Source organism: Ovis aries, chromosome 8 (genome assembly GCF_016772045.2).
Source record: "Ovis aries strain OAR_USU_Benz2616 breed Rambouillet chromosome 8, ARS-UI_Ramb_v3.0, whole genome shotgun sequence".
Lineage (NCBI taxonomy): Eukaryota > Metazoa > Chordata > Mammalia > Artiodactyla > Bovidae > Ovis > Ovis aries.
The window spans coordinates 64925883-64997971 of record NC_056061.1 but is presented as its reverse complement, the minus strand read 5'-3'; positions in this window follow the sequence as shown (position 1 = coordinate 64997971).

Here is a 72089-nt window from a genome sequence, read left to right as displayed (position 1 = left end):
ACCTTTTTAAGTAATGCCTGTATCTTCAAACTGATTCCTGTGTCTACTTTGCATAGAAAAGAATAAGGCAACAGGGAGAGAATAAAGGCAGGAGAAGGGATTAGAAAACAAGGGAGAACTGTCATCAGGAATGGTATACCTGTTCAATTATGCGTTTTCTGGGAGATCACCCAGACATGAAGTGTGTGCAGATTTGACAGTTTGTGTCAAACTGCCATTTCCCTCTGACATCCATCAAACTATACCATTCCACTTGTATATATCTCTGCTTCTTCTGTGTCAGAAATCATACTCAAGAAAGAGCTTTTTTATATTTATTTATTTATGTAGTCTATTAAATAGAGGTTTATGTGGTGATAAGGCAAGAAAAATAAGAACCAGATTGCCACCCCGTTTTCAATAATTCCTGCCAAGAAAAGGAGCAAATGAAGGACGAGTTCTCTTAGATTAAAACAAAAAAACTGTAAAGTTTCCTTTTTATGAGTCTCCACATTATTTTAATTATTTTGTGACATTTCCTTTCAGCATTTTTAGTTATAGGGTAACTGAAATGAAAATGTAAATGAAAAACAAAGAAAGATAGAAAACAGAAACATATTCAAATGGAAAAAGTGAGAATATCACTACTTTGAGGTTAATGAGTCTATGTAACAATGAAACATCCAGATAAAATGTAGGAAAAAGTTTTACTGGTAACTTGTCTACATGGCATATTTTGCCATTTCCAGCTGTCTGAGAGTTGGTAAATTCTATGAATGTTCAGCATCTTGGAGATACAATTTTTTCTCTATGAAAGGAAATACTCAGAAAATTATACTAACTTGGGTTTGATGTTGAGACTCAAATTCTGGGTTTCTACTTATTCCTGAAATAATTTTATTATGAATTTATGCCATTCTTACAAACATGTGATAGGAATTGCCCATATTTAATGTCCCTAATGTAGAGAATTCCCAAGTGTTCACTCTATACAAAGCAGTAGCTAGTAGAGCAGGTCAGCATTTTACCCCAGCTGTATTAGCAGTTTGTAAATGCAGTAAAATCAAACCTGCTATTGGAAGAAACTGCAGCTCTTTAGAATATGTCAGTAGTTAAGGGAGTGGAAGAAAAAAGAATTCCATGAGCTATATGCAGCAATAAGGAATGCTAAAATATGGAACAATTCCAAGGAATGAAATCAGAAATGAGAGCAAGAAAAATGGTGTTAAAGTATTTAAAAAAAAAAAATTAAAGTTCTAATGACTAAGAACCATAGTTTGCAACAGTCAATGTCCTTCATAGGCAAATGACCCCCACAGATGTAGCTCCTTCCCCCCGAAGCATAGCTGATTGCTAAATTTATTACACTTTCTCTCCATGTAAACACTGGTCCATTTTACAATGGAAGAAATATAAAAATCGGTCATTGGATATTCGCTTTGCAGTAACGTTACACTAAAGAGATCCCTGGACTTCTGAGTCAGATACAGTGCAAAAGTAGTCCTAGGGACCTTCAGTGACTCTGATTGCCAAAGTGCTGCCAGGCTGCCTTTTTGTGCGTAGACCACCTGTATACTCTAGAATCTGGGATGGAGTAAAACCAAGCAGAGGATTAATGTACTATTGTTGGAGTTGCCTCGTAAGACCCCTATCTGAACCCAAGAGTGAGAAATAATAATGATTTCTGTCTGAACTCCATGCCTAAGCCTTTCAGTCAAAACTGCCGAGGCTCCAGATAATACAAGCTTCCTCAAAAAAAACCCTGCCCCTGGTACAAGCAGGGAGTGTGTTCTCCCAGACCTAGGGGGGTCCCTATATACCAGTGCTCCAAATAAGCAGGGGGAAGCCCAAATTACTGCCCTTATCCATAATAGGAGCAAAAGCTTTGGGTATTATCAAAGGCATTGCTCTTTAAAAAAAAATAACAACTTTGATACTTTATAAAAGCCTGTTCTCTTTTCCCCCATTTTATTGATATGTGATTGACATTTGGTACTATGTAAAGTGTGCAGCAAAATGTGCTGTTAAATGATAATGACCACAATAAGTTTAATTAATATCCATCATGTTATACAGATAGAAAAAAAAATTGGTAATGAGAACTCTTAGGAGCTACTCACTGGACAATTTGCAAATATACCATACAGCAATATTATTAATAACTGTTGTCACCATGTTATATATTATATCCCTAATACTTATCTAACTGGAGATGTGTACATTTTGGCCACTTTCATCTATTCCCTCCTCCTTCTATGCCCCTCCTCTGATAACCATAAATCTGATCTCTTTTTTATCATTTTGAGAAAAACCTGTTCTTATAGAACTCCTAGCATCCTGGCTTGATCCTGTGTACTTAATAGAATTACCTTGGATGTTTGAGAGGTACACTGGCATGCTGTATTGGCTAAGAGTAGAATTTGTGCTCGTTTCTGAAAACCTGGGTTGAAATCCACTTGAAGTTGTAAGTCTTTGGATAAATTACCTTTGTATATTTAAGATGCTTCATCTGTATAATGAGGTAGAAACCAAATCTCTCTAATTGCATTGTTATGAAGTTTATTACCCTAATATGCATAAAGCTCTTAGCATACAGTCAGGAATGCAGAACATACACTTAATAAATGTTAGTAATTACTCTTACTAACCCACCTGGTGGCTCAGATGGTAAAGAGTCCACCTGTAATTTGGGAGAACTGGGTTCAGTCCCTGGGTTGGTACAATTTTCCAGAGGAGGGCATGGTAACCCACTCCAGTATTCTTGCCTGGAGACTCCCCACGGACAGAGGAGCCTGACAGGCTACAGTCCATGGGGCCGCAAAGAGTTGGACATAACTGAGTGACAAAGTGCTGCACGAAACCCAAGGTTAGTAGAGAATCTACCTGCCGATGCAGGAGATGCCAGAGACACTGGTTCAATCCCTGGGTCAGGAAAGATTGCCTGGAGTAGAAAATTGCAGTACACTACAGTATTCTTGCCTGGAACTTTCCATGGGCAGAGGAACCTGGCATGTGCAATCCCTGGGGTTGCAAAGGGGCAGACACAACTGGGCACACCACAACATGTCTCTAACCCCGCACTGTGAACTACTGAAAGTTTGGACATCATAAGCTCCCTTTGCCTTTCTCTTCTGTTCCATTGTGACTTTAAATGGGTAGAACTGCTAGATTTGGACCTTAGTCACCTGTGTCTATAATTTGGGGACTCAAATGCTAGCGATGGCCCAGTCACATCTCATTAGACTTCTATGCTAGGCTTACCACGTGATTTGCTTCATTGCCTTCTCTATTGTTCAGTTGCTTCAACTGTGAAGCAGTTGAAGCAGAATTTAAGATTTTCCAAAAATCCCCCAGAGCATAAACAGATATATTAGTGTTTATACTTCCAAAATATTATTAATTATGGTTTTAAAAACAATTTCCAAACAATATACTTCAAAATATTAGGATGTTTCAGTCATTGCTATATATCTTCATATTATTCTGTATGCCAAAGTCACCATGCATATAAAATTTTCAACTATTACGACCAAACTAAAATAAAAGTCTGTATATGGAGATCTGGAATCAGCTTTATGTTTAAAACATCTAAACTCACCATGCTAAAGGAAAAATGGAACAGATTAGAATGGAGAGAATTTCTACTGACAGGTTCTGGGGTCCTGTTTTAGTTGTATGGTTTGCTCATCATTCATACAAACAGGCAAAGTTAAAAAGGTCATAAGCAAGTTAGCTAATATTCTAACAGGTATGATTTTAACCTTGAAATGAGAAAGAAAGCCTTTGAAAGTTGTCAAGGAATGTGATCTAGATAACTTGATGATTAATACCACCAGTCTGTGAATCAAGCTCCTGGTTTTCTTAGATTGCTCTGGAAGAAGAGAGTGGTTGACTGTGACCTCAGTAGTATCTTTGCTTGTAGATGTTGAAGAGCTCCAATCCAGAGGAAAGGTTTGAAACTTAGACTACTTGGAATATTTATTAATGCTGAATATGAATGATTGTTGGTGAGAAAAAATCATCAGTAATACACATCAGAAAGCCTGTAGCTTAGGGCTTTTAAATAGCAAATAGATAAATAAACTAAAAAGCAGGATATTTAAAATGGATAATTAAGCACAGGGAATGCTGCTAAATGTGATGTGACAGCCAGAATGGAAGGAGAGTTTGGGGGAGAATGTTCACATACATATGTATGGCTGAGTCCCTTTGCTGTACACCTGAGACTATCACAACATTGATAATCAGCTATACTCCAATTCAAATTAAAAAGTTTAATAAAAAGTATTAAAAACCAAGTACATATATAAATAATTTTTCACCTACTATGAGCACATATCTCAATTTTGTAATCCAACTAATAAAAGAAAAATGGCACTCCTATCTTAAAAGTTTTATCAAAAAGCAGAAACCTTGGGTCTTCTTTCACCTACTACACCCAAATAGAAGAGATTGAGGAAATGGTAGGTGACAGGGTAAGCAGGAAAGCCTTTTTCCTGAATCTGTTAATCAGCTTGTCCGTGGTAGAATTACAGGCATTTATATTTAAATTTTGACAGGTTTACTAATAAACCTGAAAGTGAAAGTGTTAGTCGCTCAGTCGTGTCTGACTATTGCGGCCCCATGGATTGCGACTGTAGCCCGCCAGGCTCCTCTGTCCATGGGATTTTCCAGGCAAGGATACTGGAATAGATTGTCATTTCCTTTTCCAGGGGATCTTCCCAATCCAGGAATCAAACTTAGGTTTCCTGCATTTCAGGCAGAGTCTTTACCATCTGAGCCACCAGGGAAGCCCAAGACCACTAATAAACCTAAAGGGCTCCAATTTGAACTGATAGGAAAAGCCAGTGGCTATAAATGGTCCTTAACGCAAAGATCAAGTATCCTGAAATCTCTTTTTATCTCTTTCCCAACCTGGTATGTTTGGTAATTGCATTGCCTGCTTCAGCTCAGGAACAATAGGGTCAAGAGAATCCATATCACTTTCCATGAACTAAGTACGTAAGTGTCCCAGAAAAGTACATATCATTAGGTATAATGTAAAATAAACCATACGGTAAAAAACAAACTTTTACTCCCTTCCTGCTTGTAGCTCATCACAATAACACAAAGCCTTAACCTCTTTTCCCTGAACTACTTGACAAGCATATCTTGCCTTTATCCTCCCTTGGTCACTTCTTCTTTCCATGTCTGTTTACGAAAGCTAAGAAAATCCATTTCTTTTCTTTATGGAAAGTGTACTCAGCAACTAACTCTGTGCTCTAGTTTATCTCAGCAGTTAGAAGCTGTAAAGTTTAAGGTTGCATGTGTGCTAAGTCCCTTCAGTTGTAACCAAATTTGCAACCCTATGGACCATAGCCCACCAGGCGCTCCTGTCCACGGATTCTCCAGCCAAGAATATTGAAGTGGGTTGTCATGCCCTTCTGTTAATAAATAAAAAAGAGCAAAAGAGATGTGAGTTAGTAGGTCTATGTTTTTCTCATAATTTTTTTACACAATTGCTGAGCTTTGTATATATATTCAAATGAATATTGCATTTTCCTGGGTATTTTTTAATAGTTGGTAAGGTGATGGTTTAGACACTAAGTCATATCTGACTATTGTGACCCCATGAACTGTAGCATACCATGCTCCTCTGTCCATGGGATTTCTCAGGTAAGAATACTGGAGTGGGTTGCTATTTCCTCCTCCAGGGGATCTTCCTAACCCAGGGATCGAACACCTGTGTCTGCTGCATTGCAAGTGGATTCTTTACCGCTGAGCCATAGGGAAGCCATAGTTGGAAAGAGCCCTCCACCATGCAGAAGATACTAAAGCTGGCTAAAGGGAACAAATACATTGGAATCTTCTGAGAATGAGGTTCCTTCATTTACAATAGAATGGAACATCTCTATGGGAAGAAAGAGGCATTAGAATGCACATACACAATTGATAAGGAATACATGTATTGACAGAAAATTGCCTATGTCCACTATGATCTTAATTCTCCTGAAGCGTTCATTGAAAGTTCTTTCCTTTCTCCCTTCTTACTGCCATCTCTCTTTCATCTTTTCTTTCTTGTCTTCAGACATGTTTGGAATTGTTTTTCACAATGTTTAGACTATTTTCCTCACATTGTCACCAGCTCATTACCACAGAATTACACTTCACAAATAGGAATGGGCTGCAGAGCCAACTTGGCTTAGCTGTGCCATCTAAGAGAATTATTAAAAGGATGAGTTTCTTTTAGAAAAGACAAGTACAATCTGATCAGCAGGCAGGCAGGGCCACTGCCTGTTTCTCTTCAGTGCTGCCTCATGGCCTTTTGCTCCCTTAGAATCACTCACTGATGAAGTTGTTTTTCCACCCAGGAACCAAGATCCCATGTGTTTTGTTGCAGGGAAACATTCCTCACAGCTTTATTGCAATCGACTTTACAATTTCTGCTGTTGTTATATGCACTAACAACGAGAAGTCTGTATTTCACACTGTTGATAAACACTGAACTTTGCACACACACACAAATACACCTGGGAATAAAAATTAACCAACATACTCTCATTTACATAGAAATATTAAATGCAATTTTATCTTGTGAGTAATATTAAGATAAATTTTAAAACTATAAAGCTCTAACAAGAGGCTGCTCTTCCCTCTCAAGGAATCAAAGAACTGTGTTAGATTAGTAGATCTTTTATTTTAGAGAAAATATTTTGACTTTTTTCTCAATTAAAAACAAATTCTGATTAGATGATTTTTTTATTTTATATTCTGTTAATTTTATCAGACATGAAAAATGTCATTTTACCTACTAAGGTCTCCTATGGAACTCTTATTATAAAGAGAGAGATATAAATCATAATAGCAAAATTAGGGCAGATTATGCTGTGCATGCTGCATGCTAAATTGCTTCAGTCATGTCTGACTCTTTGCACCCCTATGGACGGTAGCCCACCAGGCTCCTCTGTCCATGGGATTCTCCAGGCAAGAATACTAGAGTGGATTGCCATTTCCTTTTCCAGGGGATCTTTCTGACCCAGAGATCGAACTCAGATCTCTTACGCCTTTCCTGCATTGACAGGCAGGTTCTTTACCACCAGTACCAATCTATTCCACAAAGAATTGTGGAAATATTGGGGTAAGTGTCAGAGGAGGCAGGTCCAGGAATGAGAATACAAAAGAGGATAACTTAAGGCAGCATTTTTATACGACTGCAGTCATTAAAATCATGATAGACAAAGGTAGCCTTCAATCTTTATCTGTATCTCCAGTTTGTGGCCACATACAGTCATCATAGAAATCCAGAACTTAAACTTACATTGCTAATCACCCTTTTCTACCTGAACTGTCTATCCTGATAGCTGACAGAGAGTTTCCCCTCCTCACTCATTCCCAGTTATCATTAGCGATTCCTTCGCCTGAGCTCCATTTATTATGAGTTGCATCAGTTTGACCAGATATCTACTCTCTTAGAAGAATTAAAGCTTCCATATCTAATGTTCCTTCCAGAAAAGGCAAGGATCTTACATGCTCTTGACTTCTGTGATCAAAGGGCATGTGTAATTTAAAATATACATTATCAAGAGTGTACAATAATGAAAGTGAACTAAGTGTGCCTTGAAGCCCTGAACCAAAGCAGGAGGATACAGAGCTCAGCTTCCCCCAACCCCTCATACCTGGGAGTTGGAAGAATGAGTGTCTGGTTTGGCCTATTGATCACAGAGGAGTACAATGTGCTATGCTACCTAGAGATCAGAATTCCCAAGGATGAGATCAGGAGTATGATGGGTCTATTGCTGATTGCTAAATAATTTATCACAGTACGTGGCTTTCCCTAGATTGGAGGAAGTAAGGACTAAATACAGTCAGAGAGACTTTTTTTGCTGAGGTCTATGTAACATCTAATTAAGGGTCAAGTCCAAATAAAAATTATATTTTATTCTTACCTTGGTTCTTTCACACAGTTATTTACTCACATTTCGTTTGTCATATGTTAATAAAGATACCAGTTCCTTTTGAAATAGAGTTTTGTCAGATTGCCAATATCTTGAAATTTCAGAAACCCACTGCAAATGTGAGCAGATTTTGAACAACCTGACAGCTGGCCAAGCACTGAAGATTTTTAAGGCAGGAGTAGTCAGCCATCCCATTTAATGTTCAGCTCCTGCACTTGAATAGGAGAAAAAAAAAAAAACTGAACTGGATAACCTTCCAATGCTAAGATTCCATGACTCTATTTTCAAATATCCTCATCTTCCAAGTATTCTATAGACCAGTGTTCTACAAGAGAAATTCTACATTTGGAGTTTGGTGTGTTTGTTTCCCTCTCTTTCTTTTTCCCTCTCTTTCTCCTCTTACTTTCTCTTTTCCACCCATCTCATCCCCAAATATAGGTTCAACAGCAAATTCCTTCACAGAAGAGACAGTGTTGTTAGTGATTACATGTTTTTAAATTCTCCACTCACTGATACAATCATGTGATATGAAATACTGAAGAAACTTCAGAGGCATTCCAAGCATTCATGGACAAAAAAGTCAAGACGTGGTATTTTCCTTCAAAAGTCATGTGAACTGAATCAAAGAGACATAAGAATTCGTATTTAAGACTTCTTATCTAAAAGGAGTGCATTCTGTCATTGGCAGTCCCTGAATACTCTAACTCTGAAATAATGTAAATCTATCCAGTCCTTTCCATATCCTTTGGAATTCTGCTGCTGTAAGATTCCTTCTAATCTCTTATATAGACTATCAAAGAAGTTCCCAAGAGGCCTTTTCTAGTCTTGCTCTAAGCTGCCTTCATAGAAGCTTAGGGTTAGGCCTTCCAAAGTCCCACTCTAATTCTATCATATCTCTGCACAGAGTCAGCATTAACTGCCCTCTTCAGTTCAGTTCAGTCGCTCATTTGTGTCCAACTCTTTGCGACCCCATGAACTGCAGCAAGCCAAGCCTCCCTGTCCATCACCAACTCCCGGAGTTCACTCAAACTCATGTCCATTGAGTCAGTGATGACATCCAGCCATCTCATCCTCTGTCGTCCCCTTCTCCTCCTGCCCTCAATCTTTCCCAGCATCAGGGTCTTTTCAAATGAGTCAGCTCTTTGCATCAGGTGGCCAAAGTATTGGAGTTTCAGCTTCAACATCAGTCCTTCCAATCAACACCCAGGATTGATCTCTTTTAGGATGGACTTGTTGGATCTCCTTACTGCCCTCTACCTACTAAGCAAATGCTTGACCTTGATATTTAAACATTTCTGTAATTTCCCCTTACCTTATTGTTTCAACCTTGTCTTCTGTAACATTCCTGTGCTGCTGCTGCTGACATTCCTATAATTCAGTATTTCTAGTAGTAGTCACTATGGACATTTGGGGCCAGATTGTTCTCTGTTGAGATCAACTGTATTGTGCATGGAAGAATGTTGACAAGTATCCCTCACTTCTACCCAACAGATGCTAGTAACACCTCTAAGTTGTACCACCCAAAACTGTCTCCAAAAATTACCAAATGCCCCCTGGGGGCAGAGGGCAAAATAATCTCTGGTTGAGAACCATTGCTAAAATCAAATTAAACTGTATTGCTTCTTGTTCCTAAATTATCCTCTTCTCCTATCTAACAATGTGTTTTTATCGACAATATTTCCTCCTAAAACATTTCCTAACAACTCTCCCTGCTGTATGCACACACACATACACACACACATCTTAGTTACATACACTGATATTTCAAGAGATATCTAGAGCTTCCTCCATGAAATCTTTGTCAATTCTCGAATCCTCGTATGATCACTCTTTTAAGTTTATCTTTTGTACCCATCCCATTCATGAAACAGCCATTGTCCTTGAGTTTATGCTATTCCCATTTATCTATTTGTCAAATTGTCTTTCAAATGCCTCAGTTAGTTGATTCAACTTAGAAATATTACACTCCTACAATCACTGCAGATGGTGACTGCAGCCATGAAATTAAAAGATGCTTGAAAGAAAAGTTTTGACCAACCTAGACAGCATATTAAAAAGCAGAGACATTACTTTGCCGACAAAGGTCTGTCTAGTCAAAGATATGGTTTTTTCAGTAGTCACACATGGATATGAGAGTTGGACTATAAAGAAAGCTGAGCACCGAAGAATTGGAGAAGACTCTTAAGAGTCCCTTGGACGGCAAGGAGATCCAACCAGTCCATCCTAAAGGAAATCAGTCCTGAATATTCATTGGAAGGACTGATGCTGAAGCTGAAACTCCAATACTTTAGCCACCTGATGCGAAGAACTGACTCATTAGAAAAGACCCTGATGCTAGGAAATGTTGGAGGTGGGAGGAGAAGGGGATGACAGAGAATGAGATGGTTGGATGGCATCAACGATTCAAGGGACATGAGTTTGAGTAAGCTCCAGGAGTTGGTGATGGACAGGAAAGCCTGGCAATACTGCAGTCCATGGGGTCACAAATAGTCGGACATGACTGAGCGACCTAACTGAACCAAACTGACAATGTTTCAGGCACTGGTGTGTGCCTTGATTAGTAGAACATGCTCTCTACCTGGTCAAACTCAAATGTCTAGGAAAGGATTCATGGTAGGCATGGTTTATGGGAATGTGGTGGGGCTAATAAATGAGAAAATTTAAAATACTGTTGTTGCTTAGTCACTCAGTAGAGTCTGACTCTTTGAGACCCCTTGTATGTAAAATGTGATCATTTCTATGACAGATACATATAGGTAGTGCAATAGATTATAATACTTAGAAACTCTAGATGGAGTGGTCATGAAAAGCTTACTAAGGTAAGATATTTAACCTGAGGGTTGAAGGATGAGAGTACTCATGTATTTTTGCCTTGGAGGTAACCATATATAGAAAGGCCCTGAGGCAAGACTGAGCTTGGTTGATTTGAAAATTTGAAATAAATCCCTGCGGTTGAATGATAGTCATATAAGGGAAAAGTCATAGGCAATAACTAGGGACAGGTAAGCAGGCACTGAACTGTGCAGGGACCATTATTTGAGATAACAATTCCGGATGTTCTTTAAAATGTTTTAAGAATTAAGTCAAGGGTTTTATGAAGCAAATGACATGATGTGATTTGACCAAAATTAATACATGAATTTTTAACTCATTAATATTACTCTGGATTCTTGATGAAGAAGCTGGAAAATGAATGTTTCTATTTAAAGAACATCAGTTCAGTTCAGTTCAGTCGCTCAGTCGTGTCCAACTCTTTGCGACCCCATGAACTGCAGCACATCAGGCCTCTCTGTCCATCACCAACTCCCAGAGTCCACCCAAACCCATGTCCATTGAGTCGGTGATGCCATCCAACCATTTCATCCTCTGTCATCCCCTTCTCCTCCTGCCCTCAATCTTTCCCAGCATCAGGGTCTTTTCAAATGGGTCAGCTCTTCACATCAGGTGGCCAAAGTATTGGAGTTTCAGCTTCAACATCAGTCCTTCCAATGAACACCCGGGACTGATCTCCTTTAAGATGGAGGAAAGAACCTCAAGGATATATTAATTACTCCTATAGCTAAAACTACAGAAGGACTGTTTTCCATCCTAGAACATCTCATGTGTTGTGCCATGAAAGAGTTAAGAGGGGATGAGGTATCAATCCTCTCAGCCCCAGAAAAAGTACACAAAAGAGTGCTTTTGGTTGTTACTGTAATGTGCAATAGACAGATCAATGTTTCCTATGTGCTCTGGTTTGAGAAAGGATAGGAAGCACTACTGTAACATATGAGCCAACGACTCATGCATATAATATTTAAACACCGCCAAAGTGCTGGGAACTCACTACCTTCAAAGAGACTTCCAGATTTTGAAGCCTCTAACTCCATGGGAAATAGATGGAGAAACAGTGGAAACAGTGTCAGAATTTATTTTGGGGAGCTCCAAAATCACTGCAGATGGTGACTGCAGCCATGAAATTAAAAGATGCTTACTCCTTGGAAGAAAAGTTATGACCAACCTAGATAGCACATTGACAAGCAGAGACATTACTTTGCCAACTAAGGTCCGTCTAGTCAAGGCTATGGTTTTTCCAGTAGTCATGTACGGATGAGAGAGTTGGACTGTGAAGAAGACTGAGCAATGAAGAATTGATGCTTTTGAACTGTGGTGTTGGAGAAGACTCTTGCGAGTCCTTTGGACTGCAAGGAGATCCAACCAGTCCATTCTGAAGGAGATCAACCCTGGGATTTCTTTGGAAGAAATGATGCTAAAGCTGAAACTCCAGTACTTTGGCCACCTCATGCGAAGAGTTGACTCATTGGAAAAGACTTTGATGCTGGGAGGGATTGGGGGCAGGAGGAGAAGGGGACGACCAAGGATGAGATGGCTGGATGGCATCACTAACTCGATGGATGTGAGTCTGAGTGAACTCCGGGAGTTGGTGATGGACAAGGAGGCCTGGCGTGCTGCGATTCATGGGATCGCAAAGAGTCGGACACGACTGAGCAACTGAACTGAACTGAACAATTAGAAAACTGTGCTTTCCACTGAACTGAATCAGAAATGTGTAAGATATACTGATGAAATCATGAGGAGAACAATTTGGCTCAAGCAAAAGTTCTTCTGGAGTAGGCTCATCTAACTCAATAACTGTCCTCCCTAATCTACCACTCCATGAAAATGCCATCTTCCCTCCCCCTTGTGGTGCCCTTTATACCTGTTTCTCTGCCAGATGGCCATGAGCACTTTCTTAGCCCACCTTTACCCTCTTGCCTTGAATCATTCCAACTGGTGCCTAGAAGATATGACATTATCACAACATCCTTTCATAAGCTTTTGCCCATCACCAGCTTAAGAAAGTTAGTCACCCCTCCTCCTTTATTAACATTATTTTTTTCTGTTTTTGGCCATACCACGTATCTTGTAGGATCTTAATTCTCTGATTAGGGATCGAACCTGTGTCTCCTGTAGTGGAAGTGTGGAGTCTTAACCACTGGGATGCCAGGGAATTCCCACCCTTTCTTCTTGAGAGTCCTCTTTACTGACTGAACTCCCTGAGTACATGGATTTGTTCTCATTCATCTTGATGTAGAGTGCCTGCTGCTGCTAAATCGCTTCAGTCGTGTCTGACTCTATGCGACCCCATAGACGGCAGCCCACCAGGCTCCCTCGTCCCTGGGATTCTCCAGGCAAGAACACCGGAGTGGGTTGCCATTTCCTTCTCCAATGCATGAAAGTGAAAAGTGAAAGTGAAGTCACTCAATCATGCCCTACTCTAGCGACCCCATGGATTGCAGCCCACCAGGCTCCTCCATCCATGGGATTTTCCAGGTGAAAGTACTGGAGTGGGGTGCTATTGCCTTCTCCGGTAGAGTGCCTACTACACTACAGATGCCTGGTAAATATATGTTAATCATTATGGGTAGAGAAACTCTGGATTTTAGAGTAAATTTTCGATCTTAATTCCATTACTTATTGGTTATGGAATTTATTTATTCAAATATTTGCTCCACGAATATTACTGAGTGCCTACATGCCCAGTGATGGAAATATATGGCCTCTACCTCATGGCACTTTTGGTCTAGATGACAAGGCAAAGACTAATTAGATGAATGAGCAGTAAATAGTACAAAATGCTATGGATTATTTGAAAGAAAAATCCAGGGTTCTGTAGAATATATATGAAACAAACCTCATTTTGTCTGGATCTTCAAGGGAGATTCTTGGATATGATAAGATTTTTAAAACCTGAGGAACAAGTAAATCTTGATAAATGTATTGATACTTACCCTTTATAAGTTTCAGATTCCTCATCAAAAAAATGAGGATGATAATGTATTCTCCTTAGGGTCCACCCAAGGATTAATTAGTTAACATGTGTAAAGTGCCCCACCTAGAGAAGGAAATCAATAATTGGCAAGGTCTTTCTACCTTAATGAATGAAGAATGAAGACATGCTGACCAGGCAAGATTATGGAAGGACTTCAGTGTTTCATATAGCATGTTGAACTGTCTCCACAAATAAGACACTAGCCCACAGTACTTCAGAATATGATTTTACTTAGAAATAATGTGATTATAAATATAATTAACTATGTTCAGAGAAGGTCATATAGGACTAGGGTGGGCCCTTTATTCAATATGACTGGTGCCTTTATATGAAAAGATAGATTTAGACACAGAAATGGGAGAGAATGGCATGTGGTAAGGGAATCAGAGATTGAAATGCTTCAACTGTAAGCCAAGGAACCACAAAGATTGTTGACAAACCAACAGAAGCCTGAGGGAGGTGAAGAAAGATTCTCTCCTAGAGATTTTGAGGAAACATAGCTTTACCAAACCTTAATTTCAGACATCTGGCCTCCAGAACTGGGAGAAAATAAATTTTGGGTTTTTTAATGCACCTACCTTGTGGTACTTTTTTTGGGCAGTCCTATGAAACTAACACAGGCTTCCCTGGTGGCTCAGATGGTACACAATCCAATGTAGGAGACCTGGGTTCACTCCCTGGGTCAGGAATATCCCTGGAGAAGGGAATGGCAACCCACTCCAGTATTCTTGCCTGGAGAATCCCCTGGACAGAGGAGCTTGGCAGGCTGCAATCCATGGGGTCACAAAGAGTTGGATACAGCTGAGTGACCAAGCACATGCAAGAAAATAACACACATCATAAAAGTGTCTGGATTGCATATTTCAGGCAATGGTATGCAGGAAGACTAAGGATTTGGAAGGCAAGATTTGAACAAGGAAATAAACATTAAAAGGTGTTTCAAAAAGACAAATCTCAAATTGGTGCTTATCATGATAATGTATTTTCTGTTCCCACTGAGTCCATAAGCTTCTTGAGTGGGGAACCTATACCTTCCATGAAGAGCTGAACTCCATATATACCGGTTAAATAAATTATTTATAATAAACATTTGGGTACATAAGCTTTTTATGGAAAACTTAGAGATAAAACATTTTAACTCATTGAATTTTTACTCTTCTAAAGTAAAAATTATCTTCTCATTTTATTTAATTGAAGAGGCAAAGCATGCAGTAAATTAAGTCCAATTTGCATGCAATTGTGCATGCAATGTAGATCTTGACTTAAACTAGGAAGCAAGGTTTGCATAAACTCAAATACTTTTCTATTTGAAGCTAACCATTGTTTGCTTAAAATTTTCAGTTTTTTCCTTCCTTTCATTTCAAAGAAAAATATCATAGCATTCTCTTTCTAATTTAAATCCCACGAAATCTATAAGTGATAATCAGAATGTCTCCCCTAAGGGCTAATACATTTTGGTGATATTATACTAGTAATGCCTTCAAGCTTTCAAGTTCTGTAGCAAACCTGTAATTCTTCTTTTTTTTTTTTAATGCATGGCTTTAATCCATATGGTTTTGCTCTATTTAATTATATTTATCATCCCCAAATATTCTGCACTTATAAAAATAGTGCATGGTGTATAGAGGAAGCAATGCACTGTATAGTATTTTGTGAAATCTTATATGCCACATGTACGTCTGGTAAAAGCTAGAGAACATATTTTGTTTAAATTAAGGGTTTGAATTCAATTTTATACCAATTTCTTTAGCTCATTATCCACAATACATTTGCTTACATCCATAGAAATGTTGGGGCTTCCCTGGTGGCTCAGCTGGTAAAGAATCTACCTGCAATACAGGAGACCTGGGTTCAATCCCTAGTTTGGGAGGATCCCCTGGAGAAGGGAAAGGCTACCCACTTCAGTATTCTGGCCTGGAGAATTCCATGGGCTGTATAGTCCATGGATTCACAAAGAGTCAGACATGACTGAGTGACTCTCACTTTCATAGAAATGTTACCTGGTTAAACTATGTAATTGTGCTTAATTCAGATACATCTGTATCTTCTATCCTCTTGACATATGCAATTTCATGTTGCAATCATTAAATAATGAAAGAGGGACCCTCTGTTTAATAAAATTAATGCTGTTACCCATGAATGTTAAAAGTGAAAGAAAAAAAATGAGCAGAAACCAAGAAGAAGAAAATTCTGGGTTTGTTCAAAAATACCACATCAATTCTATCTCATTTTCAGCAGAAATAGTTCTTAGGGGGTTTTGTGTTCCCACCACTTCTAGGACACAGAAGACCCCTTGGTATACTAACTCTCATTAGCATCAGTTTTTTAAAAATCCCCTTGAGTTATTCTTTTTGGCAACCATCTCTCTTAGATACTCCCAGACTTGCCTAACTAGTCCCTATCAGTGGTTCTTAAAGTTGAATGGTAATTACAAAAGAATTCTGGACCCTGATAAGTCCTATTAAGCTCACATTATTAATATTAAGGGACAAGGCCCAGAAACTTGTGTTGAAAAAATTTCCAGCTGCTCCAGCTTCAGAGAGAAACAGTATCCTGGACTTTTCAGCTCATTGGTGCTCTCAAAACGCTTTTCTTAAAAAGTTGCTAGATCCCCTTCATTCCTGGTATATAGATATTATGTCCAAATATACCTTGCTATGCTCCTTCCTCCTTCTAAATGTCATGTGATCTGGCTGATTATCTCAGGGTAATGGGAGAGAGCTAGAAGGACTCCCCCATTCAGGGATGTATCCTCATCAAGACCTTCTGATAGCTGTGGCCAGCCCCACAGAAAGAAGTTGTAAGCTGAACCAGAGACTCCAATGGAGGTCATATCATCCAAAGGGAGCTGGGATCTCATCATATTCCTTAAATGCTATATTGTTCATGTCTTCCATCTGCATAGTAATGAAGAGCAACAATAGTGTCTCTGAAATAGCCATTCCTACTGGATAGATCTCAGCTTGAGACCCAGACTTGCCATGTCCCCCTTATGTGCCTGTCTGAGGCAAGTCATGTGACCCTTCTGATTCTTGCATTTATCAGAAAGAGATACATTTTATTGGTTCTGGAATTGTTTACACTAATAATAGTATATGTAAAGTACCCAGAAGGACATAGTACCTACTGTTGTTCAGTCATTAAGTCATGTCCAACTCTTTTGCTACCCCATGGACTGAAGCCCACCAGTCCTCTCTGTCCATGGGATTTCCCAGGGAAGAATATTGGAGTGGTTTACCATTTCCTTCTCCAGGGATTCTTCCTGACTTAAGGATCGAACCTGTGTCTCCTGCACTGAAGACAGTCTCTTTACTGCTGAGCCACTGGGGAAACCTCCATAATACTTAATATATTGTATATATTGTAGTAAAAAAAATTATTCTAAAAGGCATAATTTCTATAAAAATATTGGCCTCATTTCTTTTATTGTCCCAGGAGTTCATGCAAGCGTTTCACTTCAACAAAGGCCATGATGGGGGGCTTTGCCCCAAGCTCTAGCTGCAAACCCAAGGCTAAAGGTGAAAGTTTAGATAAGAAAAAAGACAAGGGCATTTAAATTAGATGAAGTTCCTAGATTTTTTCATTCTCTTTGGAACATAAAGTTGGAAGGGAGTCAGAAACAGATATGTATCCATTAAAACGATCTTTAAATTGCTAACCAAATGCCTTTGGGTTAATGAACAAAGAATGGAATTAGATGCAAGGAAAAAAAAAAGTTTGTTTCTTTTGTCAGATCACCGTATTTTAGTTGGTCATTTTTCATCATCTCAGTTTCTGGGAGTGGGGCAGAAGGCTTGGATTTCCATCTTGTTTGTATTTTCATTCACTTATTTAATTTTCCATTATGAACTGGGCATGAAATGCATACCAAATTCATGCATTAAATATCCCTGGAATAAAGGACATACATTAAATATTTCTGACATAAAGGACATTGCCATTGCACTCAATCATTAATGAGCTCAGGACTGAGTTTCTATCTCAAAAGAGCAGTGTGCAACTTTCAGTATGTTCTATAGCAAATGCCTGAAGGTTTGTACCCTCCTGTAATACGAAGAGAGCAACAGTCAAGTTATCACCTAGCCCTGGAATTAACATATTAGTAGTTTCTATGTCTTAGATGCTACTGCTCTGAGCTAAAGGATAAAATTACAGAATAGGTTTACAGCCTAGAATCCTAGTCAAACTTACTTTGGGTTTTTGTGAATTAATGAGACCTTTAGAGTAATTAGATGGACATTTTATTTCCTCTCTTGTCAAAGCTTAGTTGATCCTCAATGTTGAGACACTTCCATGCATGTATTACTTATTTTTAACCACATATTTTTCCAAGCATTCTAATACCTGCTTGTCTTAAAAATAATAATAATTATTATATTCTTGAGGAAGGGCCCAAGACAAACAATTGTGTCTTCTACAGGTCAAAGCAATTTAGGTGGGTTATTTTTTTTTCCTCATAACTTAGCAAAATACAGTACAAGAATATGGACTTTAATTTCGTGGGCCAACTAGAGGAAGGTGAGCTATGAGGAGAGTCTAGAGCAGACAGAGGTCAGCAAGCTGCAGCCTGTAGGCCAAATAAAGCTCATCACTAATTTTTGTAAATAAAGTGTTAGATTGAAACACAATCATGCCCATCTGTTTAGGTTCTGTCTATGGTTTGCTTCTGTGCTAAAACTACAGGGCTGAGGCATTGCGACAGACATTTATGGTCCAGAAAATCAACAGTATTTACTTTCTGGTCTTTTATGAACAAGCTTGCCAATTCTTGGTCTAGAACACAACCCTGACAATATTATGAAGGTCGATGTCTGTGGTCTTCCACAAAATTTCATTTGTTGACAATCTCTGGACAGTGGGTGGAGTTTAAACTTAGCCAATTTGGCTACTTTTATGTTTATAAATATTAAATGTTATCTTAATTTTTTGTTGTCTTCAATGTCGGATGCCTACTGGAAGCATATTTAATCCTCTATCACATGATAAGTTTTCCCAAATAAGTTTCTGAAAACAACTATCCTAGTCATCATTTCTCTTCAGAGCTCTCTTTAAATATATTTCCAAATATAGACGAGATGGAAAATAGGTTATGAAAGCAGTACTTTGACAGGAAATCCATTATTGTGCTAGTAAGTGTAAGAGAAAAGAAAAGATGAGAAGGCAATCTACGGAAATTGCCTCTAGATTTGTAGGAGGTCATATATTATGTATATAGAGAGATATATTTGGTCTTCTAAACAATTATTCAATATAAATAATTGCAAACTACATGTTAATCTTTAATGTGTGTTAATCTTTTTAGGTAAATACTTACTTTTAAAGCATAACTTCATACCACAGAAGTTGATAAGATCAAGTTAGCCATGGAACTGCTTATTTGGAATTTGTTTTTCTTACAAAGGGTCAAAGAATTCTTAAATTTAAAAAAAAAAAAAAGAAAGGCTGACAGGAATTTGCTCTATGACTCATGGTACTCAAATGTACCAAACTAGAGGTATGGGGAGGGATGAGGGGTGGGAGGGAGGTTCACAGGGAAGAGACATATGTATACCTCTGACCGATTCGTGTTGATGTATGGCAGAAACTAACACAGTCTTGTAAAGCAATTATCCTTAGATTAAAAATAAATTTTAAAAACCTCCCCTCAAGCAACATTAAAAAAATAAAAAATAAACAAAAGAAAAAGAAAGACCAGTAAAACTATCACTTTCTTTGAAAGACATCCATCCGAAGAGTCCCGGCTTAGATGAATATTGAACATTGTCTATTCTTAATACAAAGACACTGAAAGCAAAATAAAAGTAATAAAGAGGCCTTAAGACTAAAGCTGCCACATAGAGGTCATCGAGTCATAAAAAAAAAGACCTTCACAACATTTCTGACTCCACGTCTATATTTTATTAAAATAGAAGCTGTTCTTTGGGCAATAGAGTCCTTGCACCTGGAACAAGGAGGTGACTCAGAACTAAACTGCATAATCATTTACTCATAGAACACGCTCCTCTTGAGTTGAGTCCTATGTCAGGCACTGCATGAGGCACTGAGGGTTCAGTCACCAAACTCCTTCAGGAGCCCATCTTCATGGAGCTTCTGCTTTGGTGGCAAAGGGAGATGAGTTGATCTGGAAGAGCCTGGAGAGTACTGTACTCCAGTGGAGTTCAAAACTGTGACTCCCACCCACACAGAAAAGGAATGTTTTAGTCAACTTATCAATTAAGGAGTCAGATGTTATAACCAGATCAAAGAGCCCTTCAAAAACTAGCTAGATAGAGACAATCTTAGGATAAAATTGTAGCTGCTGCTGCTGTTGCTAAGTCGCTTCAGTCGTGTCCGACTCTGTATGACCCCATAGACAGCAGCCCATCAGGCTCCCTGTCCCTAGGATTCTCCAGACAAGAATACTGGAGTGGGTTGCCATTTCCTTCTCCATGCATGAAAGTGAAAAGTGAAAGTGAAGTCGCTCAGTCATGTCCAACCCTTAGCGACGCCTAGGACTGCGGCCCACCAGGCTCCTCCATCCTAAAATTATAGAGCAGATTAAAAAACTGGTTCATATTCAACAAGACTATGAGCCTTTGGAGTTATCTGCTCCACTTGGCAGAAATTATTTTTATCTTTACTGTGCAAAAAGCTACACCTTAATGTGTAGCTTCATAAAATCTGGAATTTTTAATTAAGAGTGAACAATAAGGTGACCTAAGTGCATTCCTCTTGTTAATCTTTGAGTGGCCTTTGCTCCCATAGGGTGTTTTGGCCCAATTTCTAATCTTCAGATATCTTCTCTGAAGTACAGAGGACTGTACCTTAATCAGTTGGGTCAAGATGGGGCAGAAACAAGTCTGGCCAAATTTGAGCTGAGATGTTGAAGGTAAGTGGGGGAAACACTACATAATTATGAGCAAACAGGCATTCTTGGAAAGGGGAACTGTGTGACAACTTTATGTCCTTTTCTGCTCTAGTCTACGTAATCCACCCACAGACTGGGAAATCACAAAACCACTCTGGAAAAAGGTAGAAAATATAGAAGTTTCTTCCTTAGAATGCAGTATAAACTTACCAACTTTCGAGAGGTGTAGATAAGGAATAAACTCCTGGGGTAAAATTACCCAGAACCTGGGGAAAGACCAGAATGCCTCCACCACATCTAGGGCATACCCCACTTTGGATCATGAGCTTAGAAGAAGCACAAGAAAGAGAAAGATGAGGAAAGAGACCAAAAGAAAAAAAAAAAAATCCTATAGATCATCTATTTACTAACCACATGTGCTGCCTGTCTGAATTAGTTTGTGGTCTCTCACTTACTCTATTTAGAATTCTGTACATCTGGGTGTATTTTTTCCAGTGTTTCCTATCATATCAGTGACAGAATTGCCAACACGGAGGTATCCATAAATTATACTGCAGTCTAGTAGTTTCCAGTGTCTGGAAAGCTTGGAACAAAAGACTCAAATGCAAATGGGAACTGCTTAATTCAGTGAGTATTTGTGATGTTACCCAGGTGCCAATGACATCTTTCTGACCAGCTCAGAGGCACCAGGGACCAACCCAACATACATTTTTAATGTGCTCAGCTGTGACAACCTATACACACAGAAGACCTTAAGGCCTTAAAGTCATCCTCTTGGAAACCACTGCACTTTTAGGGACCCAGAAGAAACGCTTTAATTAATCTTCTTTTTCAGGGTAGATTTTTTTGGTATAAATTATGTACACTGAAAACCTGCCAATTATAGCAAATTAAGGGACTTGGCAAGTGCCTCCCTTGGAGGCAGATGGTAAATAATATCCAGATTCTGACTTGAAATAAGACCAGAGATTAGCTGGTGCAGAATGTAAAAGCAATCCAGATATGAGAAATAAACAAATTTAATGTGAGCTCAAGAGGAGGGTTTTGGTTTAGGATAGCTATAGTGATGTGATTAGAACAGATGATTCATTACCATTACACATATTTTCATGAGATGAGTCTGTTCTTAGAGCTTCTTTCTGTGATTCTTTCATGAACACTTACTTATTGTGTTAGCATCTAGGATGTGATCTAAATGCCTAGTTTCCTCACCTGTGCAATGAGCATAAGGCAAATTGGTGAGAGTCCTGGATGATATCATGATATTCTATGCTTAAGCCCAATAACTGGCAGACAGTAAGGAACAAAAATTTTAGCTGATTTTGTTAGTGTTGTTACAGTATGGCTACCAAAATAAATGACAACTCCCATATACCTTTTGGCCTCAAATAATAGCACTCTAAAGCTTATGCGTGCTGATTCTGTGCCAGGGACTATTTCATCATTTTTATTTTATAGATAAGAAATTGCAGTATCAGAGAGCTTATGTACCATGCCTTTGTCACACAGGTAGTAAGTGATGGGTCCTGGACTTAACTGCCTTTTCATTCAATGACTAACAGACACTTGAAACCCAGAGAAATCCTGAAACATTCAGTCTTCCCTTAACATACTAAAAGTACTCTGTGTAGATCAAAGTTGTGGTAATTTTCTGAGGATAAGGTAAGAGTAAAAAAGTTGGTTCTGTGCTCACCTTTTCATTCCTCCAAACTCACTCAGTTTCTTGTTTGTATTGCTACAGCAAGGAGGATTCTCAGCTTATGCTATCGTCTAAATAGCTGTGTTCCCCCCCTCCTCAGATTAATGTGTTAAAATCTTAACTCCTACAGGTGATTGTATTAGGGGTTGGGGCCTTTGGAGGTGATTAGATCATGAGGACTCTGCCCTCATGAATGGGATTAATGTATTTATGAAAGGGATCCCAGGAGCTCCCTAGCCCCTTCCACAGGTGAGGTTACAGCAAAAAGATAGCTGTCTATGGGAAGCAGGCTCTCATCAGACACAGACTCTGCCAGTGCCCTGATCTTGGACTTCCCAGTCTCCAGAATTGTGAGAAATGCATCTCTATTATTGAGAAGCCACTCAGTTGGGGTCACAAAGATTTGGACATGACTGAGCAACTAACAGTTTCACTTCACTTTCAGGCTACGATATTTTGTTCAAGCAGCCAAAATGGGGTAAAACAGCTTATTGGCTTAATAACTAGATTTTTCCATTAATTTACCACAGAAGTCATTTAGAACAATTCCAAGGCTCAGTTAACAACCCACACTGTGAAGAAAAGATATAGGAAAGAGAGGGGATGACAAGGCAGGGACAGCAGCAGTTAGCTGAGGTCAATCTGCAGAGCCATCAGGCAAAGCTCTCAGCATCTGCCTGCCACAGGGCTGTCCAATCCCCTCAACTCTCAGAAAACACCCCCAGTATCAGCCAATCTGAGGACTGAACTGTTTCTGGAGTCTGAAGCCACAGCTAGGACAAGTTCGTCATGTAACTCATGTTTGCCTAGGATGCTAAGATTAAGGAATGACTCAATCATCAGGCACCATCACAGCTATTTTCAAGTCTGTAAGTGATGCGCTGGACCAGCACTGATGCAAAAGCTTACCCCAGTTAGCTTCTGCAAACGCTTTTCCTGCAACAGGGCTCCGTTTCCTAGGAGGCTTCAATCTAATTACAAGGCTTGATTCTCCCGCAGGGTCTGCCTGGCCGGATGATTTCATTTTACTTTTAGGCTTACCTTTGCCATCAGTGATGTCACCAGAGCATTCTTCCTCTTGAAAGGCTCCTAGGAACACACTAAAAGGTTAATTTGTTTGATATTTGGTTAAAAGGCTTCTCTACTGGAGGGGCCTTGTTGTTCTGTAGGCAGGTAAGAGTACAAAGCAGGCATCTTCAGAAAAAGGCAATTTGCACCCAGCCAGCACCAACATAGCTTTCTGTACTAACTACCCAGGAGCCACTCAGATGGAAAATCACTGCTGGGAAAGAAGTCAGTGGATCCTTTCTAAAATTCAGATTATTCACTCAAGAAGACTTTGCATATTTCCTACTGTTTTTCCTCTCTAAATTAAAAAATAAAACAAAAGAACAGGAGTTACAAGCCCACTGGATAATGTAACCAGTTATGCCATAGGAAAAAAATTGTGCTCAACCATCTTAAACATTAGAAAAATGAAAGGAAGAAGCTCAAATAACTCAAATGTAGCAATTCCATCATTATTATTCCCAAACTTGAAGTATTTTTACTACCTATGAAGATGCTCTCCACACCTCCCAGCACTGTCTTTCGTGAGCCTGGCCTTAATTGTATCCAGTCTGTAGACATGGTCAGCTTTTGTCCTTAAGATAAGAACTCAGTGCTGAAGCTGAGGGTGAGAACCAAGCCAAGGCTACCAGTTGAGAAATTAAAAATATGACAATCTAGCTTTTTAAATGAGATACATGATGAAAAATAACTGACTCTATTTTCTTCATTTAGTAATATCATTCAAAATAAAGATTCTAATCTTAACAACACTTAGCATTCTTCTTATATCCTAGGGCTTCCCACAACACCCTCCCCACTTTTCAATAACATGGTCTAAATCATTATTTTTGTTTAATTAAATAAAGCTTCATCCCCTGTCTATCTACAACATTTCAATTTCTATTATTTCACAGAAGAATGAAAAAACCTCTACAACATAATGAGAGAGTTTGAAGCATGTTATGAAATTAGCATACGAAACCAGCAAATGAAAAAGTATAGGTCTTTTACAGCAAAGAATAGCATGGTCCATGATCAAATTTGGCAAAACAATAAACCATATGGACAGACTGCACACAGACTTACACAATACACTTTGAATACAAGAATATAGCTCACATTAAATTAGAAAGCTGTAACTCAGTATAAGTGAAAATGAGATCACTCTATTCAGCAGATAATAAATATATAAGACTTGTCTAAGTGGTAGTTTTTATTGAAATTTTAAAAATAAATTAGATAAGTTTGAGAATATAAACTAAAAGTTGATTGCTTATAGTTTGAGTAAAGATGAAAGATAACACAGTAATGTGTGGGGGCTAAGTCACACAGTAAAGTTAGGTCATATTTCCATTTTCCATTCTTCCTTTTCAAATGAACTAATGTTTTAAAAGAAACAAAAAATAAAGATGCATAACTGAAAGTAATAAGTATTGATAAGTAAAGAAAGTAAAATGAAGCAACAGATTCTAGAATAAAGCAATGCAGTGCGAGTGACATAATTGGGTTTTAAACCTTCACCAATATTCTGGAAACAATGCTCAGTCAGAAACATACTGATGATTTTCAATAACCCTGCCAAACTCTGGAGAAACACATTAAAATCTTTCTTCTTCTAACTGAGGGTAGTGGAAATTGTTCCTATGAGATATGGTCAAAAGGAAGAAACGTAAAACATAAGAATAGTTAAGTTTTCAGAGTTTACATGAAGGGGGGATGATCTGAATTGAGATGAAATAAAAGCCCTATTGCTTAGAGAAAATCATGATTTAAGATATTCAGCACAACCTCAGCTTAAACTCATTTTCATCATGCTCTCAAACTGTAGCTCCAAGGAGAAGACACACACACACACACACACACACACACACAAAGCTATCAGCCATGATAGCAAAGGAGTAAAGTTTGCATTTGACCACTAAAATCCGCAAACCAGATAATCTGCACCAAATAGTTTACATTAAGTATAAGGGAGACCAAAAGAACCCTTATACCAACAATTCAAAGACATTATGGGGGAGAAAGGAGACTGATCAATGAGTAATGAATAAAAAACAAAGAAAAAAATGCCCAAGTTAAAAAAAAATACATTGGGTATGAAGGAAAGCACAGCAAAACGAATTCTTTTCCATAAATACATTGTACTATGGGAATGTAATAAGAAAATTTTCATTTAAAAAAAAGAAAATGAAAAGACCTGAAAAGAAACCATCCAGGATTAAATAAAATAAATGTTCAGAGAGACATTATGAAACACAATAATCAATTCTAAACTAGAAGAAATGAAATAGGCAAGGCTAAAAATAAAAATTGCTACTCAAAATTAATAATTTGTCACCCTGTTTATTTAACTTCTATGCAGAGTGCATCATGAAAAACGCTGGGCTGGAAAAAGCACAAGCTGGAATCAAGATTGCCGGGACAAATATCAATAACCTCAGACATGCAGATGACACCACCCTTATGGCAGAAAGTGAAGAAGAACTAAAAAGCCTCTTGATGAAAGTGAAAGAGGAGAGTGAAAAAGTTGGCTTAAAGCTCAACATTCAGAAAATGAAGATCATGGCATCTGGTCCCATCACTTCATGGGAAATAGATGGGGAAACAATGGAAACAGTGTCAGACTTTCTTTTTGGGGGCTCCAAAATTACTGCAGATGGTGATTGCAGCCATGAAATTAAAAGACACTTACTCCTCGGAAGAAAAGTTATGACCAACCTAGATAGCATACTGAAAAGCAGAGACATTACTTTGCCAACAAATGTCCGTCTAGTCAAGGCTATGGTTTTTCCAGTGGTCATGTATGGATGTGAGAGGTGAACTGTGAAGAAAGCCAAAGAATTGATGCTTTTGAACTGTGGTGTTGGAGAAGACTCTTGAAAGTCTCTTGGACTGCATGGAGATCCAACCAATCCATTCTGAAGGAGGTCAGCCCTGGGATTTCTTTGGAGGGAATGATGCTGAAGCTGAAGCTCCAGTACTTTGGCCACCTCATGTGAAGAGTTGACTCATTGGAAAAGACTCTGATGCTGGGAGAGATTGGGGGCAGGAGGAGAAGGGGATGACAGAGGATGAGATGGCTGGATGGCATCACTGACTCGATGGACGTGGGTCTGAGTGAACTCCGGGAGTTGGTGATGGACAGGGAGGCCTGGCGTGCTGCAATTCATGGGGTCACAGAGTCGGACACGACTGAGTGACTGAACTGAACTGAACTGACTGATAATCACAATAAACACAGAGAATGAATATATATGTGTGTATATATATGGAGATGGAGAGGGGAAGAAAGATAGGGGTGAAAAAGGATGAAACAAAGGAAGGAAAGAGGAAGAAGAGAGGAAGGTAGAAAGGGAAGAAGAGGGGAAGGAAGGAATGAAGACAACATTAAGGACATATAAAGATGTGCTTACATAAGACAGTTGACATAGTTGAAGAATAAAAGCTCAACCATAAAACCAGAAACATATTAAGGGATATAAAACAAAATTTCCCTAAGATAATGGGGTAAAAATATGCAAGTATAAAGAGAACGTTCTCTAATCCAGGCAAAAGTAATTCAGAACAATCAAAGCTAAAACATAACCTGGTTCACTATTAAATTTCAATGATAAAGAAAGATTTCTCCAGCCTACCTCCAGATAATCCTAGTCATACACCAGAAGATAAAATCAGGAGTCCCTAATTTTCCACAGCATCATTTGAGCCTAAAAGATTAGCAGGAAATGTCTACTAGGTTCTGTAGAAAATGTACTACATGAATTGCATATCCAATCAAGTTTCAGGTACAGTGATAATAAAAAGGCTTTTCAGAACCATACAGGAACTCAGAAAATACAGTATCTGAATGACTAATGTTTAGGGCCTACAATAAGCCATTGGTGTGCACTGCACTTTGGTCATGTTTAAATAGCAGATTATTTTAAGAGATTGAGATTGAGTTTGAGTATCAGAGATAAGTTGATTGTCCTAATGAAGGATGGGTAAAATGAAGGCTCTCTAAGCTGGTGGCAATACAAAAGGAAGAGAAGAGACACATTTATGTGTATAACTGCAAAGTTTGCAAACAATACTAGCTAAATTGGTATTTTCTTGAATGCACACATCTCTCAGCTTCACAGAAGATTTAGCTATCCCAGTCTGTTCAGTAACACTTTATATTTGTATACATCCTATTCTCATTTTTGTCACTTTCTAAAGCTTGTTTTGTTTGCTAAAAATATTTGCAAGTCAAATTATAACACTTTTTCCTTCCAGAGATTTAAAAATTTATGCAACTTTTAGAATTGGTAATGTAATTTATACAAAATAATTGGAATATCCATTATAACTTGTGAAAATTGATAAAAAGTTTGAGTATTATTCCATTTCTATTCGCGCTTCAACATTTAAACTGCCATATTTTAGAATAAAAATGCTGGTACCTTTATTACCTTATTATTGTATTTCTGATGTAATGCTATACTAACCAGGACCCTGAGGAATTAACCTACTTTTGTATAGGGCAAATAGGTACATTAAGAGTCTCTGTAGAAAAATTCACTTTTCTAAGAGCCTACAGATTAAGTGTTTATATACCAACAGAAGTTCTGACTGATGCATTCAGTATCCTATACAACCTAATTTCATCCACAGCTGCCTATTTGCAGTAAGGCTGCTTCAGTTCCTTGACCATAGCATGCAGAAATTAGCCCTCTCACTGATTTCTGAGGAATTTATTCATACAAACTGTTAGAGGGCATTGCAGTCTTCAGCAAAGATCTGGGTGTTCATGGAATGGTCAGTCACATCTTAGGACAGTCCTACTAAGCATGCATGTCTCTTATCACCTTTTTGCCACTCTCCTCTTTCTTTCTCCTTTTCCCAGAAATGCCCAGTCTTCACCTTCTGCTTTAGCATAGAGTAACTCCCTTGGAACATTGAAGCACAACTGCTAGCCCAGTCTACGTGTGATGATTGTTAATTAAGGCATGTTCTTACAAAGACAGAGTCTCCCAAAGAAGAATTCTCAGTACATGGGCAATGAGAAATGGTGAGAAACTCACCTATGGTCAACATTCAATACATTCTTTAGGAGTTCATTCAGCAAATATCAACTGAATCTCACTTACACACACAGGCAATTACTGTAAATTCAGGAAAGTCCTCTGTTCAGGGGAGCTTCATTTTTCCATTTTCCTGCTTTTTAACTCTAGCCACATACTTGTTGTCCAGGCATCCTCTGTGTGTGTGTGTGTGTGTGTGTGTGTGTGTTTATGAAAGAGACAGAGAGACAGAAAGAGATTCCATAAGTGTGTGTTATATACTTAGTTTCCTGAGTAAGCCTACTGGGGGGCCAAGGTTGAAAACCACCCCACTTGAATCATCTATCTGAACTCTCTCTTCACCCTTACTCATCCCTCACTATAGTGTGGTTCATCGGTGATAGTGTGATTTATTTGGGTTGGGCAATGGCAACCTACTCCAGTACTCTTACCTGGGAAATCCCATGGATGAGGAGCCTGGTAGGTTACAGTCCATGGAGTCGCAAAGAGTCGGACACGACTGAGCAACTTCACTGTCACTTTTCACTTTGCTGCACTGGGGAAGGAAATGGCAACCCACTCCAGTATGCCTGCCTGGAAAATCCCAGGGATGGGAGCCTGGTGGGCCGCCGTCGATGGGGTCGCACAGAGTCGGACATGACTGACATGACTTAGGAGAAGAGCAGAAGTTTAAGAACACGTGTGGTACAACTGCTTCCTTTCTCTGTTTCTTTGACTTCTTTTCTATGAAACCACACCTTCCTTTTCCACATGGTGGGCACACTTGGTTCAAAGCCCATCTAGTTCTCTAACAGTGGATCTTGGAGACTAGTGTGTCTCTCTGTCCCAAATTTGGTGGAAATATGAGGCAGCAAACCTCCTTCTGTTAGATCATATCAAGATCTGCCTTGGAGTAAATGATAAGAAGCCTTGTGTGGCTATCTACTGATGCCATTTTTCATGAACCTAGTAATTTATCTGTCCAGCATCTTTGTAGCCTTTCAAAAATTGCTTCCTAAGACACAGGAAAAAATATGTCTGGTTTTTACTCCATAAAAACATCAACCATCTCTAACTCTCTTTATAACAATTAAGTTTGAGAAAAGAAAAAAAGACACAAAAAATTTACTTAAATGATTTTCATATTAGCATAATAAGAAGTCCTTGATGTTGGTTAACATTTCTTTTCCCTTTTCCCTCTCTCCTTCCTTCCCTGTCTCTCTCCTTCCTTTCTTTTTCTTTTAATTTCCAGATTATACAGGGGTGCATAGGTTAAATAGAACCCAGTGCCATTAGCTGACTAGACACTAGTTCTGCCACCCTTATCCCACAGAACCTGTCTGGGGACACTTCTGTGACAGCTGTCCTGGGACAGCCATTCCTGAGGCTGGTAGAGGAGAGAAAGGCTTCCTTGAAAACCATCCTTCGGCTTCTCATTTGCAACTGCTCCGACAAGTATCAGGCCATGAATATATTAAGAGCTATATTTTCCCACACTCATCTCCCCAGTTAGGACTCTGTTAACATTCATTAGCTTGTGTGTTCTGTGGTAAGAGACTTCTCAAGTGTATGATTTGTTTTATCCAACTGACCGGTGACCTCATTGAGGACAGAGACAAGCAATCGCTTCTCCCACCCTTTGATGTCTTGCTCTACTTCCGTACTCTTTACATACTGTTCTGACTACAGCTGATCTTCAATAAAACTTGCCATCTGATTGATAAACCATGCTAAAATGAGCTTATATTCTAAAATAGAAGATACTAATGCAGACACTGACATTTACAGAGAAGGCAAAATGATGCATGTTGAAAATAATTTTCAGGAAGCTCGAAGCTAAATTTGCTGCTCTGTTTCAGGAGCTATCTTTAGCCTATAAATTCTGGTGTAACTCTCTTGACCTAGCATAGCCCATAATCACATTCATCTGTCCGTGCTTGAATAGTTTTGGCATATCTGTGTCTTTTATTCCAAGCTGCACCTCAAATGTTTTTGGAGGAAAGAGGGGTTATAAATAGCAAGTGTAGCTTATCTCTAGCAAAATACATTGAGTTAAAAAATAATAACTGCCTTATTCTCATGTAATGAATAGGGTGCAACACACATGCAGGAAAAAAAATGAATGAAGAAAAAAGGTAGCTCTGTGATTCAAATCTGTTTTAAGGAAACAGAGATGAGCAGCTTGATCACATGAACTTAGAAAGGGCAAAACATCAAGGTCACCATCTTAGCTTCATGTGAAAATGATTGCCTAATTTTTAGCAGGTGGCCCACAGCAGGATCTGTGTTCACTGACTCATCCAAGAGATGGCCCTCCCATTAGCTACTCAACTATTAAACTGAGACATTCATCTAATTCTGACTCACACTGTTAAATGCCACACTCTGAATCACCAAACCTACTACATAAAGCACCTGGATCAAATGTCTCCATGAAACACTTATCCAGGCTGAAAATCTCCTCTTAAGCCTTGGAGACAGTGGAACTATGGTTATAGCTAGTTGCCTTGGAAGTCACAGATGAGTTTAAGTTCACTGGTTCTCTGAAAGCGAGATAAAACCCAAGCCGTCAATGGTTTTTATTTCTGTACAGCGCTTTATGATCCCACTTATACCTTTATTGTGCGCAATAAAAATTCTCATTGATAATCCTATTTCTAATAATTCTGGCTTTAAAAAATCTTTCTCTTTTAGTGGATATTGTTTTCCTATTTATTTTATTTTCCAAAGGGACATTTTAAATGGAAAAAAAATGCTACAGGGCTTCCAAATGAAATTCATTCTCTAACTGTCCAGATGTTCATTTCAATGCATGCATCATATAAATCTCAGCTGATGAGAATGGTAATGGCCCAGTTCAGTCTGTCTTAGTTGGTGAACTCTAAAACAAGAAAAATAAGAAATGTGCTCTTTTGGAGGCTATGTGAGTTTTAACAACTCAAGAAAACACTTTTTTTGTATTTTATTATTTGGACTTTGCAGACAATAAAATTAAGTTCCAACAATGGTTTTCTCATTATATAGTAGACAAATATCATCTGTTTCAAGAGGAAATCCAAAAGTTTCCTTTGTAATGAGGCTATGTCTGTAAAAAGAGAAAGAAAAACTCAAAGCCATCCCAAAATAAATTCTGAAATATAACCATTCTTTTGCTTTTCTTTTCTGAAGGCTTTGGTGGCAAAGGATGAGATAGTTAGGTAGCTTCACTGACTCAATGGACATAACTTTGAGTAAACTCCTGGAGATAGTGAAGGACAGGGAAGCCTAGCGTATTGCAGTATGTAGCAACTGAACAAAAGCTGTATCCTTTCATTGTTCCTCACACATCTGAAGGATAGGCATGTGTGATAATCTTCCATTTTTACACCTCTGAGGATTTAAATACAATTCTGCAAATGCCTCGTTTGCTTTTCGATGTCCTTTGAGAGGGGCTTCCCAGGTGTCGCTAATGGTAAATAAAGAACCTGCCTGCCAGGGCAGGACATGTAAGAGTCACCGGTTTGATCCCTGGGTTGGGAAGATCACCTGGAGAAGGTAATGGCAACCCACCCCAGCATTCTTGCCTGGAGAATCCATGGACAGGGGAGCCTGGAAGTCTAAAGTCTATACCGTCACAAAGAGTGGAACACAATTGAAGCAACTTAGCATGCATGCATACACGTTCTTTGAGAGACTGAAAGAAACCTTCCAACAAGGCCAATATGAGGAACACACAGCATCCCTGTTGCTGCCTTACCCATAAAACCATTTCCTTGGATTAACAAATATAGCTAGAAATCTTCAGAACTGACTCTAGAAGGGGCAACTGCCCTTGATGCTACAAGATTCAGTGCAGTTTTTCACTTCACTCTGAGGAGAAGGACTCAGAGTGGCATCTACCTGCTAACAGCTCCAGTGAGACAACCTGGAAACATTAGAGTCTCCTTAGAGCATCTCAGGTCCTGGGCCATCAGAACTGTGTGTTGTCAACAGAGGTGTGGTTCTGCATTGCTGATCTTTCACCCGGGCCTTTCCTCCAAAATACAGCATTTCCTAAAGATGTGCTTGAGTGATGAGGTTCTTAACCTTGCTTATGCGTCTGCCTAAATCATCTACACAATAACAGTTTAACACCTTCTCTGACTTACAAAGCCCAGAGCTGCAATGTTAACATTATATCCTGAAGAGAAGAATATTTTCAGGGAGCCCATCTACTTTAATTCATGCAGGCTATCATAACAAGATATCACAGACTGGGTCATTTATAATCAGTGGAAATGTATTTCTCACAGTTCTGGAGGCTGGAAGTCTGAGATCAGGGTGTCAGCTTGGTTGTCTGAAGGCCCTTTCCCGGGACGAGACTTCTCTTGGTACCCTCACATGGCAGAAAGGGCTAGGAAGCTCCATGTGACCTCTTTTATAAGGGCACTATATAATGTACATGAGGGTTCCACCATCATGACCTACACACCTCCCAAAGGCCCCATCTCTAATACCAGTACCTTGCAGATTAGAGTGCTTCCCAGGTGATGCTAGTGGTAAAGAATTCAGCTGCAATGCAGGAGCCACAGGATATGAGGGTTTGATCCCTGGGTCGGGAAGATCCCCCGAAGGAAAGTGTGGCAACACACTCCAGTATTCCTGCCTGGAGAATCCCATGGACAGAGGAGACTGGCAGGCTGTGGTCCACAGGCTCCAAAGCATTGGACACGACTGAAGCAATTTAGCATGCACACACACAGAATAGAATGTCAGCATACAAATTTGGGAAGGATCTAAACAATCACACCAAAGCACTGCTTTAATATATCATCAATAACAAACACTAGTTCCTACATTACGCTAGACACTAAAGTTAGCCATCATTTGCAGTACTATAGAATCATCAACACACCTCTAAGAAAAAATGTGATTATCTACTGATAACCTTCATTCACTGTATATGTGTCTTTGGCTATGCAAATTTAGTTTTCTATGGACGTATTCTTAAGGCATTTTATTTATACTGCATATCTCCTCTCCAAAGACTAGATTATAAACCACCCAAGTGCTAATATTGGGTCAAGAATCTATTTCTTTATAGCCTTTCTACAGTTCTTAATAGAGTGGCATGGACAACTTAAAATGTTAGTGACAAACGGCTAAGGCAATAGAACTGGAAACAAAAGATTTTTTTTTTTGCAAGAAGAGCTAGTAACTTTCTTGGCTAAAGGAGAAGCAACAAATCCAGTATTTATAATAATAAAGATTATTTACCATAAAGTACATTTATTATCATATTATAACGGTTTCATTCAAGGAGTTAGCCAAGCAAAAAAGACTTTATGGTTTCATATACTGCCAAATTAGCACTGTCATTTAAATTTTACATAAAAAGATCTTGAAAAATTTCCTGAAACCACTGAAATACCTTTAAAGGATAGAGTTAGTAATTTATCTTGTGGCATTAAAATTAAGTGTGTGGTTACAATCTGGCACAATGATATTTCCTGGATTAATCTCTAAGACTCTGGAACCATTTCAAAGTGGACTGTCCAAAGAAAAGGAGATGGACTAGAAGTCTTCTTCGGCCTAGTGATTATGTAACTCGTAAATACAGCATAAAGATCGTGGTCTTGGCATTTTTTTCTAGAAGCATTACAGCACATCTTGGAATTCCAGAATCTTCTCTCACAGATTTACAGTCCAGTGATAACTACCTTTGCTCTTAACTCAAACACCATTTGGTCTGCAGATACTGGCCCCCCTGAGAACACTCTCTGCTGGAATAAGCATCCTCTAGACCCTTTCCCTTCCCATGCTCCTCCCCAAACCCTCTCCTCCACTCTCCGCCTGATTCAATTAAAACTTTTGAGTGACTTTGGCATTTTCATTTTAACACCTTCCTCTACATGTCCAATGCATGGTATTTTATTTTCAGTGTTTTTAAATCTCCACGTTTACTTGTTTCTCACATACTCATCTCATTAGCACTTTCTCCTGGCAACTCTCCATTTATGTATGTACTACTTAAGCGTGAGGCACTATTATTCCTTTCAACCTTTTTTTTTTTTAATGGAGTGATAAAACCTGTCCCCAAATATTTGGGCTTATTCATGAACTTGGTGGACATCTTTATCTTCCCACATGAATAATAACTTCATATTTTCAAGGTAATGTCCTGTTTATTGCAGAAAATAGTGTTGGAGTACAAGCAATCTCACCACAAGTAAGTTAACCACTCAGTGTGCTTCTGGAAATATTTTGGACAGAAGATTTTTGTCTCTCCTCCCTGAGCTAACCGAGTTGATATCCTCCCTGGTCCAGAGGTCAGTGCACATAACTCCAGGGGCAAAGCTGGGTCTATTTGCAATCTGGCTCTGTAAATATTTAATAAAGAGTTTGAGAGGAGGCTGACTAGAGATCCATCTGTTAAGCTGCTGGAGACATACCAGACACCGTGAATTAACTACAGAATAGGTCCATTATATTTTCAGGGTTCGATAGAGGGCCAAAGATATGCAGCTGATCCCACATTCTGAGTAGACCAACACTGCGGTAGGAACGGAGCAGCAGTTAAAAGTGGATGAGTATAAACTCTCCCGCCAAATGAAGTGAATTCCTTGTGAAAAGCAGTTAACAATTCTCTGACCAGTTTAAAACAACACAAGGAGCTCTGATGTTTCAAAATCTCTACTTCCAAGCTAAGATAAATTTCTCACTGTCTGATTTCATTTGCCAGTAGCTCCTGAGGATTGTCATTCCTCAACATATGAAAATCGTGACAAGAGAAGGGCAGCAAACCTAAGTTATTCATGTTGTTTAATAATTTTAAAAATCAAACACCCACAGATCAGAGCACTGGGGTGATTTCTGTCACACTGTGAAAGATGCTTGTTTGTCTTTCGAACAATTTAGAATCCTAGGATTTCTAATACATCATTACTAGTTCGTAAAAGGTTAACCTCCTTTATGTCAACCTCCTTTAGAGAAAACAGGGTTATATTAAGAAGGTAGGTGAAGAGTAGCATACACTGATGCCATGTTCTATCTCTTTTAATTTTATATCCTGTTTTCCTTTAAAGGGATAATTTAAAATAGAAAGAAATGGGCTCAGATCTTACACTCACACTTTCCCCCCCACCCCTTGTATCCTAACTTCTCTCCCTTCCCCAACACTTGACTACTGAGAAAAAAAAGCACATTGGTGAGAAGCAGGAACAGATTCCTAGCTCTGCCCAAGCACCTTACTTTACTGCTTTCTTTTTTTTTTCGGAGCCTTGCCCTCCAGATGCAAAAAGGAGTTGCATCTATTAGAAGAATCTCTTAAGGCAATTGTGTTGGAGGCGGAAAGGAAGAGACAAAAAAAGTGCTTGACATTGAGAAATTAAGGAAATGATGTCAGTCTCTCAATTGCATTCAGATTCACATGCAGCGAAAGAGGAAATGAACTTCTTTCCACTCCCACTCCCAACTTAACACATGTGCACACACTTCCATATACACATGCGTAGCAAATGTGCACTCACACACAACGTCACAGTGGCCTGAACACACAACTCCTCCCACAGTGTTTATCAGGTGAGATAAGAAAGCTATTTATCTCAGACAGACCATATCTATATAGTCTATATATATAGATATATCTTAAATGGATTATATATGTATATATATATGTATATCTGTGAATATATATACATATAAATTTATATATATAAAACCTTATTTCAAATAAGGAGGTCTATGTTCCCAGAGTATCATTCCTGTCCTATACTATATTGGTGTAAGCTTAACCAAAGCACCATCAGTAAACAATCTATTAGCATTTTGTATTTGCATAAAACACAGTTTTCATGCTACTTCATGGTCAAAAACTCAGACAAAGAGCAAGTAAAGGAACTTTAATCCTTCATTAAAATTTGTCTATGGAGCCACTGAATTATATTGCATATTTAAATATACCTATTTTAAGAACAAATGTTCTACATTACAGGTGGAAACAGGTTTCCATCATTAAAGAATGATCAGTTTCACTTTCTTTGTGCTTCCAAAGGATAACCACAAAGCCCTTCTCAATATAGGATGTTAGAAAACAAAGCTCACGGATAGGTACAGATCACACAATCCAAGGAACATTTGATTCAAAAATACAGCCTGATTGACAAGGCATTAGAGCATTCAAAAAGATGTACAATTTAGCAGGATATAATTTTCAAGCTCTTTGCTATTTGTAAAGAAACATCTAAGTAATTATGCTATTATTAAAATTTTCCAAATCCAAATTCTATTAATGCTCAAGTTAGGAAGTAGGTAAGTTCATTAATATATTCCCCTCATAAGTGAAGATTATTATATAAAAGTTATTGTAACATGTAAGTGAATAACACAAAACAGTCATTTATGCAACTAGGCCTGCCTCTATTCTTTGCATTGAAGTGAAGTGAAGTCACTCAGTCGGGTCCGACTCTTTGCGACCCCGTGGACTGTAGCCCACCAGGCTCCTCAGTCCATGGGATTCTGCAGGCAAGAATACTGGAGTTGGTTGCCATTTCCTTCTCCAGGGCATCTTCCCGACCCAGGGATCAAATCCAGGTCTCCAGCATTACAAGCAGACGCTTTAACCTCTGAGTCACCAGGGAAGTTCTTTGTATTAGGAAGTGTGAAAATGTGATTAAGCTCTTGAATTTCTCTTTTTAATCAGGTGAAAGTGAAGTGAAAGTCACCCAGTCATGTCCAACACTTTGTGACCCCTTGGACTATACACTCCATGGAATTCTCCAGGCCAGAATACTAGAGTGGATAGCCATTCCCTTCTCCAGGGGATCTTCTCAACCCAGGGATTGAACCCAGGTCTCCCACATTGCAGGCGAATTCTTTACCAGCTGAGCCACCAGGGAAGCCCTTCTCCTCTCCACTAATAAATGTCCAGCACTAGATGAGTAACACAGCAAACCAATGCTACCTCTCCAAGAAGCCAGGCATGAGACCGCATGCTTTTATGTACCTCTGGGGTTGGGCTTGCCACCAGCTGTAGACCCAGGTTGCTTTCTCACCAGGGCCTCTGACCAGGAGAGTTAAGATCACAAAAGTTTAATGTATTAGAGCTGAAAGTGGCCACAGAGGTCATTTAGTCCAACATTCTCACCTCAGGGATGAGGAAATGAGATCTACCCATCAAATGACATGCCCCGTGCAGTGAATTTCTGTACAAGTTTAGACTGAAACTCATGTTTCCAGACAACCAGTTCTGCAGAATCTCACCACGCAAAGCATAGCACTCATACTAGGAGCACTGGGGACGCATTAGACATGAAGCCTCTGGACTTCCCTGGCAGTCCAGTGGTTAAGACTCCGAGCTTCCAATGCTGACTGTGTGGGTTTGATCTCTGGTTAGAGAACTAAGATCCCACATACCACACGGCACAGCTGAAAGAAAAAAAAGAGAGAGAGAGAAAGAAAGGAAAAAAGAAAAAAAAAAAAGACTCATGACTTGCCCCAGTCCTACTGTATTAATTGCAATCCTCCAAGTAAACAGAAACAATAAGGGGTGTGTGTGTGTGTGTGTGTGTGTGTGTGTGTGTGTGTGTGTGTGTTCCTAGAGACAGAGAGAGGGGTTTACAAAATTGGCTTGTGAGATTGTGGGAACCAACAAACCTGAAATCCATATGACCACTGGGTTAGAAACTTAGACAAAATTTCTGTCTTTCTATTACAGTCTTGAGAGAATTCCTTTCTTCTTTGGAAGCCTTACTTTATGTTCTTAAGTGGCCCCCTTATTGGATTAGGTTCACCCACATTATCGATAGTAAACCACTTAAAGGCACCCAAGTGTAGATGCTAATCAGATCCACAAAATACCTTCACAGTAACATTTAGACTAAACAGCTGGGCACCATAGCCTAGACAGGCTGGCAGAGAAAGTGTATTCATCATACTTAAGCTGAATCAGAATCTGCATTTTAACATGATCCCTGGGTGATTCATATGCACATTAAAGTTTGAGACGCTCTGATTTAACTCTATGTAAATTTTGGAAATATCACAGCCCCAATTCTGTAACACAGAGAGATCCAATAGAACAGTTTATGAAGTAAGTTAGAAGCTTATTTCTCTCCCAGTGAAAAGTTTGAGCACTTTAGTCAAGGACAAGGAAAGAGATTTGACAGCCAGTAACCCAAGTCTCTTCTAACTTGTGGCTCTTCCATATTCAACACATAGTTTTCAAAGCATAGTCCAGGACACTTCTTTCTACCCTGGCCGTCGTACCTTTGTTCTTATTATCAGGAAGAGAGAAAAGGACAATGTATAGAACACTCTTTTCCTTTAAGGACATGACCTAGAAGTTACATTCAACATTGATGCTCAAATCTTGTGGTCCAGAACTTGATCAGAATAGCAATAATGTTGTAGCTGTAGCTACAACTAGCTACAATAGGGGCAGGAGAATATAGAACTTTTACGGATTTGTCATTATACGGATTTGTCATTAATTCAAGACAAAATCAGTATGATTCATCAGAGTTCTACTACTACTACTAAGTTGCTTCAGTCGTGTCCAACTCTGTGCGACCCCATAGATGACAGCCCACAAGGCTCCGCCGTCCCTGGGATTCTCCAGGCAAGAACACTGGAGTGGGTTGCCATTTCCTTCTCCAATGCATGAAAGTGAAAAGTCAAAGTGAAGTCGCTCAGTCGTCTCCAACTCTTAGCGACCCCATGGACTGTAGCCCACCAGGCTCCTCCATCCATGGGATTTTCCAACCAAGAGTACTGGAGTGGGATGCCATTGCCTTCTCCTGGAACTAAGCAAAGGAGGGAAGAACAGTTATTAAACAACAGCTAACCATTTCTGCCACTTATTGTTCTGCACCTTCAAACACATTTGAGACTGCAAATGAAGAGGAGAGGGAAGGAGGAGAGAGAGGGTGCATCTTTCCTGCTTTCTTTTGTTACAGGGAGAATTGAACCTGGTGTGACACTGGATGATGAGGAAATAGTGATGCCAGCTTCTACGATCCTTGCATTGATTGACTGCTTCCTCGACATGGAGTTACTCTTGACCATTGCAACCAGAATGTAGGTTTTCCTTGTCCCAAGGAAGTAGCAGTGGTAGAATAAGGAGCATTCTATACTCTGGCTCTTTTTCTGCTTCAGCACTTCCATCCCTTCCCTGCCACATAGGGGTGACTCACTTCTCCATGTTTTCAAGGCCAAGAAGGGGCATAAAAGAGGAAACAGCTCTAGCCAAAGTGTCTTCTTTTCTTTTTCAATCCTAGTAACTCTCATATTCCACGGGTGGACAGAAATGCATGTAGAGCCACTTTCAACGTTTATGCTGACCACAGAACTCTTGGCTATTTCCTTTCCAGAGGCCTGAGGTTGTGTCTTTGGGGGTAACTGAGAAGTATTCAGAGGTATGGTTAAGGATGGTTTTGCATGGGAGAGTTATGCTTGCCTAAGTATATTTTCATTTACTTGATGAAAACAGCTTTACACAAAACAATTATTTAATAGCAGAACAAAAAAATTGTAAAAATATATCATCTTCTCTGTGCTACTACCTCCCTCAATATCCTACATACATAAAGTCCCTTCAGAGCCTGAGAAAGCATATTGTGCAGAATTGGCTGTAACCAAGGTAACAAAACATTGTTTCTTTGTATCAGCTTTTAAGACCAAAAACATCACTGTTATACTGAATGTTCCTTTGTAATAATGTTTATTGCGATGATGTTTACCTTCTTTTTCAAGATCTAGGTTATGTCAGGTTGCTTGTTCTCTTCCAGGTACTAACTATAGCATTAAACAGATAGGTAATTAGAAGCACTTGGATTATAGGCCAAATCATTTGGTGGCTGTAAATAAAACTATAGCTCTAACAGGATTATACTTACTTTCATGTTTCTATGAAAAAGTATTTATTAATTAGTATAACTGAATATCAGTTAACTAATACCGATGAATTGATTATATGGTCCACAAGCATATATGCATACAAAGAGTGATATACATAGTTATAAGACACTGCAAATTACTTAGAAGTTTATCATTGTTTATAAAATTATTTGATAACTTTCTTGCCATTAAGTCATTAATAATATGAAAATAGAGTAAGACAAACCATCCTGAATCTTTTGTACACTTATAAGAGTAAAATGCCTCCCAAAGAAGGTACACACACTTCTTAATATATTAAGTGTTCTTTTCCCTTATATGAGAGCTTCACTTAGATGTTCAAAACTGCTTTATAAACAACGTTTTTGTTGTTCATGACAGGAGAGCTCAGTAGCATCTGGAATTCTGTGACATCATGTCCTCCCACGAAATTTTATCTTCAAAGTTTCAGTTTGATAGGAATCTCTCACCAATAGGACATGCTGGTACAGTTCTCATAACTGCATGGATCCCATGTTACCTTTTAAAAATATTGTTACTTTGTGCGAACTTGACTCAGAAAGGCACAGTGAATATTACTACTTTGGGCTGCAAAATGTGTGTGTGTGTGTGTGTCTGTGTTTGTGTGTTTAATCAGTAGGACTTGCAGTTTATCACAACACAAAATCACAAATGTCTGTTGTCAATATCACTAATGTAATAATTGTTTTACTTTCATTAACTTAAACAATGGCCATTTTTTACCTTGGAAATTAATATTTATAAAATTTTTTGCCTACTAGCTAAAATTTGGGGAAAATATGCAAAAATACCAAAGAGGTGCTAGCTATGGAATCTCAGGCCATGAAAAGTAACTTTTCTTCTATATTTCAAAAGAAACCAACATTTTCTTACAGTTTGAGAGGAAGGAAAATCTAAGTTGTTATCATGGTGCTCCCAATTTACTCTGGGAGCATGTCTCACTCAATCTGCTTCTCTTATATTTTTTCTTACATTAGGGAGAAATTGCTGCTCTGAGGATCTGAATTTCTATTCCCTGGGACTGTGTTTCCCATATGCCTCTGTTTAACGAGAATAATTTCCAGTCGCAGTCAGGAAATGAAAGCATAGGGCAGTGTAATGAGCATGTGATTGAATTTTTCCAATAGTATAGACTTATTAGCTCTAAAAATTTGCAGATTTACATTAACTTTTTTCTACCTCATGATATTTGCCCTGTAGCTCATGAATTAGATTTTTTATCCAACTTCACAGATGTCATTTGGTTTCAGACTTAGACATTTTCTAGAGATTCAGCATAGAAGCTACAATTACATCTTAAAGCAGGAATTTCCACTCTGCTTTTTTCTTCAAGATAATTTTAAGAAGATATTCAATCATAATACAACTTAATCCATATTCTCAACTATTTAGAAGAAAACGTTGATTAACAATATTGAAGAAACCTGTCTGAAAACAGCACTGCATGGAACACAGCTCAATGGTCTCTTAAAAACATTAAGTTTTGTCAAATACATTCTAGTTTTGGCCATTACTATAATCAATGGTTATTGATTTTCTCATTGATGTTAGGAAGAAGAAAGATTTCATGATTTTATTTATAAAACCAAATTACATCTAGCTCTGAGTCCTACCAGCATGTCTAGTAAAAACCAATCACATTTGGGAGGTGGGTGCTCCTATGTAAGAGTCTCCCCACTTGAAGCCATCAGGGTCTAGTGCTGAGCTGGCAACTCCACCACTCCCAGCCTCTGCCCTTCACAGAACCATCTTGACCCTAGGACAATTGCCCAGGTCTCAAAGCATTGTCTTTGGCAACTTGATACCACGCCCCCATCCACCTCTGGTCCCACCACCAAACTGGCATTGCCCACGTACTTAGCACCCTCTTCACTCTTGTAACAGAGGGCCACAATCCCACACAGGTTGCCCTTGCTTACATTTCTCCCAGCAGAGACCTGCCATCTTTCAGGGCTGGAAATTTCTGGCTGTGAACTCAGTGAGCTTGGGTTTTCCAAAAACAGTAACAATAAGAACTAAACTCAGTACTATATGTGGGCAGCTCAAATGCATTAGGTTGTTTAGCAATCACAACCTGAGGAAAGATGTCCCTTGGAGGAAGAAATGGCAAACCACTCCAGTATTCTTGCCTGAAAAATCCCACAGACAGAGGAGTATGAAGGGCTACAGCTCATGGGGTCGCAAGAGTCAGACACAACTGAGGGACTAAACACAAACATATTTTACAAATGAGGTTATTAAGGCACAGAGAATTTAGGTGACTTGTCTTTAAGTCGGGAGGAGAAGAACAAGAATTCAAATCCACACATTCTGGCTCCAGAGTCTGTGTTCTTAGTCACCATATGATACTGGCTATCCATATGGCAATCTGTTCACCTTTTCCTAAGCAGGATAAGTAATCACTGGCTTCAGTCTATAACGGTTTGATTGTATAGAGTGGTGACGGAGGTTGAGTAATAAAAGATATGTAAAGAAAAATACTTGTTATATTTATTCCGTCATGAAATTGCTCCAGGAAAAAGTAAACTACTGTCAAATTCTTGGTCAGGTTATTTTGCCATAAATATGATACTCACATTATAACAGGGACATTCAGTAAGATGCATTTTCTGTAATTTCATCTCTAAGTGTTCTGCTCTTCCACATGCATCCTATCCACTAGATAATTCAGTGGGGAAATGACCAATATCCAATATAGTTGTCAACTGAGTTTGGTTTAACAGTTTAAATACTGTAAGTATGTTCAATCTATTGAGTTAATTATCTAAATTCTATTTCTGAATCCTCCCTCTTTGATATCTTTGTAAAATGGAGTCCAGGTATCTGTGAAAGGGACTCATGTGACCTCTCAGTAGAGGACTTGGCATCCCCTACCTTTGCTTTACATTTACTTACTGTTCAGTAGCTAATGAGCTTTGAAATGTTACTGGTCTTATGTTTGAATTTTTGTAGCATGTACTGGTGCCATTTGCAGCCAGATTCACTCATGGTATCTCTCCCTCTCTCTCTGCTTGGCTATAGCCCAGGGGCTGAATCCTGGATACCAATGTCTCACAGGAGCTCTCTAAAACCCTCTGGAACATTACATTTTTCATCATGTCCTTGGCCTAGGTGGGCCACCCTTATGATAGTATTGTCTTGCTGCAGCCATTGTGGACTCAGGAGGAGGCTTGTTGACTCTCCATTCAGTGATCGGGCTCCATAGAACAAAGGAAGGTAAAATGGAAATGTAAATTAGGTTCTCCCTTTCTCTTTTTCTGTACTCTGTTAATCCTACTTAAGGTTAAACTTCAGTGCTGGTATGGAACCTCCTGCCCAAGACCCTCCCCATAGAGCATCAAATTGATGAAAGAATGAGAACTTCCACATATATACTCTATATGCTGTGATAATACTCATATATATTGTGTATATTTTATATGTAGATGCATTACAATTAATATTTTCATCTTATCTCAGCCTCCACGAAGTCTAATAATTATGATTTAATGATATATTAGGAGAATTCCCATACTGCTTAATAATTCTTCAAATAGATATATTTACTGATTGCCCACTTCCTAAGTAGACAGAATTCTGAATAGAATTATGTTTTACTGCCTAACAGAATGCAGTTCAACAAATTGTCATTATAATTCTCTTTTATTTTTAGTACTCTACTGTTGAGACTACCATACAAAATCATTTATTGAAATAAGATAGTGTAATGAAAACTGCAGAAGCTTTGAAAACAGGTAAAAACTTTGAGTCCCAATCTTGTCTCTTCAGCTTGTTCCCAATGGCAAAGAAGACATCTACTTTAAAGACATCATCTTTAAAGTATAAATTGTTAGTATAAATGAGGAGGGTTTTTCTTGACAATTAAATGTGATAAATATATAGGGAAGCTCAATTTGAAAATAAAGCCCACATAGAACATAAAATATTAAACATTAAAAAATGTTAATGCAAAGGGGTAACTCTAGAAGAAAGCACTGAGTCTATCAATGGGAAAAATGAGGGCCAAATCTCGAGGCTGAAAGGGTATAGATAGAGGGATGGATGAATAGATAGATAGATAGACAGACAGACAGACATCTCCCACAGGTACTGCTCTCTGAAGAACCCTGACAAACACAGTGATACAGATGATGAAGACAGGTGTTGACAGTTATGCCACAGGTGTGTATGGAGGCCAAGTGACCTTGCAGAAGTTATGGATAGACCTGGGTTCTGCTTCTGTCCTTTCTCAATTGCTGGGAACTCTTGTTGCTCACATGTGATCCCAAAAGTAATGTTTGGTAATAGAGGAAAGACGGTGAGTCCCAGGGACACACCAAGTCATTCACAGTACCTTCAGTTTCCTCACAGGAAAAATGGAAACAGGGCTGGAAGGATGGGAGATAATGTCTGCAAAGGGCTTTACACATACTAGGTGCTGCATGAATCATGCTTCTAATTATTTCAATGTTCACAAAAGAAAACATTCTCCACCACATCAGCCAAAATAAATGAAATAGATGCTTTTGGGAAAAAGATGGTGGTTTTAACAGACAGTATTCAGCTTTCATATGTCGTCTGTAGGCAAAATCATCTTTGTACTTTTATTGCTGTTCCTAAACTTTAATTTTTATTTTCTAGGAGGGCTTGTAAAGGATGACAATGAAGCAAGATGGACTGTCCAAAATAATGGATATTTCTGGTGAGTGTGACAGAATCCTGCCGAACTATGTGAGAAACTCCTAAAATAATAACCTTCACTCCCTCTACTACAAAAATGGAAATATTTATTGTTGTCATTACCACCACAGTTATTGTTATTGCTATTTTTGGAATCCCCCGCCAGACCCATTCATTCCTACGGGGATTTAGTGGTTTGTGTTTCATGTCTGTACAGTCTACCTGGGAAAGTCAAGAGCACTTTCACCTTTGTTCTGCTCAAACTGAATTTGCAGCTTTCCATCACAATGCAGCCAACTGCCCGGTGGTCCGATCCTGCTCAGCTGTGAAGTCAGTCACTTGGTTTCCTGAGTGATGAGCCTCAGACTCATCATTTACTCATCCATCTCTCTCTACCCCTTTTTCTCAGCTACAGTCAATACCTTTGACTATCACACCTGCTCAAATTCTTCTAAATCCCTTTTCTCTCCTCCCTGCCAGCTGCAACTATCTTATTTTAAGACCTGAATAAAGAAAAAGTCTTAAGAGCCTTTTCACTATCAACATTAAGGAGGATGTATGAGATAAATGATTCTTGGCCCATATAGCACTGTTTTTAATTTTTTTTTTTAGATTGAGAGTCAACCCACAGTATGAGAGACTTTGGAATACTCAAATAACAAGAAACTCTCCTAATATTAGATAAACTTTGAATATCCTCTAATTACTTTTTTCTTATAATTAGTCAACCCCTCCCCCATGCCTCCCTTTTCTTTGATTTTTTATTTCTTTCATTCTTCTTTATTTATCCTGGGCACTACTTGGCATACTCTAAAAGGCAACCATTATGTCTTACTCATCAGGTCTGCTCAAACAACTAAAATGCTGTATAAACCATAATAATATTTGCTTTAAATGGTAACTAAAGATTCTGAAAATGTTATTCACTCAGTTTCATCTGACTTTTTGCGACCCTATGGACTGCAGCCCACCAGGCTCCTCTGTCCATGGAATTCTCCAGGCCAGAATCCTGGAGTGGGTAGCCATTTCCTTCTCCAGGGGATCTTCCCAATCCAGGGATCGAACCTGGGTTTCCTGCATTACAGGCAGCCTCTTTACAACCTGAGCCACCAGGGAAGCCCAACCAAATATTTTGCCTTATATGAAAGAAAAAGATGTGAGACAAACAGTAACGCCACAGCTCTCATGTTAAGAGAATACATAAATCAACCACTAATCTAAGTTCTGGAATTGAAGGCTGTCTTCAAAGACAATCCCAAAAGATAAGCAAAGAAGATAGTTTAGTGTATACTAGAGGTCACCTAGCCTGAAAAACAATAAAGATGCTATTGTCCTTATAGACATCACAAAATGGGGATTATTGTAACAATTATGAAAGATTCTACCTCTAGCAATACCTTTAAAAGCCTCATTTTGGCAAAGTGGAAAAGAGGAGAAATTATCTTCTCACCTTACAATCAGTTTCAGACATTTGGAGGGAAAACGGAGCAGAAGCTATGGGCACCATGCCCGTATATGCCAGCCCTCACACTTTAGTGCATGCTGGCTGGACTTGCAGCTACCAGCACCTGTATTTCTTTGCCTTAGGGCTTTCTTAAGCCATCAAAGGTTGCTTTGCCTGCGCAGCATTCTGGATCTATTTGGTTATTAACTTCCCCTGGGAGTCGCCTCCAACCAAATAATGAAAGGAATTGGTGTATAAATACCATAGCAACTTTATCCCTTGTGTAGAATAACTTGGAGTTATATGCTCTGCATCAGCTTTCAGGGTTTCCCTAGCAGGATTAAGCTCTAGTGAACCACAGCAGTGGGAGCCTTGATAATGTGCATCTCATTGTCTGCTTTGCCTCATCTCATTTCTTCATTCTTCTACCATTGCTTTCTTCCCTTTCCAGATCAATTTTTTGTACACTAATCTATATCTTGAGATCTGTTTTTGAAACACACCAAGACTCTAACCATCCCTTCTACCAAAAAAAAAAAAGAAAAAGAAACGGATGGGTAAATCAAAAGTACTGAAAGTTCTAGGATAAATTAATCTTTGAATTCAATTCAGCAAATAATCATTGTGCACCTCCTGTGTCAGGAACCATGCAAAGAAGAACAGCACTTAAATCTTGATTGGAAGGAGACCACTAATTTCAATAGTAGACAATTACGGAATTGTTTTTTGAAACATAGTAATCAGTGCATCCAGAAATAGCTATTAAGCCCAGAACAGGAAGCCTGTAAACCCTGTCAGTGTAGAACTGTGAAATAATGGAAGACTTGCCAAAGAAGAAAGACTTGATCTAGTTTCCCAGGTGGGAGTTGAAAGGGGAGTATCAGATAAAGGGAGTACAGCATGGTACAGTCTCCTTTAAGATAAGAATGTAGGGAAGACCTTGGAGAGGCTGGGTAATACAGTGGGTAAGAGCACAGCCATTGAAACTGGACTGTCTCAGTTCAAATCCTAGAATTTTTATTTGTTGTCTGTGTGACCTTGGGCAAACCAATTCATCTCTCTGAGCCTCAGTTTACTCATCTATAAATGAAAATGCCTATTTACTACCCTTCTTTTTCATTTAGAAAATTTAATATAGGTAAAAGGTTTAGGAAAGTAACTGGCATATTGAAAGTGCTGAATAAATGATAATTGTGATTTATTATCATGGCTGGTTAATTCAGAAGGAAAGAAATAGGAGATAAAGTTGGCAAAGCAGACAGGAGACAAATCATGCAAGGTTTTATATTCCACGCTAGGGAATTCTTCATCTCTGAGGTTAAGAGTTAGCAAACTACATACAAGCCACTGGCCAAATCCAATCTACACCTTGTTTCTGTAAACAAAGTTTGACTAGAATATAGCTACATTCACTAATTTTTATATTGTTTGTGACTATTTCATGTTACAATGAGCTGTTGTGACATTCCATATGGCCCACAAATTCAACAATACTTACCTTTTGATCTTTAACAGAAAAAAAAATTGCCAACCCCAGCCATAGGTGGAAAGAAGCGACTTACAGAGTAGAGGATGCATTGTATGGAGTAAATGTCTGCAGGCAGAATAAGACGGTCATTCCACAGGTCAAGGCTAAAGTCAATAAGGTTAATAAATCAGATTTCAAAAGAGGGAGGGTTTGGTATAAAGATGAAGGAGGAATATATTGGGAGTTGACAGTGAGTCTAGTTAAACTTGCAGACTACAGGGCACTCCTGCTGCTGCTGCTAAGTCACTTCAGTCGTGTCTGACTCTGTGCGACCCCATAGACAGCAGCCCACCAGGCTCCCCCATCCCTGGGATTCTCCAGGCAAGAACACTGGAGTGGGTTGCCATTTCCTTCTCCAGTGCATGAAAGTGAAAAGTGAAAGTGAAGTCGCTCAGTCGTGTCTGACTCTTAGCAACCCCATGGACTGCAGCCTACCAGGCTCCTCCACCCATGGGATTTTCCAGACAAGAGTACTGGAGTGGGTTGACATTGCCTTCTCCGGCCATGCCTAGCCTATAGATAAATTTTAACTACTCCATAGTGTTCATATATTTTAAATTTGCTGTCAATGTTTAAAGAAGAAAGATATCACCAATGAAACATGAATATCTGTGTTCTTTGGGAAAACTGGAAGATCTAGCAAAAGTTTGGTGGAAAGCAGCTGCCGTTGTTTACAAGAGACATTTATTTTTCAACATGTTGCATCCTCCACTATTTCCTATCATATTGCAACTGGGTCAGCTTCTTTAATGTCCTAAACACGTTGAGTCTGAGTCCTCTAGAATTCAAGAGTGCTACATCCTGCCACTTATGGCCACAAGGGCATGGAGTATAGGAAAAGGAGCAGTTTCCTCTCAAAACAGATATAATAGAAACAGTGGCCTTGAAGGACAGCCAAATTTTGGTAAGAACAAGTGAGAAGAGAGTACCACCTGAAGAAGTTGAGGTGTGAGTCAATTTTTTTTATGAAGGAAGAAAGGTTTACAATGACAGAGGAGAAAAATGTTTAAGAGAAATTGAATGGAGAGTTGAAGGGCTGTAGGCTTACAGCAGAATAAAAATAACTGAATAAACAAGGATTGGTAACCAGAAATGTTGCATTTTGGTTGATGCATGAGGTTGACTAAAGGTGAGAACCATAGAAGAAGCTGATCGGCCGCAGAGTCCCCAGGTTTTTGGAAAATTGCTATGGTGTTACAGCCAGCTGTGGGTAGGTTAGGGTCAGTGTTGTCACAGATCCTGTCTACGAATCTGTCCAAGTTAATTAGAACCACCTTTGGCTCAATCAGAGTCATAATGAGGTCTCTTTCAAGTAAGCCCTAGGGAAAAGTGCTGAATTGGTTCAGTTAAATGGTATCTGGGGTTGCTCTGAGCTCTAAGATTATATATTTCCAATTTTACAAATGAGGAGAAGTCATCTAAAACTATAAGTGCTTTAAAAGGAAGCTAGGATCTCAAGATTCTTCCCTTCTCTCTTGCTTCTTAAGGAATAGATAACTCCTTTTGTTCACCAAGCACCTTGATGGACTTTGTATTAATACATGGAAAAGCATTGTCCCATTGTACCTGCAGATGTTGGTCTTCTCATCTTGCATCCTTGTCCTTAATATGTCTTCTATTTTTCCCTTAATTTTTCTTTGTTCTTCCAACAACACAGGAGAAGACTCTACACGTGGACATCACCAGATGGTCAACACCGAAATCAGACTGATTCTATTCTATGCAGCCAAATATGGAGAAGCTCTATACAGTCAACAAAAACAAGCCCAGGAGCTAACTGTGGCTCAGATCATGAACTCCTTATTACCAAATTCAGACTTAAATTGAAGAAAGTAGGGAAAACCACTAGACCATTCAGGTATGACCTAAATCAAATCCCTTATGATTATACAGTGGAAGTGAGAAATAGATTTAAGGGCCTAGATCTGATAGATAGAGTGCCTGATGAACTATGGACGGAGGTTCATGACATTGTGCAGGAGACAGGGATCAAGACCATCTCCATGGAAAAGAAATGCAAAAAAGCAAAATGGCTGTCTGGGGAGGCCTTACAAATAGCTGTGAAGAGAAGAGAGGTGAAAAGCAAAGGAGAAAAGGAAAGATATAAGCATCTAAATGCAGAATTCCAAAGAATAGCAAGAAGAGATAAGAAAGCCTTCTTCAGCAATCAATGCAGAGAAATAGAGGAAAAGAACAGATTGGGAAAGACTAGAGATCTCTTCAAGAGAATTAGAGATCCCAAGGGAACATTTCATGCAAAGATGGGCTCGATAAAGGACAGAAATGGTCTGGACCTAACAGAAGCAGGAGATATTAAGAAGAGGTGGCAAAAATACATGGAAGAACTGTACAAAAAAGATCTTCACGAGCCAGATAGTCATGATGATGTGATCACTAATCTAGAGCCAGACATCTTGGAATGTGAAGTCAAGTGGATCTTAGAAAGCATCACTACGAACAAAGCTAGTGGAGGTGATGGAATTGCAATTGAGCTGTTTCAAATCCTGAAAGAGATGCTGTAAAAGTGCTGCACTCAGTATGCCAGCAAATTTGGACAACTCAGCAGTGGCCACAGGACAGGAAAAGGTCAGTTTTCATTCCAATTCCAAAGAAAGGCAATGCCAAAGAATGCTCAAACTACCACACAATTGCACTCATCTCACATGCTAGTAAAGTAATGCTCAAAATTGTCCAAGCCAGGCTTCAGCAATACATGAACCATGAACTCCCTGACGTTCAAGTTGGCTTTAGAAAGGCAGAGAAACCAGAGATCAAATTGCCAACATCCACTGGATCATGGAAAAAGCAAGAGAGTTCCAGAAAAACATCTATTTCTGCTTTATTGACTATGCCAAAGCCTTCGACTGTGTGGATCACAATAAACTGTGGAAAATTCTGAAAGAGATGGGAATACAGACCACCTGACCTGCCTCTTGAGAAATCTGTATGCAGGTCAGGAAGCAACAGTTAGAACTGGACATGGAACAACAGACTGGTTCCAAATAGGAAAAGGTGTACATCAAGGCTGTATATTGTTACCCTGCTTATTTAACTTATATGCAGAGTACATCATGAGAAACGGTGAAATGGAAGAAACACAAGCTGGAATCAAGATTGCCGGGGCAAATATCAATAACCTCAGATATGCAGATGACACCACCCTTATGGCAGAAAGTGAAAAGGAGCTAAAAAGCCTCTTGATGAAAGTGAAAGAGGAGAGCAAAAAATTTGGCCTAAAGCTCAACATTCAGAAAACAAAGATCATGGCATCCGGTCCCATCACTTCATAGGAAATAGATGGGGAAACAGTGGAAACAGTGTCAGACTTTATTTTTTGGGCTCCAGAATCACTGCAGATGGTGACTGCAGCCATGAAATTAAAAGACACTTACTCCTTGGAAGAAAAGTTATGACCAACCTAGACAGCACATTGACAAGCAGAGACATTACTTTGCCAACAAAGGTCCGTCTAGTCAAGGCTATGGTTTTTCCTGTGGTTATGTATGGATGTGAGAGTTGGACTGTGAAGAAGGCTGAGTGCTGAAGAATTGATGCTTTTGAACTGTGGTGTTGGAGAAGACTCTTGAGAGTCCCTTGGACTGCAAGGAGATCCAACCAGTCCATTCTGAAGGAGATCAACCCTGGGATTTCTTTGGAAGGAATGATGCTAAAGCTGAAACTCCAGTACTTTGGCCACCTCATGAGAAGAGTTGACTCATTGGAAAAGACTCTGATGCTGGGAGGGATTGAGGGCAGGAGGAGAAGGGGATGACCGAGAATGAGATGGCTGGATGGCTTCAAGGACTTGATGGACGTGAGTCTGAGTGAATTCTTGGAGATGGTGATGGACAGGGAGGCCTGGCGTGCTACAATTCATGGGGTCGCAAAGAGTCAGACACGATTGAGTGACTGAACTGAACTGAACTGTCCTTTTAATCTCAGGAGTCAGTTATCTACTGACTAAAATAGGAAATAAAGTGAATGGGAAAATGTCATTAAAACTCTCAATATCTACCCTTTTCATATCTATTATTACCTTTTTTACCATAACAGAGGAATGCTTTATGGGTCCCATATAATAGAATATTCCTTCCTATCCTCCAACATTTGTCCCAGAAAATTCTATGAAGTTGTATTTTTATTCTATTAGCTGTTAGGAATAGTCACAAGGGACTGTCACCTCTCACCCACATCTACCCAGACACTGCAAGAGAGGAACCAATCTTGATCAGGAAGAAAAATCCAAGACTTCAAACTACTTTATAGGCTTACCCTATATGCTTGAGAAGAAAGGACATTTTTAACATCTGCATTCTTGGTTGAAGGTGATTCTCTATCCATAGTGAAACATTTTACATTTCAAAAAGAAACATGAAACTGCAGAGAATGATGATGCAGATAGAGAGTGATGAGGTTTAGTAGGTTTAGTAAATAAATTCACATAAATTCCTTCTCTCAGGAATTTTCAAGGGGGCAAGAAGTGGAGTACAGGTGGCATTCAAAGAAATCCTTAAAAATAGACAAGAAAATGAAAATAATAGTAACTCTGATTCAATTAAGAGGAAGCTTATAAAGTGATATTTCTCTTTTATACGAAGGGTCTCTCTGGTCTGTGCTCTGGGAGAAGAGTCTACTTGGAAATTTTAAAAGATAAGTGAGAATTATAGAGGACTTTCCATAAGTTAGTGAACATGGCACTCTTTAGTGTTTTATAAAGTTGATTTCCCACAAGTGTTAAGAAAAGAGGAAGGAAAAGATGAGACAGGAAATACAAGTCCCTAATGACCCTTCTTCTGACCCTCAAATACAAGGAGAGGATGAGAAAGCACAGTTAAGCCATCATCGCTCAAATGTCTGCTAGAATTAGAAGTTCTCCACTTAGTGGAAAAAAGGAAAGCTCTTAGTTTATATTTAGAGTTCTTAAATCCAACAAAGAATAGAGTACAGAGATTATTTTTTTCTTCTTTTTTTCCTATCTTTCTTTCTTCTGTTTATTTTTTCAATTATGATTTCAACTCACAATCTTTTAAAATAACGATATATATGTATTTCCTCATCTTTTTCTAGACATTAAAAAAATGCCCCACTGGGAAAGAACTTGATGCAATTCTTCCTTAAGAGTGTAAGGAAAGACGTCTTCCTTTATAATATAAAATCAGCTGTCTACTTAGCATGAGTCAAGTTAAAAATTGTGCTTTGTGTGTTACCACCCTCTCTACTAGGAAAAAATTCAAGAGATCAAAACAACCATTTATTTTCTCCACTAGACACAGAGGTCAAGATCCAATGGTGTGTCACAATCTGTTGCAAGCTCTGTTATAAGTAATTTGTTACTATTAATAGTTCAAAGTTTGCAAATGATTTACTTTTGTTTGTATGTTAGAGGGAAGTCAAGGTTATCCTGAAATGTCACTCTCACTCAGCTGCAATTCTGATATCCTTCTCTGAAAAGAGAAGGGGAGGCTTTCTTAACCAAGATGACAGAGAGTGAATGTCACCCAGTGTTTGCTTCTAGAGGTAAAATGGTTGAGACCACTTCATCAGACTCAGGGAAGACAGCAAAATATCCTGTAGACACTGAAAGCAAGATGCCATCTGAAAGTGAAACTAAAAAACTAATGGCAAGATGTATTCAGAGACATACACAGTCATTCTCAAGAATCAGGTGTGTGGGGCCATGCAGTGTGAGAAAGTCCAGACACCTCTTCTGGGTATGAGTGCATCATGCCCTAAGTAAGTAAATATTTGAATGACTCAATGTCCCTTGCTCTGAATGATGTGCTCAGAAAGGGCCTTTCTGAGTCTTATTTGGTTTTTATGGTTTTATTTTTTCTTCTGAGAGTGTAAGATTTAAGGCCTTTGGCACTTATAGTCATAAATTAAGAACTTAGAATTCCAGTCTTATGATCAAATGAAATGTATTGACATTCTGGTTTGTTCCAGATCCTGCGCTAGGTACTAAGTTCACACAGATACTTAAGAAAGAGTATTCTTCTCAAGAAACTTCCCATGAGAAATTAATTAATGTGAGTTTGTTCCAGAAAGGTCAATATACTCCTCTATGTGCTCAGAAAATCATGTTTATGAGCCTACAAAATCAAGGAACAGACTGAGTTGTGGTGAATCCATCAGATGAAATAGCATCTAATGAAGCCTCATGAGGACCAAACAACTGATTTCAGCTGAAAAAGATCCCACATCACAATTCTCTTTGTGTATATATAAAGTTTCAGTCATTATGGAAAGTCATTGTCACTGAGCTAAAACTCAGATGATCTGAGTCCATTAGCTTATTAGCTCTAATGACTGTAAATAAGTTAACATCTTTGAGACTTGTTTTCTTACCTACAAAATGAGACGAATCATTCTTCCCATTACTCCACTCTGATGTGGTGAGGATGGAATGTATTGACAGAAACAGGGGACCAAATTCTACTCCAACATAGAGTTGTAATCAGCAACCATTGCATGCCAAGTAGAGTGTTACACGATTTCCCCATGTTCTCACTTTTAACCCTCACAGCAACGCTCGCTTTAGGCATTATTGCCTTAAAAGTTGACTTTCTCTAGGTCACATGAAGTCGTGGCAGAGCTAGAATTTTGAAAACCCAACTGTCTGTCTGCAGGATGCTTGTTTCCATCACTTTACCCTGCTTATATCATACCTGAGTCAATTATGTGAAACGTCTTTGAAAACTGGAAGCTGTTCTACTCTTACTATCCCAAGCCAATGATCTGAGAGTGAAAATGTCCCCCAACTCACTTGCTCTGTTCCTTTGCTCATGGCAAGTTTTCTACTTGAAGTTTTTTGTCTTTTTTTTCCCCGTGATTAATTTTTACCCGTTCTTCAAGCTGACTATATTCTCCATGCAAAAGTGATCTTTCCTTCTTATAAAATCTGATATATCTATACTATTTCACTGTCACATACAGTTAATATGTTATATTTTCAGTTATTATTTTACATGTGTCTTGTTTCCCTAGCTAGATTAAAATTTCCAGTGGTAAATGAATTCCTTGGTACTCCTCTAGGAAGAATTTCCTATAGATATATTTTAAAATATTTTAAGACAAAGATTAAAATGATGATCACTAAAATAAACAGTCTAATCTATTTTTAGAAGAATTTAAAATGTTTAGCTTACCTATGTTATAAGTAAAGACATTCATTTTTTACAATCATTTTTTCTCATATTCAAAATACTGCAGTGTGAAAATATAAATTATGCTACTGCCTGCCACCATTATTATTTTTGTGTATATGTCTCATTATTTTTTCTATATGTGCCTATATTTACAAAATTTGAATTCAAAAAATTTGAATGTCAGGGACTTTTTTATATAATGTTTACTTATAATCTATGGAAAACATTTATATTATTGTATAGTTTCTCACTGCATCATTTTAACAGATATATATTGCTTTTCCATGTTTTTTAATTTGCTTTGTCTTTCAATATTTCATCAGTTCATTGAGCACTTTCCTCAGTTCTCCATTTTTCTCACCATTGCAACCATTACAAGATTACTATACACTCCTCCAGAGTTAGTCTGTGTATATAGAAGCTAACTATACTAAACCTGTATATATACCTTTTTAAGAGCATATAAGGGAATCATAATATACTTACCTTGCCTTTTCATGCTATAACACACTTTAGAGATTTTTTTCCAAATCAATATAGGGCTTCCCTTGGCAAGGCTGTATATTGTCACCCTGCTTATTTAACTTATATGCAGAGTACATCATGAGAAATGCTGGGCTGGAAGAACAAGCTGGAATCAAGATTGCCAGGGCAAATATCAATAACCTCAGATGTGCAGATGACACCACCTTTATGGCAGAAAGTGAAGAAGAACTACAGAGCCTTTTGATGAAAGTGAAAGAGGAGAATGAAAAAGTTGGCTTTAAAGCTCAACATTCAGAAAACTAAGATCATGGCATCCGGTCCCATCACTTCATGGCAAATAGATGAGGAAACAGTGGAAACAGTGGTTGACTTTATTTTTCTGGGCTCCAAAATCACTGCAGATGGTGATTGCAGCCATGAAATTAAAAGATGCTTACTCCTTAAAGGCTATGGTTTTTCTAGAGGTCATGTATGGATGTGAGAGTTGGGACTATAAAGAGAGCTGAGTCCAAAAGAATTGATGCTTTTGAACTGTGGTATTGGAGAAGACTCTTGAGAGTCCCTTGGACGGCAAGGAGATCCAACCAGTCCATCCTAAAGAAGATCAGTCCTGGGGGTTCATTGGAGGGACTGATGTTGAAGCTGAAACTCCAATACTTTGGCCACCTCATGCAAAGAGCTAACTCATTTGAAAAGACCCTGATGCTGGGAAAGATTGAGGGCAGGAGGAGAAGGGGATGACAGAGGATGAGATGGTTGGATGGCATCATCAACTCAATGGACATGAGTTTGGGTGGACTCCTGGAGTTGGTGATGGACAGGGAGGCCTGGAATGCTGCAGTTCATGGGGTCACAAAGAGTCAGACATGGCTGAGCAACTGAACTGAACTGTGGCTCAGCTGGTAGAGCGTATGCCTGCAATGCAGGAGACCTGGGTATGATCCCTGGGTTGGGAAGATCCCCTGGAGAAGGGAAAGGCTACCCACTCCAATATTCTGACCTGGAGAATTCCATGGACTGTATAGTCCATGGGATTGCAAATAGTTGGACACTACTGAGCGACTTTCACTCACTCCAAATTAATACATATAGATTTGTTCTCATTCTTCTTAATCATTGTATAGTATTTCATTGTAGGAATTTATTATAATTTGTACAATCAATCCCCTATCTAATTAATTTCTTACTTAAAGGATTTGCTAGACATATATACTTTCTTTTCTCCAAATGATTCATAATATCATCTTTCCTAACAAGTTTCATTCCTTTTTCTCCCTAGAGGCTTTGCTTCTATTGGCCGCTCCATTCTTGGATTTCTGTCTATTGATTAGTCTCTGTGCCACAGACAAAGTTGACACCCTGGCACTACTGCTCATCTCTCTCCTGGGGTCCACTTTTCCCTAGTTGCTGTAATTTGCTCTTCCTTACTTAACACTTCATTTTACTCTAGCACGTTCTCTGATAACTACCTTTAAAAATGCACTGGGACCATTAGATGTTTAAGTTATTTATTTAGACTTTATATTCATTTTGGTTGAATATAGAATTCCATATAGAAAACATATTTGATCCAACTTTTGAACATATTTCTTCCTTGACTTCTAGTATCCAGAGTAGTTATTAGGAAAGTCAGGTTCCTTTAGAATCTAGTACACTGACCCTATTTTCCCTCATGGTTAAGTTTGTGAATATACTTTACCTTTTCCTATTTTCCAAAATTGTTTCTCAATCATTTTATAATTATATTTCATACTTGATTTTTTTTTTTTTTGCAACCCCATGGACTATACAGTCCGTGGAATTCTCCAGGCCAGAATGCTAGAGTGGGTAGGCTTTCCCTTCTCCAGGGGATCTTCCCCATACTCAGTTTTCTCAGATAGAATTCACTTATTATCCTCATGAAGCCTGGGGGGAAAAGGCAATAAATACATGTATCAATTCACAACTTCAGTTTCTAAAGTCCATTGTTTAACTATTCAACACTTCAATTGATTATTTATGTTTCAAGGTTTTCATTTTCACAAATACTTAAATATCATCATGGCTAGGCAAAAATCATAATTATTTCTTCGGTTCAGTTCAGTCGCTCAGTTGTGTCTGACTCTTTGCAACCCCATGAATAGCAGCATGCCAGGCCTCCCTGTCCATCACCAACTCCCAGAGTTCACTCAAACTCATGTCCATAGAGTCAGTGATGCCATCCAATCATCTATCCTCTGTGATCCACTTCTCCTCCTGCCCCAATCCCTCCCAGCATCAGAGTCTTTTCCAATGAGTCAACTCTTCACATGAGGTGGCCAAAGTACTGGAGTTTCAGCTTTAGCATCATTCCTTCCAAAGAAATCCCAGGGCTGATCTCCTTCAGAATGGACTAGATGGATCTCCTTGCAGTCCAAGGGACTCTCAAGAGTCTTACCAACACCACAGATCAAAAGCATCAATTCTTGAATGCTCAGCCTTCTTTATGTTCCAACTGTCACATCCATACATGATGACTCAAAAACTATAGCTTTGATTAGATGGACCTTTGTTGGCAAAGTAATGTCTCTGCTTTTCAATAGGCTATCTAGGTTGGTCATAACTTTCCTTCCAAGGAGTAAGCATCTTTTAATTTCATGGCTGCAACCACCATCTGCATTGATTTTGGAGCCCCCCAAAATAAAGTCTGACACTGTTTCCACTGTTTCCCCATCTATTTCCTATGAAGTGATGGGACTGGATGCCATGATCTTAGTTTTCTTAATGTTGAGCTTTAAGCCAACTATTTCACTCTCCACTTTCACTTTCATCAAGCAGCTTTTTAGTCCCTCTTCACTTTCTGCCATAAGGGTGGTGTCATCAGCATATCGGAGGCTATTGATATTTGCCCTGGCAATCTTGATTCCAGCCTGTGTTTCTTCCAGCCTAGCGTTTCTCATGATGTACTCTGCATATAAGTTAAATAAGCAGGGTGACAATATACAGCCTTGAAGTACTCTTTTTCTTATTTGGAACCAGTCTGTTGTTCCATGTCCAGTTTTAACTGTTGCTTCCTGACCTGCATACAGGTTTCTCAAGAGGCAGGTCAGGTGGTCTGGTATTCCCATCTCTCTCAGAACTTTCCACAGTTTATTGTGATCCACACAGTCAAAGGCTTTGGCATAGTCAATAAAGCAGAAATAGATGTTTTTTCTGGAACTCTCTTGCTTTTTCCATGATCCAGCAGATGTTGGCAATTTAATCTCTGGTTCCTCTGCCTTTTCTAAAACCAGCTTGAACATCTGGAAGTTCATGGTTCATGATGAACTGCTAAATCCTGGCTTTGAGAATTTTAAGCATTACTTTACTAGCATACGAGATGAGTGCAACTGTGTGGTAGTTTGAGCATGCTTTGGCATTGCCTTTCTTTGGGATTGGAATGAAAACTGACATTTTCCAGTCCTGTGGCCACTGCTGAGTTTTCCAAATTTGCTGGCATATTGAGTGCAGCACTTTCACAGTACAATCTTTCAGGATATGAAATAGCTCTTCTGGAATTCCATCACCACCTTACCTTTCTTCGTAGTGATACTTTCTAAGGCCCACTTGACTTCACATTCCAGGATTTCTGGCTCTAGGTGAGTGATCACACCATCGTGATTATCTGGGTCGTGAAGCTCTTTTTTGTACAGTTCTTCCGTGTATTCTTGCCACCTCGTCTTAATATCTTCTGCTTCTGTTAGGTCCATACCATTTCTGTCCTTTATTAAGCCCATCTTTGCATGAAATGTTCCCTTGGGATCTCTAATTTTCTTGACGAGGTCTCTAGTCTTTCCTATTCTTTAATTTTCCTCTATTTCTTTGCATTGATCACTGAGGAAGACTTTCTTATCTCTCCTTACTCTTCTTTGGAACTCTGCATTCAGATGCTTATATCTTTCCTTTTCTCCTTTGCTTTTCACTTCTCTTCTTTTCACAGCTATTTGTAAGGCCTCCTCAGACGGCCATTTTGCTGTTTTGCATTTCTTTTCCATGATGATGATCTTGATCCCTGTCTCCAATACAGTGTCGCAAACCTCCATCCATACTTTTCCAGGCACTCTGTCTATCAGATCTAGGCCCTTAAATCTATTTCTCACTTCCACTGTATAATCATAAGGGGTTTGATTTAGGTCATACCTGAATGGTCTAGTGGTTTTCATCACTTTCTTCAATTTAAGTCTGAATTTGGCAATAAGGAGTTCATGATCTGAGCCACAGTTAGCTCCTGGTCTTGTTTTTGTTGACTGTATAGAGCTTCTCCATCTTTGGCTGCAAAGAATATAATCAATCCGATTTCGGTGTTGACCATCTGGTAATGTCAATGTGGAGTCTTCTCTTGTGTTGTTGGAAGAGGGTGTTTGCTATGACCAGTGCATTCCCTTGGCAAATTCCAAAATCCATATTCCAAGGCCAAATTTGCCTGTTACTCCAGGTGTTTCTTGACTTCCTACTTTTGCATTCCAGTCCCCTAGAATGAAAAGGACATCTCTTTTGGGTGTTAGTTCTAAAAGGTCTTGTAGGTCAACTTCAGCGTTACTGGTCGGGGCATAGGCTTGGATTACTGTAATATTGAATGGTTTGCCTTGGAAAGAACAGAGATCATTCTGTCATTTTTGAGATTACATCCATGTACTGCATTTCGGACTCTTTTGTTGACCATGATGGCTACTTCATTTCTTCTAAGAGATTCCTGCCCACAGTAGTAGATATAATGGTCATCTAGCTAAATTCACCCATTCCAGTCTATTTTGGTTTGCTGATTCCTAGAATGTCAACGTTCACTCTTGCCATCTCCTGTTTGACCACTTCCAACTTGCCTTGATTCATGGACCTGACATTCCAGGTTCCTATGAAATATTGCTCTTTACAGCATTGGACCTTGCTTCTATCACCAGTCACATCCACAGCTGGGTATTGTTTTTGCTTTGTTCCATCCCTTCATTCTTTCTGGAGTTATTTCTCCACTGATCTCCAGTAGCATATTGGGCACCTACTGACCTGGGGAGTTCCCCTTTCAGTATCCTATCATTTTGCCTTTTCATACTGTTCACGGGGTTCTCAAGGCAATTATACTGAAGTGGTTTGCCATTCCCTTCTCTAGTGGACCACATTTTGTCAGACCTCTCCACCATGACCCCCCTCAGCATTGGTGGCTTAGTTTCATGAGTTAGACAAGGCTGTGGTCCGTGTCGATCAGATTGGCTAGTTTTCTGTGATTATGGTTTCCATGTGTCTGCCCTCTGATGCTCTCTCACAACACCTACCGTCTTAGTTGGGTTTCTCTTACCTTGGGCATGGGGTATCTCTTCACTGCTGCTCCAGCAAAGTGCAGCTGCTGCTCCTTAATTTGGATGAGGGGTATCTCCTCACGGCCGCCCCTCCTGACCTTGAACATGTAGTAGCTCCTCTCGGCCCTCCTGTGCCCTTGCAGCTGCTGCTCCGTGGACATGGGGTTGCTCCTCTCCGCCTCCTCCTAAGATCAAACTTTTGCATAAAATGTTTACAAAATTTCTAATGTATTTGATAGATACTTCTAAGCATATTCATTTCCTGTTGTTGCAGAACAACTTACCACAAATGTAGCAGCTTTATCTCACAGTTTCCAGGGGGTCTGGAGTCTGAGCCTGGCTTAACTGGGTTCTCTGCTTAGAATCTTCCTCCACAGTGATTCAGGTGTTGGTTAAGGCTGCATTCCAATCTGAAACTCAGTATCCTCTCCCAAGCTGATATGACTGGCAGAATTCATTTTCTTGCTGCTGTAGTACTCACGGTGGCTCATTTCTCCAAAGCCAAGAGGAAATGAAGCATCTGATCTCAGAGAAGGCCTAAACCTTCTTTTAAACTGATTAGGGACCTTGATTTCATCCATCAAATCCTCTTACTTTGGCCATATAAGGTAACATAGTCATGAAAATGAAGCTATCATATCCTAGATATCTCTCATACAGGACACAGACACCTGGCAGGAGGAAGGAGAAAGGGCATGGGCCACAGGGGTCATCTCAGAATTATGCCTACCACAGCAAGTTACCCTAAGAAACATCATATTGTAGGTATATTCCTTTATTAAAAATCACTGAAATTACATTAAATGCAGAGAAGTATAAAAACTATTTATTCAAAGTACATTATCTCTGATTTTTCTATTTAATTATGTTTTTCATGACTTACACAACAAAATTTTGACAAACCTCTACCCTATGACCTTCTCTCTGTTTACCATGGCTTTCCAAAGAACCTATTTAATTCTTAAATGAAGTCCAACTTATTTTTCAAAAACTAAAGGATAATACATAGCATTGCTTGTGGAGTTTTACCAAAAATGTCATTAGACATTAGTATGTTTCCAGGCATTCTGCTGATCAGTGAGTATTGAGAATGCACAAGTAAGTAAAACTATGTCCTTGGTCTTTGGTGCATCCAGCCTAGGAAGACAGTGACAAGTATAACAAGTATTCCAGTGAGGTAAAGAATTTCTGAGAAAGAGCTTATTAAACATGAAACCAGTGGAAGCACTCACAGAGGAAAATGATGATGAACCGTGAAAAAAGTTAGGTCATTTTTCTTTTTAATGCCAATAAAAACATTTGGAAAGATTGAATATATAAATACATATGCATAGTATCTATATACATATACACATGCGGTCAACAAATAAATAAATAAAAACATGGAAGCATAAATCATAAAAATTATGAAGGATATGGATCCAAAATTCAAAGGAAATACAAATGAAAAATACTCAAAAAGTTATTCTCTCTCACTAGTAATTAAAGAAATATACCAAAGGAAATAAATAGAAAAATTTGAAAAATATTATCACTAAGTGCTGGTGAGGGTGTGACAAGCTAGCCTCTGCTATACATTATGAGGAAGAATAAATTGGGCAGCCTTTTTTGAAAGGAATTTGTTGATAATAAGGAGAATGAAAGAACTTCATGCCTTTGGTCCTATAATTCCACAAGTGAAAGATTCTGAAGGAAATGAAGATTTCAACAATAAAGAAATCTTTAAGTAAATGAAATAGTATATACTCATTAGAAGTCGTGTTTTCTAAATTATTTTAGTGATGTAGGAATTGATATGTTAAAGAAGTCCACAACATAATTGATCACATCTATGCAAAAAATAAATGTACATAGAGAAAACTTGAAGATAAATATACTATAAGTTTCAGCTATAATTATCTCAGATATACAACTGTATAATTTTTACTCTATATGGCATATAGAAGTTAACAAAAATTCTTAAAACAATAGTAATGTGTGTGCATGCTTAGTTGCGTCTGATTCTTTGTGACCCCATGGACCGCAGCTCACCAAGCTCCACTGTCCATAGGATTTTTCAAGGCAAGAATACTGGAGTGGGTTGCCATTTCCGTCTCCAGGGAATCTTCTCAACCCAGAGTTCAAACCCAAGTCTCTTCTGTCTCCAGAATTGGCAGGCGAATTCTTTACCAGCAGAGCTACCAGAAAAGCCCTTTAAAACAATAGTAATAAGTCTATAAAATTACAAAGTTGATAGAATAGGAAAGCTTAATGTCTTTAACATCTACAAGAAACTATCATAGTCAGAATTAAAGCCTTGGAATTTCAGGAAAATTATTAAATCATAGGATGTGACCATGAATCTACTTCATGGAGAGGAAGTGGGCCATAGTGACATGTTGATCAGAGAGCTACCAACAAGGTAAACCAGATGGATAAGAATCAAAAGCTGGAAAAAACAGCCCAGCTAGAGAGGCATTTCCTGGTACAATCTTATTAATTCTAGCAAAAAGCAGATCACATTTTATGAACTGTATCATACAGTTTAAATATAAGTTAAATCTGTATCTTAACAATTGTTCTAGTTTGGAGGCTGTGGATTAAAAGCAAGTACCCAATTATTTATTGTTGAGTTCTTAAAGAAATAAAACATGTAAAAGTGAAATAAACTGGAATAGGTTATCTATAGAAGGCCTAAGATGAATTGTATAAAATCACACTCCTCAAAAATTTTTATACAAATTGTATCAACAAACTTTCAAAAAGTTTGTTTGAATTTTAATGATTAATTGACATTTATATTCTAGGATATGATAAATTATGAAGAATTTGTTACTAATGAATTATTCATCTTCATAAAAGATTGAAAAGGGGGAGGGAAGATAAACTTAAATCATAAGAGATTTTTCTTTTTTTATTTTTGGTTTGTTTTCTATTGGGAGATTTAAAAAATCTGTGGTTAAATGACTGCAAACAATTTCTCAGATAAGCTTATAGTGTGGCTACCCTTAAAGATCTTCCAAATAATACACTCAGCACTCAACACTCTGACTTGCTTTAGGTTTTCTGCCTAGAAATGGGAATGGGCAGAATGACCCATTCCTCGTTCTTAAAATTCCTGTTACTAGAATATAGCACATTCTGCAAGAGAGAGATTAAATAAATAGCAAAATATTTTAGTTATGAAAAAAGTTAATAAATATTGTATTAGAAAGATTTCAGGTACACATTGCACTGTTTGTCTTTAGTTTCATATCACATCTCTAAACATCAACCACAATGGATGAGCCATACCTGAAGGAAGAGATTTGAGAGAAAAGATGTGAAGCTTGTGGGTGGGCTTTTCAGTTGTTAAAGCATTAGTGAATGGGATCTTTTTCCTAGAAGAGAAGTGCAATTTTGTCAGGAGAAAGAAGGAACTGTTTTCTTTTTTTATGAAGCAGAATTCCATTCTAATTCTCTGAGCCTTTTACTATAACTGCCTTAGCATGTGTTTTAAATTATATTGTATGCATGTGTTCCCCATAAAATTAGCCATCATGACCCATTGTTCCACAGTCCTTCCTTTCATCACATTTTAGAGGCCTGTGTTCCATATTAGCAAATAACCCTTAGGGGAAATTATACATTTTCCATACACTAGCTTTGTTACATATTTGATAACACTTATTGTATATTTAAGGATATGGGTAAGTATATAATTTTTAAAAAATAATAAAACAACTGGCCAATTGTTTCCTCATGGCAAACAAACTGGGAAGGCAAACTGAATATATCCAGCATCAATATCAAAAAAGAATTAACAGCTCCACTTTTAACCCATATGTTCGTGAATATATAACTCCATCAATATGTTAACTAGGGTGAAGGCACGTTGCCAAGTTTAGAACTCACTCAAATTCCTTGTGTTCTGAGTTTAAAATGAAATTTGAGGATTTTCAGGTTCAAGGTCCTTTTCAGTGCTATAAAAATGTGACTTCCTGGTTGGAAAAAACTAAATGTTTTTGGACACCAACTTGCTCACACAAAACACTATGATAAGTGTGAATGAATCAGTGACATATGGATTAGATTTTCCCTTTAAAATCCATTATTTTTTTAAACATTTTGAATAGAAAATTCATGGTAAAAACATGCATTGGATTTAGCCAACTTTAAATCATTTGAAAAATATTTGTAAGGCATTTTTCTCTCAATGAATATGTGGCAGCATTTCTAGCCCATAATGTTAGTGTAACTTCACTCTTTTCCCCAACTCTCCCCTCAAACCCTCAAATTAATATTCTAGAAAAAACAAACTTCTGCTTGGTCCTCCTTCTCTCTCATGCTCTTTTTTCCTCCTACTTCCTTGATTGTGTCTTAAAAAACTTTATGTATTATTTCTATTGCACTGGCACAATGTTTTTTAATTAAATGATATTTCAAACTGTTCTAAATGTAAAACTCCAGGGAAGGGCAGCAAAGGATATACGTTAATGATAAAAAAGAAATATATTTCTTTATAGTTCTGAATGGACATCCCAAAGATGAGAAACCTTTTTTTTCTTCTCAAGCTACAACCCATTAATCTATTAGTCAAAATTAACTATTACAATTGTATTTTCTCAGAATGACCCCAGAGTACCCAAGTAAACATAGAAAGAAATCATAGAATATTGTAATGTCTCAAAACTCAATATATTATGGTATATATACATATATAATGCTGTTTTCTGTACTTATTCCTCATTATTTAAAATGTTTTCTGTCCTCAAGTACCTAGAATTAAGCTTTGACACTAGGAAATTTCGTAGGTTGTAGTCAGTTCCACAAGTAAATTCATGTAATTGTCCATCCAAATTATATCTGAAAACAAGATCCCATTATCCTTCTGAGTATCCTTCTGTTCCGTTTTCTAGAATTCTGCATGTTCATTTCCTTGAGTTGTACATGTTTTCTGAATTTGGCCAGGGCACTTTGCCAGCTGCACATTTTAAGAGTTGTACTGTCTTACCCACTCAGCTCAAACACTACAGATGTCAAAGCTACACTTGGACTAGAGATCAGAATTTATTACTTAATGGAATTCTTATTTCCGAGTACACAGAATCAATATTCTGTTTATTAAAAAAATAATTACTTTAATACAGATGTGGCAGGCCACCTATTTATTTTAGACTGCATTCAAGTAATATATATGTATATATATATATAGGCATCATATATGGAATACTGACTACCACAGTGTGTAATATGCATATTATACACTACCATAGTGTATTGACTACTATCGTATGTAACTCAACATTCAAGAAACTAAGATGATGTTCCCATCACTTCATGGCAAGTAAATGGGGAAACAATGGAAACAGTGACAGATTTTATCTTCTTGGCCTTCAAAATCACTGCAGATGGTGACTGCAGCTAGGAAATTAAAAGATAGTTGCTCCTTGGAAGAAAAGCTATGACAAATCTAGACAGCATATTAAAAAGCCAAGACATCACTTTGCTGACAAAGGTCTGTATAATCAAGGCCAGGATTTTTCCAATAGCCATGTATGGATGTGAGAGTCAGACCATAACGAAGGGTGAGAGCTGACATACTGATGTTTTCAAACTCTGGTGCTGGAGAAGACTGTTGAGACTCCCTTAGATAGCAAGGAGATCAAACCAATCAATCCTAAAGGAAATCAACCATGAATATTCGCTGGAAGGGCTGATGCTGAAGCTGAAGCTTCAATACTTTGGCCACTTGATGTGAAGAGTCAGCTCATTGGAAAAGACTCCAATGTTGGGAAAGACTGAGGGCAGGAGAAGAAGGGAGAGACAGAGGATGAGATCACTGGATGGTATCACAGACTCAATGGACAAGAGTAAACTCCAGGAGATAGTGAAGGACAGGGAAGCCTATTGTGCTGCAGTTCATTGGTTCACAAAGGTTCAGACATGACTTAGTGACTGAACAACAGCAACAACAGTATGTAATATCCATCTAGGTTATTTGTATAGAGCAAAAATAAGGTGACTATAGAAAAGCAAGGAGACTGTAAGCACTCTTATTTTATGTGATGGTACAAATTCCACAATATTATAATATATGTATTTATGTAAAACTTAGCTTTAAAGCCATGAATAGTTGCAGCTGTCTGAACCATAACAGATTAATCCATGAAGGTTGTCTTCCAACTCTCTTATTACAATTAATGAATCTAATTACTGTGATGGATTGAATATTATGCTTTTGCTTTATAATCTACTGTGCCTATATTCTTTTTTCCAAGTGAATGACTGTCACCCTAAAGTTTTCAATAAGGATGAAAATTTCTTAAAGAAATTGAGTTCAACTGCAGTACTGTTGAGATTATTTATTCAACATTTTAAAAATATCTGAGTACCTAAAAAATATGAGATATTTTCCTACAATCTGGAGAATTTTAAAACAACTACATAAAAGTTATGCCGTAAGTGCTGAGAAATACTTTTAGGTAATAAAGACAATTGCACTCATCTCACATGCTAGCAAAGTAATGCTCAAAATTCTCCAAGCCAGGCTTCAACAGTACATGAACTGTGAACTTCCAGATGTTCCAGTTGGTTTTAGAAAAGACAGAGGAACCAGAGATCAAATTGCCAACATCCATTGGATCATCAAAAAAGCAAAAAAGTTCCACAAAAATATCTACTTCTGTTTTGTTGACTATGCCAAAGCCTTTGACTGTGTAGATCACAACAAACTGTGGAAAATTCTTCAAGAGATGGGAATACCAAACCACCTTACCTGCCTCCTGAGAAATCTGTATGCAGGTCAAGAAGCAAAAGTTAAAACCAGACATGGAACAAAAGACTGGCGCCAAATTGGGAAAAGAGTACATCAAGGCTGTATATTGTCACCCTGCTTATTTAACTTATATGCAGAGTACATCATGTAAAATTCTGGGCTGGATGAAGCACAAGCTGGAATCAAGATTGCCGGGGCAAATATCAATAACCTCAGATATGCAGATGACACCACCCTTATGGCAGAAAGTGAAGAGGAACTAAAGAGTCTCTTGATGAAAGTGAAAGAGGAGAGTGAAAAAGCTGGCTTAAAACTCAACATTCAGAAAACGAAGATCATGTCATCTGGCCCCATCACTTCATGGCAAACAGATGGGGAAATGGTGGAAACAGTGAGAGACTTTATTTTCTTGGGCTCTAAAATCACTGCAGATGGTGATTGCAGCCATGAAATTAAAAGATACTTGCTCCTTGGAAGAAAAGCTATGACAAACCTAGACAACATATTAAAAAGCAGAGACATTACTTCGGCAACAAAGGTCCATCTAGTCAAAGCAATGGTTTTTCCAGTAGTCATGTATAGATGTGAGAGTTGGACTATAAAAAAAAGCTGAGTGCCAAAGAATTGACACTTTTGAGCTGTGGTGTTGGAGAAGACTCTTCAGAGTCCCTTGGACTGCAAGGAGATCAAACCAGTCAATCCTAAAGAAAATCAATCCTGAATATTCATTGGAAGGACTGATGCTGAAGCTGAAACTTCAATACTTTGGCAACCTGATGTGAACAACTGACTCATCTGAAGAGACCTTGATGCTGGGAAAGATTGAAGGCGGGAGGAGAAGGGGACAGGAGAGGATGAGATGGTTGGATGGCATCACCGACTCGATGAACATGAGTTTGAGTAAGCTCCCGGAGCTGGTGATGGATAGGGAAGCCTGGCGTGCTCCAGTCAGTGGGATTGCAAAGAGTCAGAATGATTAAACTATCTAATAATAACAACTATGATATTCTCTTTCACATTTCCAAAAGTTAGTGAGTGAATTTTCAACTGTCGTCTCCAGACTTTCTTATTTACCTTTAGAATGATATTAAATGGAAGAACAACTCTCTTTCCATTCTTTAAATGGAATTTTATTTAAGTTAAAAGGAAAACAGAGAACTCCTGTTAACAATTCTTGCTAAGTTTGATATAAGTTTTCAAAAGCTGAATGTAGTGCTCTCTTGATAGATGGATAAGGGAGATCTTATTCCTACTGATCAATTCTTAATCAAGAATAAGGTATCACTCAAATTGAAAATAAGAACATGTTCAGAATGTCCCATTCCATTACCTAGAAAATTAATTATGACTACTGTGTTTCACCCTGGCAAGTTTTATTTCCGTGTAATTGTGAGTAAGCAAAGTGATTGGAATAACAATTTTGAAATGGTGAGTTTTTCTAATAAGTTTTAATTGCAAATATACTTGTGCCTAGATGAATGAATCAACAAATAAAAGCAACTTTTGCATCGTTCCCATCTCTAATGTCTTTTTCTCTTATTCATCATCCTCCCACCCAGGAAAATAGTTGCAGTCATACAGTAGTATACTGAAAGTAATGCTGCAGTTATTTCAAGGTGAAGAAACAGGTACCTGTAGAGTGCAAACTGGCCATTCAGCCAACTCATGTCAATTATTCATATCACCGCAAGTAGAAATCCAAAAGTTGAAGATAAATATCAAAAATAGTAGAGAGAAGAGCAAAACTTCTAGAAAGGTGTGAGAGGCAGAAATATTGCAACACACATCCTTGGGTCTAGATACAGGGACTTATAGAGACTTTAAATTCAAAGTCACCTCTATTATGCATCTAGTTGCCTCACTACTATCAAATTCTGTCAGATAACTATGAGCTTCAGTTTACACTGTTTCAATGATGGAGAATCTGCTGCTACACAAGGGCAACTGAATTCATTTTTTAAGAGCTCAGGCTATTTCAGACTTGTTACTTAATCTGCCTCAGTACAAATTCTACTTCTGGGTCTGAGTTCTGCCCTCTAAAGTTAAACAGATATCCACTCTACATAAAAATCCCCTCTAGTATATTTAAAATAATCACCCTGTCTGTTCTGTCTTCACTTCTACAAGGGAAATGTCCTCAGTTCATACAAATATTCCTCAGAGGGCTTGGCCTTCAACCCATTCCGTCATCTTGATGGCCCTTTTGTCATTATCCTCTGGAAGGAAGTAGTCCACCTGTGGTGAATTCAATAAAAAATAAAATTAAGACACCAACATGTCCACTGATTCTTCTATGTTTACTTAAACTGGCATTTTAGGATTACAAATGGATAAAGGATATCATTGGCTAAGGAAGTATGGAAGATATCTTCAAGGAAATGGCTTGTATCACTAGGCGAACTTGACGTAGTAGCTGAAAATAATTTCAAGTATCCAAGAACAAACATGACCCTCACCCCTGCCTGTTTCACCATCAAAGTGCATGAATTTTAAGAGTATGGAAGGTGCTCTGATATTGGAAGCAAATCTGCAGAACCAGATACAGTGGATCCATTCAAGAAGTTTGGTGCTACCATAGACCCTCCCCACAAATATGTACACAAATCCAAAAGAAAAACTTTACTGTTAATTACTTCTATACCAATATTATCTTTTCCAACCAGCGTTCTCAAAAATTCTGAATAGTCTCACCAGTGGAGAAGAAAAAGTCTGTAGCACGAAGACTCTCTTTCCCTCACTGAAAGGTGTGGCCCCTGATCAGACAGCCAAGAGAGTGGAAGAAACAATGAGTTTCACAAAATCCTATTAATTCTCTATGGAATGTTGAAAAAGTCCGAAGGCAGGTTTTGTGGGTTTGTTTGTGTGTTTGACTTTGGAAGCCACAAATCCATCGACAGGGGCAATAAGGATCGGTAGTTATGGCCAGCCTGTAGACATTCCTTGGCCAAACACAAGACTCTAGATGGCAGCATGTCACTGAGTAGGGATAAGAGCTACTTATAGAAAGTGACTCACACTGAGTACCAAACTAGTTAGTGATGGTTGTTGCAATCACAGTTGTGTACAGAGGGGTTAACACTGCTTATCTAATGAGGAGAATGACCAGTGACCTTGGCCATAGCCAATATTCACAGCTGCACTCTGCCGGCCCCAGTGTTGAGCACATGAGAATCCCCAAAGGGGTATGCTGCTGCTAAGTTGCTTCAGTTGTGTCCGACTCTGTGTGACCCCATAGACGGCAGCCTACCAGGCTCCCCCGTCCCTGGGATTCTCCAGGCAAGAACACTGGAGTGGGTTGCCATTTCCTTCTCCAATGCATGAAAGCGAAAAGTGAAAGTGAAGTCGCTCAGTCGTGTCCGACTCTTCGCGACCCCATGGACTGCAGCCTACCATGCTCCTCCGTCATGGGATTTTCCAGGGATATAGAATCTCATAAATTTGAGAGAGTAGGAAGATGTCAGAGTTAAGAGTTGACTAGAACATTTGGAAGATCTCGCTTGGGAAAAACGTTCTTTTTTCCATGCTTGGGACTTAAACACCATCTGGCTCTCCTAGATGTGCACAGCTACGAGTGTGCACATAACACAACAAATATCGCCTCTGCATCACACAGCCCAAACTTCTGTGCCCTCACTGGGCTGCTGAAGAGGTGTCATAACTAAAATATAACAAATGGTAAGAGACCAAATTTTCACCCAGGAACAATGGAAGATACATCTCTCCCAAAGACTTTGGAAATATCGGTAAACAACAAAAGAAAATACTTGATCCGTATAGGAACTCAACTGGATGATGATAAATGTATACTAACAGAAAAGACAGTGCAAACCCTTTTACAGTTTCCCATTGCCTTCAATTCATTTCTTAGGCCCTGTGTGTCATGCTCTAAGTATTTTTTCAAAGTCATTTCATATTTAAGCTCACTTGGTTTGGGTCAACTAAAATCCTAGGATAGATTTCATATGAATTGTTTTCTAGACCTGTCTCTTCTCTCCTATAATATGGAATTAACATTATTAACTGACCTGAATGCAGGTCTCAACTTTATTCTTGTTAAATTTTGTCTTGTTAGTTTTGGTTCATTATTTGAGCCTATTGGAATAATTTTCCATCTTGATGCTGTCATCAGTTATATTATCTCTCATTCTCATCATTGTATGAATTAATTGATAAGTAATATCATTTATCCTTGAGGTCCAAATGGACCAATAACAAATAGAAAATGTTACTTAAGAAGTGACTTTATTCAGTCTATAGACTCTTAAGTACAACTCATTTGCCTATTTTGAGTTTAATGAATATACAGGTTATGAACTGAGGCTTTGTCTAAAGACTAATATACATAGCTTTGGGGACAAAGCATCATTAACCATGATTTATAGAATGATCATCAATCACACTACTCTCTTTGTTTACTTGCATCTTTATTAATGCACTTAACTTTTCGTTATTTTTTACTCGTGTACTTCCATTCTTCTATAACACAATCTCTGAAATGTTTAATAGTTCAATTCATTGAAAGGAAGGAGGAAAAGAGCTAAATTTATGACTCCTCCATTAGATCCAGGAACTTTGTGTAACGTA